Source organism: Sphaeramia orbicularis, chromosome 11 (assembly GCF_902148855.1).
Source record: "Sphaeramia orbicularis chromosome 11, fSphaOr1.1, whole genome shotgun sequence".
NCBI lineage: Eukaryota > Metazoa > Chordata > Actinopteri > Kurtiformes > Apogonidae > Sphaeramia > Sphaeramia orbicularis.
Window position 1 is genome coordinate 4,979,907 of NC_043967.1, and position 72,089 is coordinate 5,051,995.

Here is a 72,089-nt window from a genome sequence, read left to right on the forward strand (position 1 = left end):
GCATGTGCCTCCCACATACATGTTTAAGAAAAAGAAGTTTCCCCAAAACTACTGTTTCATCCTTGGCATGGTGTGGCTGATTCAAAGAAATACTAATAAGCCAAAGGGTGTTTTCACCATCACTGCATGATAATGGACACAACCAGATGTTTCTCCAGGGCTGGCGATAGGTCCGGCTATGCAAGACTAGCTAAACCCCTTTGTAATCCTAACTGGTATTCAGAGTTCATTGATTTGTAAAGAGAAAGAGACTCAAGGGGGAAAAGGGGTGAGAGGAGGAATAAGGGGGAGGCAGATTCACAGGAACCAAAAGAGGAACAACTGGAAAGATAATGGAGTCCAGAGGAAACAAGGATTTTTAGTATTTAAGGAGGAGGAAATATAGAAGAGAAAAGGGTCTGTTTATGAAACTGGGTTTATTTTAGTATCTGTCACTGTTCCATGTTTTTAGACCCAATAATAAAAGGTAAATGTAGACATATTTTCCCCCAGGATGGACCTAATGATGACCTCAGATAAATGCAACAAAAATTATACTGTACTCTGAGCCATCCCATAATTAATGAATTTATAATCAAATATTGGGACCCAAATATGGACATTAAATCTCCCTAGGTGTCAGTGCATTAGATGTGAAAACATGTGTGTAAATGGTCTTCCATAGACTATAAATAAAGACATTGTGTTAAAAGTGTCGATCCTAGTGGTTTTTCTAATCCACACATGTGGCTTTTTCAACAATCTCAATCTCATTCCAGGTTTGGTGTGGAACCCATTGTGTCCACTGGTGTTACATACAGAACCTGAACATTTAAACACATAAATCACAATGATTTTACAACAGCGGCCATTTTTGTCAAGCACTCTGCCTTGAATATTACTTCATCTCCCAAAATGCACCTGTGAGAGAAAATAAAAATAAAAATAAAAATGTGTTTTATCTGAAAAGTAGTTTCTCTTTTGTCACAGTAAACATTTATTTTTAAAATAGAGCCAAAGTGCTTCCAAACTTGCTTCCTGACATGAGTCTACATCTGTCCCCTCTGTCCTGCTTTTTCATAGAAACATCCAAATACATGATGAGGAGAGAAGGAGAAAGGGAAGAGTGGGAAAACATATGAGGAGAAGGATGACTTCACACTGATGTAAAAGGTGGAATGTTTGATTGAACTGCAGAGTAGAACAGTGGAAGACTAGGGACATGAGGCAGGAGGGGGAGGGGAGGGGAGAGGAGGGGAGGGGGGTTCACAGCCGTCATCTGTCAAAGCAGAGCTGCTCCTATCATAGGAAGGAGAAGAGATGTCACCTGTCCAAAAATAATGTAATTTACTGTTTAATGAAGAGAACCAAACAGTAAAGATGATGAAAGAAAAAGAAGATAAATGAAGTGGGAGGAGCCAGCAGTGGATGGACGTAGGAAAAGGAAAACCATGGCAAGTAATAGGGGAGCAAATGACACATCCCATCCAAATGTTTTTTTTAACATATTTAAACCAAATGTCTAATTGCAGTGAAGACTTTATTATTGGGAAACCACATAGAGTAGAGTGGGAGAAAGAAATGAGAGAGGAGGAGGGAAGAAGGTACAGGAAAGAGGATGTCATTTATCACCACAAAGGTGTAATTAGCATGATGAAGCAGCAGAGCACTGACAGCCTTCTGATGTCGGCCATTTTCCAGAACCAAGATGAATATTAATGAAACATTTTCTTGTAAAGAAGAGACACATGCACAGAGTACATGGAATATAATCAGTATCAAGTTACAAGGTGCATTATTAAAACACTGGCTGTGAGCCATCTACACCATTTAGTGGGAGAATCTGCCTCTTTAGTCAGGTGAACACAGTCATCAGAGGAACTATGAGTAATTCTACTAATATAACAGACCATAAATGATGTTTGGTTCGAAACACATGTTATCAACAGATCAGCTCAAAGTGGAGTCATCAGTAGGTTAGGCCCAGCTGTTCATGGGAAATGGATAAATGTGGATCTACGGACCCATTATCATAGTGTCAAATACAGGCCGAAGTTCATAGAGTCTGGTCTTGTAAACTCGGTGAGTCCAGTCTTGGTCAGAACAGTCCCAGAGGCGGGACTTCCTGTTAACTCCTGTCTGTCTGGTCCTGGTGACCTTTAACCTTGTCTCTGTATTTACTCCATCTGCTCCAGAACGTATTTCCCTCAAATCACCACAATGTCACTGATTTGATTTCAGCAAGGCAAGGCAAGGCAAGGCAAGGAAGATTTATTTGTATAGCACAATTCATACACGGGGCAATTCACAGTGTTTTACAAAAATGGAAGAGACAGGTGAAAAACACACAATTACAATTAAAACATAATCAATAAAACATAAATAATAATCAATAAAACAAAGTAAAAGAGCAGAGCGCAGATAGAACCCTTTCAGTCGTTCTATGCACAGTTGAGCAGAGCCGTTTTCAGCCTGGACTTAAGCATTGTCAGAGTAGAGGCCTGTCTCACATCATCAGGAAGACTGTTCCAGAGTTTAGCTGCATAGAATTGAAACACAGCTTCACTGTGTTTAGTCCTGACTCTGGGCACCAGCAGAAGACCAGTCCCTGAGGTTCTCAGGGTCCGAGATGGTTCATATGGGACCAACATGTCACAGATGTACTTTGGTGCTAGACCATGGACAGACTTATAAACGAGCAGAGCTGTTTTAAAGTCTATTCTCTGAGCGACAGGAAGCCAGTGCAGAGATCTGAGCACAGGACTAATATGGTCGTACTTCCTGGTTCTAGTCAGGACTCGAGCAGCAGCGTTCTGGATGGACTGCAGTTGTCTTCCAGCTTGTTTAGAGAGTCCAGTGAGAAGGCCGTCACAGTAGTCTAACTGCTAGAGATACATGCGTGGATAAGTCTCCCTAAGTCTGGTTTAGACAATAAACCTTTGATTCTGGCAATGTTTTTGAGATGGTAAAAGGATGAGGATGTAATTGTTTTAATGTGGCTGTTAAAGTTTAGGTCTGAGTCCATTATTAGCCCTAGATTTCTAACCTGATGTTTAGCTTTTAGAGCAACAGTTGCCAGGTGACTGATGACACTTTTTCTGGGTTTTTGTGGGCCAAAGACTGACTTCAGTCTTGTCTGAACTTAGCCGGAGAAAGTTGTTTTGTATCCACACAGTGATGTGATGGAGGGTTAGGGTTAGGGTTAGGGCTAGACAGTGATTTGTTGGAGGCAGTCACAGAGGGAGTCCACAGGCCCATGTTCACCTGCTGACAGACAGATGTAAATCTGAGTGTCATCTGCATAGTTCTGGTAGGACACATTATTACTGTGCATTAACTGGCCCAGGGGCAACATGTAAAGACTGAACAAGAGTGGTCCCAGGATGGACCCCACAGGTCACTGCCATTTGGTTTGACACACAGTTTCCGATTTGAACAAAATACTTCCTGTCTTCATGGTAGGACTTGAACCATTTCAGGGCAGGACCAGAGATGCCTACCCAGTCCTCTAGCCTCTGTAACAGGATCACATGATCGACTGTATCAAATGCAGCACTTAGATCCAGCAGGACTAAGACTGTTACTTTACCTGCGTCAGTGTTCAGACGGATGTCATTGGTCATTTTGATCAGAGCAGTCTCAGTGCTATGATGGGGCCTGAAACCTGACTGGAAATCATCAAAGCAGTTGTTCAATAGAAGAACATCAGAGAGCTGTTGGTGAACAACTGTCTCAAAGACTTTACCTAAAAACGGCAGGTTTGATATGGGCCGATAGTTGTTCAGTACTGTGGCATCAAGACTACTGTTCTTTAGGAGAGGCCTAATGACAGCAGTTTTCAAGGCCCTGGGAAATGTTCCAGATTGTAGTGAAATATTAACTAAATGAGTGAACTGGAGTAACAAACTGCTCAGCACAGATTTTAGAAATCTAGTGGGCAACTCGTCAAGGCAACATGTGGCTGAACTCTGACTGCAGATGGTCTCTTGGACTGTTTTGTCACTGACAGGTGTGAAATGTGTCAGCTCTAGGTGTCTGGAAGGCTGCAGTGGTAACTGTGAAGTGGGATTAATTGAGTGTTTAATGTCCTGAACCTTGTCATTAAAGAATGTTGTAAACTCATCGCACTTCGATGTGGAAACTAGTTCTGAAGGCAATGGGGCAGAAGGGTTTGTTAACCTATTTACTGTTGCAAACAGGACACGAGAGTTGTTACTGCACTTTGCAATCATTTCTGAAAATACCTCTCCCTTGTTCTACGCAAAATCTGGTTGAACACACACAACTGTTCTTTGTAAATCTCATAATGAACCTGAAGCTTAGACTTCAGGGCCACTTAAAGGGCCACTTAAAACTGTTTAAAAGAATGAATAAAAATTTTGCCCAAAATAAAAGCATTAAGATTGAAATGCAAAAAAAATAAAATAAATAAAACAACAGGATTAAAAGCAAAGTAAAGCAGGACAAAAGCAGGAGCAAGCAGAAAAGCATCTGCACTCTTCAAAGCAGGAAGCAGTACATTTGTACTAGTATTTACATGTCATTTATACATTCTGTATATTTTTTTCAAGACTTGAATACATTTGGTTCAATGCCCAATCATAATAATACAGATGTATTTCTTTCTATCCTGCCTCTCGCTCGTGTTCTAACCTTCAGTGGTGTAGTGGTTCCTGGGGAAGTGGGTACACTCTAAATTTCTGCCATTTTTTAAATTTAAAAAGTAGTCCAGAAAAAGTTTAAAAGTAGTCCAGAAACATGGCCTGTTTTTGAAACAGTGGCACGTCAAACTACACTATTTACTTGACCCAAAAATCTGTCAGTAGTATTTGCTCACTATTATAAATTTAGCAGTATATTGTCTCGATATGTGCAACTCACTTGAAAGACATTTATTCTGTCTTTCTTATTCACATTTCCAATAATCTTCTTTCAGCGTCTGTGCGTCTTTCAACAAGATGCACAGTGACCTGTCAATCAACTGGGCTGGAACTGGCACCTGAGGTGTCCAGTCAGGTTCCAGAAGTGGCTAGTGCTAGTTAGCTAGTTAGTTAGTTTTCCTCGGCATGACCCACCCTGCCTCTGATTGGCTCATCAGTCCTCATGCGTAAAGTTAACCAATCTAATCAGTGAAGGTACCAAGTACTAGCCAATCAGAGGCAGAGTAGGGCTGGTCATGGCTTCACCATCTGAGGGGAAAACATGGGCAATTTGGCTCAGATATACGACTGAATGGAGCACATCAGGGGGATTTAGAAGAGGGTATACGACTGAAAAATAAGTAGGTATACTCCGTATACCACCGTATACCCTGGACTACAACGCTGCTAACATTATATCAGATCATCTTGTTACGGTCATCGACTCAATTAAACATTTGTGAATTCAGTTTTCACATAAGCTGCTGTTTTTCATTCAACAGTAGCATGAAGTGCATCTTGGGATATTTACAGCCAAGTCTACACCAGTCACCAACCAGACCATATCCCATTTGATGTTGCTCGGGCCCATGTGCTTCAGGAAAACATGACCCCAGGCCGTGTATATGTGTTCTAATGCAGTTGGACCTTTAAATAAACTCACTGCACTGTTGGAACAGCGCCCCCACCTGTGGAGGAGGATGAGCTGCTGCACTGAACAGCCCAGAATATCAGACAGACTGAACCATCGACTGAACCATCATGGACTGAGGTCCTAGATCATCAATATTTCAGACTGAATCCGTTTATACATTAGGAATAAACATCAGTCAAACCACTTCAACCACTAACACACTGAGAGTTGAAAAACCTGCTCAAGAAAGAGTTTGACAGTTTTATTGGGTTTAAAACACACTTTCTAAATCCAACATGTAAATCAGGTGTTTCTTCAAACAACACTTTACTGGAGCTGCTGAAACCATAAACTTTTAGAATCAAAAATCACAATCATGTATCCCTTCAAAGAACATTTCACCTGAGCTTCTGAAGCCTTGGTTTATGTTTCGTGTTGCCATGCTAAACTGCACGTCACTCATGCTACGTTGTGCGTCACTCATGCGTCACTCGTGCGTCACTCGTGCGTCACTCGTGCGTCACTTGTGTGTCATTCATGCTACGTCATGCATTGATTGGCTGTACAGAGGCATGTGAGACAATCCACATCATCAGACTCAGTGTAGGATGTGTTCTGTCTGTTTATTAATAGACATGTATTGAAGGGGTCAAATGATCATACATTATGGGATTTTTGGAATTACTGATCGCACATAGGGTGAAATGATCTCACAAATATGATGATTATCGTACGTCTGGCAACGCTGGCCCCGAGTGATGACATTTCACGACATCATGAGAACGGAAGAACAGACAAGAACGCATATTGAGAAACAGCCATGGTTGTACTTTTTCATTCATGGATAAAGATCAAACAAAGAAGATTAAATGAGCTGCATACAGATTTAAGTCACTCATTTTCAATAACTTAGTCAAATGTATTTGTGGCCCGCCTCTAAAAACCAGTGCTGATCCCATATCCCTGTTGACATGCTAAATACTAGTGTCCCATTTACATACCACTGCTGCTGTTTGTGCAGCTCCTGTGATGTTTACAACATGTGAACATGTGGCTTTAATCTGACAGTTCAATAGCTGTTGTCTAACGTTAAAGTGACAGTGGTGATGGAAAACAGTGTCCCTTTGGTTTATAACAGACTTAGCAGACCATCATGGGTCTTCTCAGTATTCTTCTACTGCAGTAATGGGAGAACAACAGGTGGATGTGTCCGACAGGAGGCTGATGGTGGAGTCATCATGGTCCTGGTTTACTCATGTTCTATGTTATTGACTGTCCTTCTGCACTGGAGTCTCTGTGCCTAAAGTCCTCACAGGTTTTCCCTGGATCATCACAGGTTTTCCCTGGATCCTCTCTGGACCTCCTGCTGTGCTCCTGCTTCCCCTTCTCCATTATCATTATTCATGTATCCTAATTGTTGATAGTGTTTATTATATAATTCCATTCATGGTACAGGTTCATAGTATTAGTACTAGCAGTTACAGTAGTAGTATATCCACTGGTAGTACTAGTATTTGTAGTAGTAGTATATCCACTAGTAGCACTAGTATTTGTAGTAATAGTATATCCACTGGTAGTACTAGTATTTGTAGCAGTAGTATGTCCACTAGTAGCACTAGTATTTGTAGTAATAGTATATCCACTGGTAGTACTAGTATTTGTAGTAGTAGTATATCCACTGGTAGCACTAGTATTTGTAGCAGTAGTAGTATATCCACTGGTAGTACTAGTATTTATAGTAGTAGTATATCCACTGGTACTACTAGTATTTATAGTAGTAGTAGTATATCCACTGGTAGCACTAGTATTTGTAGTAGTTGTAGTATATCCACTGGTAGCACTAGTATTTGTAGTAGTAGTAGTATATCCACTGGTAGCACTAGTATTTATAGTAGTAGTATATCCACTGGTAGTACTAGTATTTGTAGCAGTAGTAGTATATCCACTGGTAGTACTAGTATTTGTAGTAATAGTAGTATATCCACTGTTAATACTTGTGTTTGTAGTAGTAGTATATTCACTAGTAGTACAAGTATTTGTAGTAATAGTAGGATATTCAATGTTAATACTTGTATTTGTAGTCGTAGTATATCCACTGGTAGAACTAGTATTTCTAGTAGTAGTAGTATATCCACTGGTAGCACTAGTATTTATAGTAGTAGTATATCCACTGGTAGTATTAGTAGTAGTAGTATATCCACTAGTAGCACTAGTATTTGTAGTAATAGTATATCCACTGGTAGTACTAGTATTTGTAGCAGTAGTAGTATATCCACTGGTAGCACTAGTTTTTATAGTAGTAGTATATCCACTGGTACTAGTAGTATTTATAGTAGTAGTAGTATATCCACTGGTAGCACTAGTATTTGTAGTAGTAGTAGTATATCCACTGGTAGTACTAGTATTTGTAGTAGTAGTATATCCACTGGTAGTACTAGTATTTGTAGTAGTAGTATATCCACTGGTAGTACTAGTATTTGTAGTAGTAGTATATCCACTGGTAGTACTAGTATTTGTAGTAGTAGTAGTATATCCACTGGTAGTACTAGTATTTGTAGTAGTAGTATATCCACTGGTAGTACTAGTATTTGTAGCAGTAGTAGTATATCCACTGGTAGTACTAGTATTTGTAGCAGTAGCATATCCACTGGTAGTACTAGTATTTGTAGCAGTAGTAGTATATTCACTGGTAGTACTAGTATTTGTAGTAGTAGTATATCCACTGGTAGTACTAGTATTTATAGTAGTAGTAGTATATCCACTGGTAGTACTAGTATTTGTAGTAGTAGTATTAACAGTTCTGGGTATTAGTACTAGTTATTGGTAGTTATACTAGTAACAGCAGTTGTAGTTTTTAACAGTTCTAGTTCTGTTTGTTGTGCATCCATGTGTCTCCCCCCTATCTTCCTTTCTCTCTCCCTCCCTGTCTCTTCCTTTATCCCTCTGCCCCCCCCTTCTCTCTCTCTCTCTCTTTCTTTTCCTTTATCTCTCTGTCTCTCTTTTCCTTTATCTCTCTGTCTCTCTTCCTTTATCTCTCTCTCTCTCTTCCTTTATCTCTTTATCTGCTCATGTCTCTCGCCCATCCTCCACAGTCAGGGTCTATTAAAAGTAGTTTTTTCTTCCTCTGTCTTCAAGTGTTTTGTTATGATGTGATGCTATGTAAATAGAATTTGATTAGTCGGTTGGTCGGTCGGTCATGATGGAGATGAGTTCTTAGTTTAGGGCCTAAATCCACCTGACCCAGTCTGAACCCACCAGACCCCTCAGGCCATCTGGATCCGGTCTGTTGTCACTTCCCAGAGTCAGAACCAGCTGCGTTCAGCTTCTATGCTCCACATGTCTGGAACAAACTCCCAGAAGCTGAAACTCTGTTTATTTAAATCCAGGTTACAGACCCACCTGTTCTCAGCTGCATTTGAATACAGTTTGTATTCATCAGTTCACATCCGCACTGTTTACATTCAGCTTGAAGTTTTTATCTGTTGTATCTGTTTGTTTTTTTACCCCCTTTTTTCTCAGGCCTAAACTTTTTATTGCTGTAATGCTTTTAATGTTTTATGTAAAGCACTTTGAATTGTCTTGTACATGAAATAGAAATAAACCTGCTGTGCCTTATCTGGTACCTGATGTGATGTCTGTATGTTAAATACAAAAACAGAATACTCCCCAAACCCTCCAGTATGTAGCATACTGATGGACACTAAATGCACTGAAGGACAGACAGAACAGACCAACGTTCAATATATGACAAACCGTTACTCAACTAAGACAGTCTGTTTTTGTTGATGTCCTGCTGTGCTCTTCACCTCTGATCAAAGTCTGTCTTTTGTTGCCTTTCATGCTTTCTGAGTTCTGCTTTGTCGACATAATCTACTCCTGGGTTTCCTCTGCCCTCCAGTCGCTCCTTGACTGAACCTTTCAACCTCCTTAATTTCCTGTTATATGTTAGAAACCATTTGTAAGAGAGCACAGAATATATGATTAAATATATGACGGACCGGTGTCAGAAAATGGGCTATAAGTCTGCCCATGGTCTAGCACCAAAGTACATCTGTGACACGTTGGTCTCATATGAACCATCTCGGACCCTCAGAAACTCAGGGACTGGTCTTTTGCTGGTGCCCAGAGTCAGGACTAAACAGGTGAAGCTGTGTTTCAGTTCTATGCCGCTAAACTCTGGAACAGTCTTCCTGATGATGTGAGACAGGCCTCTACTCTGACAATGTTTAAGTCCAGGCTAAAAACAGCTCTGTTCAACTGTGCATAAAAGGGTTCTATCTGCACTCTTCTCTTTTACTTTGTTTTAATTGATTATTATTTATGTTTTATTGATTATGTTTTAATTGTAATTGTGTGTTTTTCACCTGTCTCTTTTTCATTTTTGTAAAGCACTGTCAATTGCCCTGTGTATGAATTGTGCTATACAAATAAATCTGCTTTGCCTTGCCTTGCCTGAAATACAAACATGGACATAATGGAAGATAGCACCCCCCCCCCCCGGCTCCTTAAATGTACAGGGGATGCTGCATACTGCACAGATTGTGAAGTACCTTGAAGCAACTTTGTGATTTTTAGTCTATATAAATAAAAATGACTGCACTTCAGATCTTGGGGGAAATGGTTTGCAGGTGAAGAAGACATGCTGCTGCATTCCTTATTAGTGATGGTAGACTGTCTGGACCTGGTACTAAAGGCATGCTAGCACAAGATGGAAATTCAAGTAGAACACAGTTTCCATCGTCCATCTGAGCTAAACTTTCCCCATATTTCATAAATGTGTTCCAAACAGAAGTGTGTAATGTTGGTTTTTCCCTTCAATCCCAAATGTGCTGATTAGTTTCTTTCTTCTGGTAGATGTCAGTAGAAGTCATTCCATAAACATGAACATAAATCTGTGTTGGTTTGAATCTAGAATGCTCGTTCCCTCTCTATCTCCTACTAAATTCTCAACTGATGTGGTTTCCTGGTGTGTCAATTAAACACAAAAAAAAACAGATGTTGATGAATGTTAGAACAAGAGAAAAAGAGTTGAACCCAAACATGTGTGGGTATACACATGTTTGGGTTCAACTCTTTTTCTCTTGTTCTAACATTCATCAACATCTGTTTTTTTTTTTTTTTTCTTCATGTGGCTGTAGTTGGACTAAAAAATCATAGTCAGCATAGTCAAAAATCGGACACATTTCAGAAACAAAGTATTTTTTAGGGATGCACCGATACCACTTTTTTCCAGACCGAGTATGAGTACTTACTTTTGAGTATTTGCTAATACCGAGTACCAATACGAGTCCTTAATAATCCCATTCCAGTTGTTAGTTCCTTTTGTAAATGTGCTTTATTGTCATTGTCATTAGTCGGACTGGAACAAAGTGCTGCTACTGACATTTATTGTGTTGGAATGAACGTTTGTCAATTTCTTAATCCACCAGGGGGCGCCGCTCTGAATTAACCATGCTGGATAAATACCATGAAGAAGAGGAAAGTTTTATGAGAGGAAGAAAGTCAGTAATAACAAACATGGAGATGACAGAGGTAACACTAATGTAATATTGCAGCATTTTCCCTGGTAAGGTTTAAAAGCGAAGCTTCAGCAGGAAGAGAAAAGACAAATGAGCCATAAGTTGGGTTTTCACTTCCACTGGCAGGGGTCCACACCGCTCCGTACCCCCGGCCCAGCCCTGGGTAGTTGTCCTAAATGTGTCAGTAGTTTTTCTCTAACTCACACAGTGGCTCTTTGAACAGATCCTCTACCTCCACAGTTCCGCTGGTATTCTCTGTCTGGGTATGCATCAGCCAGCACCTGGAAAACAGATGGAATGTACGCAGAGGACGGACAGAACGCTGCGTCTGTATCTGTCTGTGTCTGTAACGTTACTTGCAGTCAGCGTTACTTTTATCACCGTCATTTATTTTGAAAAATCGCCACTCTTCACACTCCCTTCACATTATTCCTCCTCTGTGTACCTGCTGCACTGAACTGTGAATGTCACACAGCCGTAAGTAGTATCGGTGCATTTGTATTGGATTACTTTCACAAGTACGAATACAAGTACACACACTGAGTACCGGAGCCGATGCCCGATACTGGTATTGGATCAGTGCATCCCTAGTATTTTTATTGACACAGGTTCTCCACATACCCCGACCCCTGACCAATGAACCCTGAATTATTGTGTTTCTTCTCTTTCTCCATGTGACACATCAAAACCCACCAATGAGATCGCACTACACAGGAAGTTAAATGTGGAGGATCCAGTTGAGTTCAAAATAAAACAGTGGATCCGGTCCTAACTCATCACTTTGTCAACATTAGTTTCTCCCGCTGCAACAGATTAACTGTCGATCACCAAGTCAACCTCAGACACAACACATGCAGTAGACGAAGGTTTAATCCGTCAGATTCAGCAAAATCACAAAGGAGTCCTGTGTGAAAATGTGACAGCAGCGTCCTTAGCAACTGACTGCGTTACAGTTTCATGCTATTCTGGTGACATGTGGAAAATCTTCAGAACAACGATGAAGTAAGTGACTACGTACATTAACTGAGTGAATATAATGAAAATAAAATAGATATTTCTTGTTACAAATGCAACTGTAAGGTAGTGTACATGTTATGCCAATAGATGGCACTATAACACCACAGTTTTATCTTAAACTCCCATTTCGGTAGCGCTTTTTTGGTCTTTCTGTTGTCCCATAGGGCTGGTACTGGTAGCATAGCGCACCATGTTTTCTTTAGTGTGCGCTGTATCACCCTGCAGGTAAGCCATGTTATTTTGCTCGGACTGTTTGACGCAGGTTTAGCTGTTACTTATTGTGTTGTACCTGTGATTTTTTCTTACGTAAAAAACACTGACGGAGTGTGCGTTGCATCACCCTGCAGATGAGCATTGGACAAAATAAACGGTCCCGCCACGATTTTGAATGTCTCTCCGTCTTGTTTACTACGGACAGCACCCCCGCTAGCATCCCATAAACACACACAACGCAGAGCCACGTCGCTACGGCGGTGTATGAAACCTAGGCCGTGGGACAGGCAGAGAGATAGGGCTACATAACCAACATGTTTTTTTTTATGCAGAAACTAATTCAAGATATTGATTTTTTTACTAAATATGAAAGGAATGTCCACCGCGTTTTTTTGTTCTCACAGCCTGAATCTTGAAAGTCACATGACTTGGACACAAACCAATGGAAATAAGAGGATAAGAAAACCTGAACATGTTACAATTTTCAGGCCCTGATTATCAGACTGATTATCAAACTGATTCACAGTTTGACAGGAGACTGGATTGACCTCCTCCTCTTCATCCTCCTCTTTCTTCTCCTCCTCCTCTTCATCCTCCTTCTCTTCCTCTGCCTCCTTCACCTCCTCCTTTTCCTCCTCCTCCTCTTCATACTTGTCCTCCTCTTCCTCCTCCTCTTCCTCCTCCTCTTCCTCCTCCTCTTCCTCCTCCTCCTCCTTACTTCATTGACAGTGATTATGGACATAGTTGGGATCATCTATTTATTTATTTTTTTTTTTATGACTTTATGTACTAAGATGATGTCATAGTTTGTAAAAGTGAAGTTAATGTGAATATTCAGAGAAATTTAGATGGAAATAAAGATGGTCATTTTGGGGCGTCTTAGGTTCAAAAGGCATCAGGTCTGAATATTTCGATATAATTGAGAGAAACCCAACTCAAAGTGACACATACATTCTGATGAGCCTTTATTACAGATATTTGAATGTTTACACTGTACTTTGACAGACTGATACTGAGCTGAAAACCTCATGAGCTGCTGAACCTCAGCAGAGGAACTTGGAAAACCAAAAGCTTTTGTGGAGAACTGAGCGGCTTATTAATGTCAGACTTTTCAAATTCAATCATTTTGTGTTATTGCCTTTTCATTTGTACCATGGAGATAATATTTATGTCATCTTTGTTAATACATACAAACCTGTAGTTTCCATGTGCATTCAGACTTTTTTCTCTAACTACTTTGATGCATAGTTTTTTCACTTTGAAGATGAGATTAGCTGAAGTGGTGAAATGGTTTCAGATATGACTGGACTAAAATGTGATTCTTTCATAGGGACATAATTTGAAGCCTCACATTTAATTTGTAACAAAACAATCATCTGTAACTAATCAATTGGTTCCTGAAAACGTGCAAAGCAGCTGTTTCTAATGTGAAGTTTTGGCAAAACCGTTGGAATAAGCACAGTTATCATTTTCCATTACGCCTTTCCCTCATCAGCCAACAGTTGAGGACACTAAAAGGAAAACTAATTAACAAATGAAGGCGTCTTCTAGAAGCCAGACCAAGCATACTTCATATCCCATCAGATTCATTTGTGCTCCTTTTTTTTTATTTCAATACCATCCAGAGACTCATAACACACTGTTACAAAACTAATTAGATGGCCATATAAAACTGAAAGATGGGTTTTATATCTTCTTGCAGTTCTTCTAGTTGTTCCTGTACTTTGTATTTCCAAAACACTAGTTATGTGGCTTGTTTGAACTACCTCTGTTTGGATAACTGATATATCAAGAGGCCAATAGTTTCAAATGAATAAACACGGTCCTCAGTGGTGATGTTGAGAGAAGAAGGGAAATGAGCTTTTAATGAGTTTGGAGTGAACACCGTAGAAGATCAGACCTTAAGTGAAGGCTGATGACATCTATTAGGATTTTACACTAGTGATGGGAAGTCCAGTTGTTTTTACAAATGTGGTGTCAGAAAACAATATTTTAATCAAAAATATTCAATTTGTATTCAAAAGTATTTAACTTGTATTCATTTGCATGACAGAAGTTATTCTTAGTGGAATGAGAAAATTGTACCAGAGTTGCTGACAGTTTTCCTGAGAGAACCACTACAAAAAGACACGTATCATTGCTTAAAACATTTTTGTGCTCTGTGTGTTTAATTTAATTAGTGTGTTTTCTTTCTCTTCTGTCTTCTTATGGTAGGGGGATCTAGTCTGGTTCAGCGGTTCAATACACTCAGCGATTTGCGAAGTGATGCAATGAGTCAATGATTTGTGAAAGACTCAGAATCGATTTAGTGACTCGGCTCTACTCTTTCATTCAGTGGTTCAATACCTCGGCTCAGTCCGTCCAGCGCCAGCAACTAGTCTGGTGATACAATCAGAGATGTTGCCGTGGAGACGACCTGTTGCACGCTGCATCACACAGCACTTTCACCTCCGACTGAATGAGGGATTCTGACTTGTTTATATGACAATAAACTAAATATTAGCAAAAAGCTGCTGAATTGATTCAGTTCGCGAACCGATACAACTCGTTCACTTTAATGAATCGATTCTTTTGAAAGGTTCGTTTGTGAATCGCCCATCACTATTCCACACCCTTGTCTACTCTACCCCTAGCCTCTGGACTCTGATCTGTGTTGTTGTGTAACTTGTTGCCATAACAACCCAAACAGGAACCCCTGAGGAGGTTCTCAGAACATTTGACTTGATAGTTAACCTTTCCAAATGAACACAGTATCCACACAAATCCACCTACATCCACCTGCCCTTCTGCCCTCTGAGCAACCACAAGGAAAAACACACACATGTGGGTTTCCTCTGATTTCAGTCAAACACGTTATTCTATTTTCTCTTAGTAAGCGCTACAATAAAAATAAGAAATTACAAGGGCATATTAGGGCCACATAAGAAAATAAAAACACTTGTCACTACGAGAATAAAGTTATAAAATATCAAGATAAAACCTGTAATGTTTCAAGAATAAAGTCGTAGTTAAAAAAAAAAAACCCTCATAATTAACGAAATAATGTACTTGTATGAGATTGAAATTGTAAGATTTTGAGAATAAAGTCATGATATGAGAATAATGTCATAATTTAAAAACAGGTGGAAAAATATCATAATTTAGTAGAATACAGTCATACCCACTGGTCTCATAATGTAGAACTGTGAACATTTTGTGAGGTTCTACTTTCATTTGGGGTTTACGCATTAAGGCCAAATACTGAGCCTATTAGCCCCTCCCACCAAATACTGGGCCTATTAGCCACACCCACCATCAACACATTAACATTAGTCGTCCGCTCCAACAGAAGTGAAAGTTGATGCTTCACTTGTTGCGTTCACTGTAACTGGAAACTGTCATCAACGAGGCTTAAGACTTGCAATTTATAGATTATGACCTTTTATTGCACTATTGAGAATTTATTTTCAAAATATTACAACTTCAATCTCATAAAAGTACTACATTATTTTTGTTAAATTATGATTTTTTTTTTAAACTACAACTTTATTCTCGTAATATTATGGCTTTATCCTTGTATAATTATGGCTGTTTTTGTATTCGACTTTATTCTCATAAATTTAGGGGTTTTATCTCCATATTTTACCACTTTATTCTTGTCTTGACAAGTGTTTTTATTTTCTTATGATGCCGTCGTGGGAAATGACAGTGTGATAAGATTCTCTGCTAAGTATGCTGACTAATTAATTCATGTCTCTGATAATTGAGATACAATCCAATTGTTGTGTTCAGATTTAAGTCGGTCACAGGCACCAAAACAAAGCCCTTGAAGCTTTTGCAGAAGACTGTAATATTAATAAGTATGTAATTCTACTGTTAATGTTCTATGTGTGTCATTCACTGGCTGATCTCTGCAATAGTGTCTGTTTTCTAGGGGAGTATTCAGGCCATTATCTTCAATAATATTAACACACATGGAAGCACTTTGGTCACCCTCCACTTTTACTCCACTTTTCATCATATTTGGTTAATTTATGACACATGCTTGTTATCTTGGTCAAGGGGCTGACAGTCGGCAGTCGGCCACTTCACACACTCAGCACCGGCATCTGACAGAAGGCGCCAAACACACTACACCAGTTGGTCTCAACCTGTTTTGAATAAACACCCCTTTATGTCTTCATGAGCCTCCTGCCCCCCACCCCCCACACACGCACCTGAAAACATTTTTGCTGGGGGGGGCAGGCCGTTGTAGTGCTTCATGGGTAACAGCCCCCTTACCCCATCATTATCTCCTTGTTGCGCACCGTGTATATACGCACAATAGATAGCACCCTTGTCGTGACCGCATGTGGGGGGGACTCAACAGAGTGTAGCGGGTGCAAATTTGCGCTGTCCCTTTAAGGAACGGGAGCCCTCGTGAACGAGGAAGTGGGGTGTGCACGGAGAGAGAGAGAGACGTGATGGAGCGCCGAACGGAGTGGTAGCGATGTGAATGCTACACTGTGCTAAAGTCCGGAGAAAAAATAAGGTTTAATGAGCCGTCTTAGTGGATACCTAAGTGAGAGGTCAGTAAGACTGTTACGTTTAAACCCCGTTTTCTTTGGTAGTTCGGACACTGAAGTGAACAGAGGCTAAGCTATGTGCTGCGACGGCCATGTGGAGTTACAACGGCGGCGCGCTAATGGACTGCAACGATGAGGACATCTGGAAGAGTGTTAAGAAGTGCGTTTAGTGCACGTGTTTGTCGCGTAGACCGCTTGAAATAGTATAAAAGTTTTACTCCGGCGTGATTCCGTTTAGTCAAGTGTGTAATCACTCCGTGGAGCGCTGATAGTGGAATACCGTCTTTCCCTTGGACTGCTACAAGTGGCGTTGTTATCCTGAGTTCCTGTTGCCCCTCCGACCAGTGGAGGAGCTGGCATCTGTTCTGTGAGTCCGGGGTTAAGTCTTTGATGGGGATTACCCTGCCATCCTCCCAACACTCTGGACGTGACTTCGGCAGTTTGTGGGTAACATCAACACGCACACACACACGCCACCATTCACACTGACTGATCCATGTGTATTAGTGCGGTCCGAACTGAACTGAACTGAAGCCGCACTAAAATACACATTTACATACACACCTTGTTGCGCTGGGATAGACGCTGGACTGCCACCTAGCGCATACACTCACACGTTCACACACGCAGCGCTTGACTGAACTGAACTGAAGCTGCTTACATTCACACACTTACTTACATTTGTGCTTGGAGAAAGGACCAGAACTGCTTTCATGTGCATTCTCCATTTACACACACACACATATTGGACAACAAACCCACTCTGTCATTGTGTTAATTGCTCAGCAGAATGTTATTTTTTTTCCTGTTTGAAAGAGTTTGAACAGAATATGTTTTATCTTTGTTGTTACATGTTTGGTGACATAAGTGAATGTGAATGGAGCTGAATGTTACTTGTCTTAGAGAGATGAGAGCTCACGCGGTGAAATTTATTTTGAAAAGCGATTCAAAGGTTGTTCTAAGTGAACGTAGGGTTGTGTATTGAAACTCTTTGGCTATTTGTGGAAGAGAATATTATTTTTTTATTGTTATTATTATTTTTTTTTTTAAAACTGCTTTAGCCTTGTTATTATGGGTTAAAACACTGCTATTATTTTATTCATTACTGTGGTAATAAATGTTACCATTTCTTGTTCATGATATTCTGTCTAACTGGGGGTAGGGGCGCCTCGCCTGTTCAGTTAGATCTTGGAAATAGGGGTGGTGTCAAAGTAGTTCAGCATCCAACTCTCATACACCATACACCCTTCAGGCTGCCACCGGATGTTAGATTTATCCTGAAGCCCTCTTCTCCTCATCTAATCTAAGCTGCGCTAAGGCTAGACTACTGGACAGGATACAACCTGCTCATACTCTTGAGCACTGAGGCTTTAAGTATTGGGTAAGGGGGACCCAGATCCCGCCTCACCCAGTTCTCCCCAGATAGAAATAATTAAATAACCCCTACAAGGTGGCGGTAAAACCCCGACCACTACAAGTGGCGTCACGAACAGGATAGAATTATTCTCACTTAAAATTTCAAGTATTTAAGCAGATGACATGGCAGAATTAGAAGAGCTCAGAAAACAGTTTGCTGACATGCAGGCAAGGTTCAACGACCAAGCAGATGCATTGGTACAAGCCAGAAATGAGCAAAGAGAGGCTCTGGCTTTAGCTAAGAGTGTCATAGATCTACAGAAAGATAAGTCACCCACCGCTACTGTGTACATCCCAAGAGAACGTAAATGCCCTGACTTCAGTGGTAAACAAGGGGAAGTGAATGTTGAGGAATGGATTTCATCAATGAAGTCTGCCCTGCAGGTTATGAAAATTCCTACTGAAGATCAAGCTGAGTTTATTAAGCAACATCTTAGAGATGAAGCTAAACTCACAGTTAAGTATATGGGAAAAGACACAGATCAGAGCGCTACGGAAATATTTGATGCACTGCGGGAGACTTATGGTGACAAGGTTCCCCTAGGCACGCGGCTCAAAGAATTCTATGACCGAAAGCAGATGCCTGGAGAGACTATACGCTCATATGCTTATGACCTTCAAGAAAAGCTTATGCAGATTCGGCATAGAGACTCTAGGCGCATTCCAGATGCGGACTCAGTGCTGAAAGAACAGCTTGCTCTCGGACTTCGGGATGACATACTAAGGAGGGAGATAAAGAAAAGACTGAAAGAAAATGGGAGTCTTACTTTCACTGAGCTAATGCAAGATGCTATCTCATGGTCTGAAGAGGAAGAGGCTGGAACTTTAGATGGTGTGAAAAGTGGTGTTCGCTCCAAGGGCGCTGTTCATGCTGCTAGAGTGACAGAAGAGCCTACATCGCAACTTACCATGGAGATGCTACATGAAGCAATACAGAGAATAGCCACTCGCCAAGATGAACTTTTCCAAATGATGAACAACAGAGTCAAGGACCCTCCACAGAGCAAAGATGGCAAGGTGAGGGGCTCACCTCTGAGGGGTGGAGAAGGAAAGTTAATTTGCTACACCTGTCATGAGCCGGGCCACACAAGCCAGCGCTGTCCTCAGAACCGAGGGGCCATGGACCCAGCACCTCTGCTACTTAAAGCTGATGAGCCCTCGGGGGCTGCGGGGAAGGGGCAGACTAGTACAAGCCTCTCAGTAGTTACAGGTCACCTAGCAGGGCAGTCCACTGGTGCGTCAGGTGGCTCTAATAAAAGTGCCTTTGGAGACTGTTTAGCAGTGGATGTTCAGATTGCTGGCGTTAGAACAAAGTGCCTCCTGGACACTGGGTCAGAGGTGACCACGATCCGTGAATGCTATTTTAAGGAACATTTTGGAGAAGTGGTCTTATCTTCGGCTAACTGGGTTCAACTCACCGCAGCAAACGGCCTCGAGATTCCCCTTTTAGGATGCTTGGAGGCCGAAATAAACTGCATGGGGAAGAATGTTGGCAAAAAGTGTGTTTTTGTCTTGAAGGACAAGAGTCCAGATGTGGATGACATGAAGGGCCTTCCGGGAATCTTGGGGATGAATGTGCTGAGTGAGTTAAAGGACCTTTTTGTAGCTGCAGATGGGATCGAGAAAATAAGTAAGCACCGTGGAGTTGAGGCCAAAGTCCACAGAGTGCTGGCAAATATCAGAAAAGAGGCAGGTACCCTTGGGCAAAGTGACCGAATAGGCTATGTGAAAGTAGCTGGAAGAGAAGCTGTAATTATTCCCCCTCTCAGTGAACGGATTCTTGAAGGCCGTTGTGGGGTGCCCTCAAAGACAAGTTGTCAAGTGTTAGTTGAGGCAACATCTGGGGCAAGTATGCCAAAGAGTCTCCTGGTTGCTAACGTACTTGCTAAGGCATCAGGTGGTCGTGTACCAGTTCGAGTGTTAAATTCGAGCCAAAAACCCGTGAGGCTGAAGCCACGGTCACGAGTCGCAGTTGTGTATAGGCCACAAAAGGTGCTGCCAAAAGAGCTTGTGGAGTTTGAAGAGAGAGATGGTGCACTGCATGTGAAAGCTGTTGAAAATGACCCAATCACGTGTGAAAAGATTAGCATGGGGCAGCTACCAGTCCCGGTCCAAGTTAAGCTAGAAGGGCTCACCTCAGCCCAGTGTGACAGGATCCGGGATCTATTAGCTAGGCACCAAGATGTCTTCTCAAAGAACGATTCAGATTATGGATACACCACAGCAGTGACTCATAGTATACCCACAGGAGACGCCCCGCCAATTAAGCAACGGCACCGCCGGGTTGCGCCCCAGGTCTTTCAGCAATTCAAGAAACACATTCAAGATCTTGTCTCTCAGGGAGTTCTCAAGGGGAGTTGTAGCCCCTGGGCTTCGCCTGCTGTAATAGTTCTGAAAAAAGATGGCAGTGTCAGATTCTGCTGCGATTACCGGAGACTAAACCAAGTGACCTGCAAAGACGCCTACCCACTCCCACGTGTGGATGAGTCGCTGGATGCTTTAGGGAAAGCGCAGTTGTTCTCCACTCTTGACCTGACCTCCGGCTATTTCCAAGTAGCCATGGATGATGCAGACAGGGCAAAGACAGCCGTCACCACCCCATTCGGACTGTTTGAGTGGTCTAGAATGCCGTTTGGGCTATGCAACGCCCCGGCCACTTTTCAACGGTTGATGGGTGTGGTGCTGGGTGATCTGACATTTGAAGTGCTGCTCATCTATTTGGATGACATCATAGTCTTTTCCAAAGACTTTGAAACACATTGTGAGAGACTGGAACTTGTCTTCAACCGATTGAGACAGCATGGCTTAAAGTTGAAGCCAAGCAAGTGCCATCTCCTGACGGAGGAGGTGAAATTTCTCGGTCACATAATCTCCGCCCAAGGAATCCAGGTAGATCGAGAAAAGGTCCAGGTCTTGGAAACATGGCCATCTCCTACGTCAGTGAGAGAAGTGAGGCAAGTCTTGGGGTTCATGAGTTATTACAGAAGATTTGTCCCCAGGTTTGCCCACTTGGCTCGACCCCTTCATGCTTTGGTTGGCAGGGGAATTAAAGGTGGACCGACTGAACAGTTCAAATGGAGTGATGAGTGTCAGCAGGCTTTTAAAGAGTTGAAGCACAGCCTGATGCATCCGCCCGTCTTAGCCTACCCTGATTTCAGCCTACCCTTCATACTCACTACGGATGGAAGTCGGCAGGGTTTGGGAGCTGTATTAAGCCAAAAGCAGGAGGGAGTCGAGCATGTCATTGCTTTCGCCAGCCGGGGTCTGCGTGCTGCAGAAAAGAATGACAGAAACTATAGTGCATTCAAATTAGAGCTGCTTGCCCTAAAATGGGCGATAACAGAGAAGTTTAAAGAGTACCTTATGTACTCAAAGTTCACCGTTGTGTCTGATCACAACCCGCTCCGCTACCTGGCCTCCGCAAATCTTGGGGCAGTCGAGCAGCGCTGGGTCGCTCAGCTAGCAGATTATGATTTTGAAGTGTGCTATAAGCCGGGGCGTCAGAACACTAATGCTGATGTGCTATCAAGGATTCCAGTGAGCACAGAACCAGATGAAGAAGACACAGGCAAAGATTTCATACGTATGGGAACAGAAGAAGTGCGTGCTTGTCTTTGGCCAGCTCAGGAAGAGAATGCAGGTGCAGTCATCACAAAAGGGGTCACACAGAATGCTGTGAGGGGAACTGTGAATGGTTTCAGCTGGGCCGAGATTGAGCACGAGCAGAAGCTTGATCCTTGTATCAAGCCCATCCACTCAGCTGTATGGAACAAACGAAAGCCCACACTAGCTGAGTTAAAAAGCATGGGCCCTAAGCTGAAGCGGCTCGCCAAACAGTTTGACCAGCTGAGCCTTCAGAGGGGAGTCCTTTTCCGATCTATTAGTGACCCAAGGTGTGGGGAAGAGATCCGACAGCTAGTTGTTCCAGAGAGCCTGCAGCGTCGAGTGTATGAAAGCCAGCATGAACACAGTGGACATTTTGCAGAACAGAGCACCCTGGGGCTGACGAGGCGGGGCTATTATTGGCCGACGATGGTAAATGATGTGCACAGTTGGATCAAAGAATGCAAGCGCTGCGCATTGGCAAAAGATGTCTTTCCAAAAATTAAAGCTCCCATGACATGTACCAATATCACAGCACCCCTTGAGGTTGTGGCCATGGATTATACCCTTCTGGAAAGGTCCAATGGGGGGTACGAGAATGTGCTTGTTCTTACGGACATGTTCACCCGGTTTACTGTGGCTGTCCCAACCAAGAACCAAACAGCCCACACAACAGCCAAGCACCTTGTGAAGAACTGGTTTGTCCATTATGGATGCCCAGCGCGGTTGCATTCGGACCAAGGTCGGTGTTTTGAAGCAAATGTGATAAAAGAGCTGTGTAAGATTTACAGGATAGGAAAAAGTCGTACGAGCCCTTACCACCCACAGGGCAACGCCCAGTGTGAAAGGTTCAATCGAACTATGCATGAGATGTTGAGAACTTTGCCAGCTGAGAAGAAGAGGAGGTGGGATGAATACCTGCCGGAGCTAGTCATGGCATACAACAGCCGTATCCATTCTTCCACGGGTTATTCACCCTTTTATCTAATGTTTGCAAGGGATTCTCGGATGCCAATGGACATCTTAGGGGGAAAGGACCTGGAGGATGAAGAAGTGGATAATCTTGATGACTGGGTTAAGGCTCATCACAGCAAGCTCAAAATGGCTGTGGAAGTAGCTAATGCTGCAGCTCAGGATGCGTCCAGAAAAAGGAAACGAGCCTATGACCGTAGGTCTGCAGGAGCTCTTCTAAGGGCTGGGGACCGTGTTCTTTTGCGCAACCACTCCTACCGAGGTAGAAATAAGATAGGAGACAAATGGGACCCCTTCCCTTACATAGTGCTTAAACAGAACCACAATGACATCCCTGTGTACACAATCTGCCCTGAGGGAGGGGGCCCTTCAAAAGTTGTGCACAGAGACCAGCTCAGACACTGTACTTTCCAATCACTACCACCACGCCAGACAGCTGTTCACCAGCCCAAGAAAGGCTCTGACATTGACACTGACTGTCCTGATATCATCTGTATCCCTGTCACTACATCCGTGCCCACAAACGCTGATAGGGAACATAGAGAATCAGTGCAAGAGCAGTCAGGTGATGCAAATCAAGATCAGAGTGGGGTGGGAGATGAAGATGTGCTTATATCTGAAGAACTGGAAACTGTTGGTGGGTCAGATGCAGAGAGTGAAAGTGAAAGTGTGTATGAGCCTAGACGGTCTGCAAGACAGAACAAGGGTACACTTCCCTGCAGATTTAGGAGGGATTATGTTTTCAAGTAATACAGTATGACTTTGGGAATGTTGTAAACTGGCCTTGGTGCATTTACATGTGTTTGGGTATCCTTACAAAGCCTGAGTTACGATGTCTAGTTTGTATGTCTACACAATGTTCTGGGGCATCCCTGTGCACTACAAGGTTGGGAGATTGTGATTGATGTTGCATTGTTGATGTATTGACATGCTATGTTTTCCTTTATGTTACAGAAGTCACGTTGTCTGTTGGGGGGCATGGCAGGGTTTCGCAGGGGGGAATGTAGCGGGTGCAAATTTGCGCTGTCCCTTTAAGGAACGGGAGCCCTCGTGAACGAGGAAGTGGGGTGTGCACGGAGAGAGAGAGAGACGTGATGGAGCGCCGAACGGAGTGGTAGCGATGTGAATGCTACACTGTGCTAAAGTCCGGAGAAAAAATAAGGTTTAATGAGCCGTCTTAGTGGATACCTAAGTGAGAGGTCAGTAAGACTGTTACGTTTAAACCCCGTTTTCTTTGGTAGTTCGGACACTGAAGTGAACAGAGGCTAAGCTATGTGCTGCGACGGCCATGTGGAGTTACAACAGCGGCGCGCTAATGGACTGCAACGATGAGGACATCTGGAAGAGTGTTAAGAAGTGCGTTTAGTGCACGTGTTGTCGCGTAGACCGCTTGAAATAGTATAAAAGTTTTACTCCGGCGTGATTCCGTTTAGTCAAGTGTGTAATCACTCCGTGGAGCGCTGATAGTGGAATACCGTCTTTCCCTTGGACTGCTACAAGTGGCGTTGTTATCCTGAGTTCCTGTTGCCCCTCCGACCAGTGGAGGAGCTGGCATCTGTTCTGTGAGTCCGGGGTTAAGTCTTTGATGGGGATTACCCTGCCATCCTCCCAACACTCTGGACGTGACTTCGGCAGTTTGTGGGTAACATCAACACGCACACACACACGCCACCATTCACACTGACTGATCCATGTGTATTAGTGCGGTCCGAACTGAACTGAACTGAAGCCGCACTAAAATACACATTTACATACACACCTTGTTGCGCTGGGATAGACGCTGGACTGCCACCTAGCGCATACACTCACACGTTCACACACGCAGCGCTTGACTGAACTGAACTGAAGCTGCTTACATTCACACACTTACTTACATTTGTGCTTGGAGAAAGGACCAGAACTGCTTTCATGTGCATTCTCCATTTACACACACACACATATTGGACAACAAACCCACTCTGTCATTGTGTTAATTGCTCAGCAGAATGTTATTTTTTTTCCTGTTTGAAAGAGTTTGAACAGAATATGTTTTATCTTTGTTGTTACATGTTTGGTGACATAAGTGAATGTGAATGGAGCTGAATGTTACTTGTCTTAGAGAGATGAGAGCTCACGCGGTTGAAATTTATTTTGAAAAGCGATTCAAAGGTTGTTCTAAGTGAACGTAGGGTTGTGTATTGAAACTCTTTGGCTATTTGTGGAAGAGAATATTATTTTTTATTGTTATTATTATTATTTTTTTTAAAACTGCTTTAGCCTTGTTATTATGGGTTAAAACACTGCTATTATTTTATTCATTACTGTGGTAATAAATGTTACCATTTCTTGTTCATGATATTCTGTCTAACTGGGGGTAGGGGCGCCTCGCCTGTTCAGTTAGATCTTGGAAATAGGGGTGGTGTCAAAGTAGTTCAGCATCCAACTCTCATACACCATACACCCTTCAGGCTGCCACCGGATGTTAGATTTATCCTGAAGCCCTCTTCTCCTCATCTAATCTAAGCTGCGCTAAGGCTAGACTACTGGACAGGATACAACCTGCTCATACTCTTGAGCACTGAGGCTTTAAGTATTGGGTAAGGGGGACCCAGATCCCGCCTCACCCAGTTCTCCCCAGATAGAAATAATTAAATAACCCCTACAAGGTGGCGGTAAAACCCCGACCACTACAAGAGGTAACCACCGAAGGGGGGGTCAATGCTCATTAAGTTGATATTGATACTTACACAGACAAACGCCCCCCATTTCAGTCTCACCGCCCCCCTCTTAGCTTTCTCATTCCAAACGCTTCCCCGATGGTGTCCAAACGCCCCCTGGGGGGCGTTCCCCCACTGAGAAAAACTGCAATAAACAAATGAAAAGGTGAAAGTCTGAGGCCATTTCAGTGCAGTCAGAGCCAAAGGCAGTTTTCCTGAACAAGGGGACAGACAGACAGACGGACAGTAAAACAGAGGCTAAGGGATGACAAGCCTTTAATATCAAATACTTTATTATTTAGATCAAAACCTTCTGATTGGATCATTTGCTCCTATTTCAGTTCAAAGCAGAATATCACAGCAGAAATATCTGAACCATGGATGTTAAACTCATTTTAGTTCAGGGGACACATACAGTACAATGTGATCTCAGGTGGACCAGTAAAATAATAGGCATATTAACCTTTACATAAGAATCCAGATATTTCACTCTGTTTTAGTGTGGAAAAAAAGTCCAACTGGGTTATGAAAATATGAATAACCTGAATGAACATGTAAGCCAAGTATAACATTTATCACCAATTTTTCATCAGATCTGTCAAACCCCAGTGATAGTCTAAGTATTATGAATCTGTTAGTCTTTCTAATTACACACCTGAATCACTTCCCTCATGGTGAACAACTTGGAAGTGTACTCCACCACAAACAGTCCATTTACAAACCCAAACCCAAACCAAACTGTCACTCAGGTTTTTTCAGAATTCCACACAGCTGCTGTAAACAGAAACAATGAAGTCGTTTCTGTGATTGTTGCTGCTACGGGGGGGTACTTGTCCAGGTAATCCAAGTTATCCCAGTATAACTCCTATTCTGTTACACTGGATCAGAAGCGGAAAAATAAACAAACCAAGAAAATGTGTGGAAAATGGATGAGAAACTAAGTTTTGATGTCTTGTGTTTCATTAAACAAACATAATATGTGCACACTTGAAAACCCTCAGCCTGACTTATCAGTGCACAGCAAATTTGTGGAGTAAAATAATCTGGAGTTAGGCAAAAAAAGAGTGAAAGAGTTAAATTTCTGGAGTTCACACTGTAAGTTTAAGTCCAGCTTGCATTCAGGGATACTCTCTGATAGTGTCATTTTTCGGGGTACATTTACCAGGTGTTGAGGAGCATGGTTGAACACCATAATGGGTGTTGATTACTGGACAGAGGTACAGAGAAGACCAGTGTGCTCATGGATGTCGTATGAGGCATCATATAAGTACCATTTTACCTCTGAAACAAGGCTATTTATTAGGCTGAAAGTAACTTTTCTCTCAGCTCTGTCAGTATCATAATATTACTTATTTCTGTTAGGATCTACTTCTAACCAGCTGCTAAAATTAGCTCTTGCTGCAAACTTAGAATGTCGAACATGCTTAGTTTAGCTCGACAGCTTCCTGCATTTTAGTCTCAGATAATTCATACAATTCATACAAGAGTTGAGAGCAAAGCTATTGAACAAACACTCCTGTGCTGCTGCAGACCCCTCCCTCAGACTCATTATCAACTTCACCTACTGGCACCACCCCTGGAGCAGATCTCCATTAGGAGTCCATAGAAGCGGCTCCTTTGCTCTGGTGTGGTGCCAGATCATTGCTGCCGCTGTCACTGCTTCAGACCTCCATAGACTTTCATCCCATTTCACTTCATAGCCGTAACCTGGGCTCTCAGACTCCCTGATCCCATCTTCCCTTGGACTCTGATGTTTTCAACTCCAGATTTGGATTCATTCTCATGTATTGTTTTATGTTAATAAACCCGTTTTGTCCCTTCAGCATCGTGCGTATGAGTTCAGTCTTTCACTCTGTCGTGACAGTAACTGGCTAAAACAGCAACAATGTTGAGCTGTTTCCTTTGTGCTTCATCCTTTAGTACAGCTTTACTTTTGTTCAGGCACCTCAAACTAATTCATGGATTGTATCCTGGACTATTTTTACTGTTCTAAGAAATCACTTTTCAATAAAAAAAAAAACGAACAAACAAACAAACAAAAAAAACCAAACATACTAGTCATCAGATGGTGTTTTGTGTTTTTGTAATTACCACCCCCACCCCCACCCCACCCCCCCAGGGTGAGAGGTGTATTTTACTCTACATGAGATTGCTTTTTTTGTTTTTTTTTTTAACTGCCAGAAGAGTTCAGTTTTAACTCCTGGAAAGAGTTAAGAGATCAACTCTGTGGAAAGTGTCACTTTAACCCTGCCCTACAGTGTGTTCCATGGTCTCACATGTACACTTAAATTGAGTTGATTTTAACTCTCATGGAGTTTATTCCAAAGACCAGAATTTGCTGTGTGCATGCCAAAGTTTTTGGACAGACAGACGGACGGATGACCAGCTGATGTTAATACCCCACAGCCAGTGTGGCCAAGGGTAAAAACCACCTTTGGACAGTTCTTTATCACCACTCATACATTCACTTGCAGTCATGCAGTTTTTCTCCTACAACCCATCCCATCATGCATCAGTCCTACTACATCTACAGTAAGCGTTGAAGGACAAAACAGTAGCAATACGACATCTCACTTTTTTTCTTTTTCCTCGGTCGATGACACATCAAGGTTCGTATACTGGTATGAATGTTGGCCGTTCCCAGTAGACCTGGTGTGGGAACCAGCTCCGACACCGGGCTGATCAGTCTGAAAACAGCTGGAGATGACACATAGTGCTAGATATGAATCACACTCACAGAGAAGGAGGAGGTTGGGTGGGTGGGGGAGGGAGGGGGGCAGGAGGAGGTGCTGATGCAACCCACAGTGCAGCCCCTTGGCTTACATTTGGGAAATAATTGCACAGTTCAGTGGCACCGAGAATACCCAGAGCACTTTGGAAAGCATTTCAATAACCTATTAGGTGCAGACACCTGAGACAGTCATGGTATCAACGATACGTCAAGAAAAAGGAACATGTGTGCAGATGGAACAACTCAAACCAGCACTTAGTGTTTTTGTCTCCAGGGTGAAAAAAAACAGCCCACCTCTACTACTGTTTATTTATCAGCTCTTTACTCCAAAATCTGTTGCACATGTTGTTTAATCCAATTTGCTAAAAATCTCATCACCAAGAATTCTTTCTTTTCCTTCATATTCCAGCTGTAAAAACACCACCTCAGTGTGTGGACTCTAATCTCTGTTAGTTCCACAGTTGTTGCTCAAACTATCAGAGGTTGTTGATGGAACTCCTGGCTCTAGACCAGGGGTCGTGACCTTAAACACTCTGTTTGGATCCATTTCCTACAGAAAAGAAAACACCAGGAGCCACAAAGCCCTTATGACAACCCTTATAAAATGAACAGAACACTGCATACATCATTTTTTACCTTAATGCTATGTATAAAAGAAACTAGTGTGTTGCATTTATAAAATCAATGAACTGCTGTAGAGAAAACCACATTTTATTTGTGTATGTAATAAAAACATTTTGAACTCAAAAAAAAAAAAAAAGAAGACGCAGTGTTGAAGGTTACTTTCCAATAAAATACTCACTGTCTATTTGAGTCCTCCTTGTACAGTATTTATGAAATTAAAAGCCAAATTTAAACTTTCCACCTGCAGCCAAACAAACACATTCCGTCTGTTTCTGTGTCTTTTATAACGTGTGCTGGAGCGTACAGTCAGCTGGAGTAAAAAAAAAAAATAGGACCAATGGCTCTGTAGCTTACTGGACAAATGCTTTGGGAAATGTATCCAGATGCCCCAGTTCTGTGTATTTATTATATTACAGAAATAGCCCATGTTTTGGTCATATTCCAATCAGATCTGTAAAAAATTTAAATTCCAACTTGATATCAGTAATACTTACTGATTTATTGTATCAATCCACTTCCTATCTCTTATAATGGGAAAATTTTTCAAAGTTGCACCAAATCCAGAATCAGACCCGGATAGAAATAATTTCAATACCTTGTGTTGACATCCTCATAAAGAAGCTGTATACCAAGTTTGAAGTCAGTCAGAACTGGAGTTTGGGAAGAAAAGACAATTGAAATTTTTTCCCCATAAGAGCCCATGTTAAATTTTCCGTAAGTTCCCGGATCCAGAAGAAGATCCTGATCAGCATGTGGACGTTATGTTTTGGTCATCTCCCCATCAGGGCTGGACTGTAGAAATTTACCCTTGATATCATTTATATTTACTGAGTTATTGCATCAATCCACTTCCTATCTCTTATAATGGGGAAATTTTTCAAAGTCGCACCAAATCCAGAATCAGATCCGGATCCAAATAATTTCACTAACTTTTGTTGACATCATCATAAAGAAGCTGTATACCAAGTTTGAAGTCAATTGGAATTGTAGTTTCTGAGAAGAAGACGATTGAAAGTTTTGTAACAGATGACAGACAACGACAGACGCCGCCGCCGCCAGATGCCGCATGATGACAATAGCTTACGGCCTGTCGGCAGGTAAGCTAAAAAAAAGGTCTATTTGAACAAAATGTATTTTACAAAATAACAATCAATTAAAACACTTCCTTGACCCGGTTAATGTAATTTTTGCTCCTGAACCTTTTTTTAATGTTCATATAAGTGTCGGGGATGGAAGTCCATGTTTCCAACACACGTTTGTCTGCTTTGTGAAGGTTTCCAGTGTCACTCCATTTGGAATTCTGAGCAGAAACATCTTCATCAACAGTATCTTCCAGATGAGCTGTCCAGAGTTTTAACTCAGACACCTGTATATCTGTTAATTCTGTCTGAAGGTGGGGTTGACTGCCACCTGCCAACGCAGACATATTCAGTCGGACGGATCCATGATCAGTTTAGTGACATGGAAGAGTCATGTGTTCATGTCCTCTGAACTCACAGATGTTCCTGCAGACTGGAAAAACTATGGATCATATCGGGAGCTTGTTTGAACTCTGTCAAAGTGGGGAAGTGACACCATGGACCCGTCTGTCCATCTCTGTCCAACAGTGTCAACCAGGGGTGGAAGAAAATATTGGTTCCACAATATTTCACTTCATGATACTGTATCGATATTAAAAAGTACTGTATTCATATTTTTAAGTATTTATTCAAAGGCAGTCATGGCGGAAATTCCTTTTTTTTTTCTTTTTTGTTTATCATGCTCTTTTATTTTTATATTCACATAAATATTTTGCTCTGTTGTTTGTATAGTACAAAAGTAGTATTGTGATATTGCAGGTCATACATACAGTTTTTAAAAATTAATAACGGTAGTTAAGCACACTTTACTGTCTGAATGATGCAAATGTTAGGTTTTTTTATTGGGAGTGCTCAAAAATAATGATATGATATTGGAAGATTCAGGGACTGAACACTACGTATTCTTTTCACAATAGAATACAAACATTTAAGCAGGACCTGAAACTATAATGTCTGCAAAACATTATTTATTTATTTGTGTGATTTTTGCACTGGTAAAGCCACATGTTAAAACTTAATTCATCCAAATGCTGCACTGTAAGTTTTTCCAGGAAATAATGTTTCAAAAAAAGAAGCAAAACAAAAGAACATTGCCTTGTTAACAGCATCGTGATATGTTGCGATATATTGTATTGTGATTCTAGTATAGCAATTTGTATCATATTGCCAGATTCTTACCACTTCACACCCCTAGTGTCAACATGTGCTCTAATGTCCAAACATCCTCCATGTGCAGGGCTGAGCCTCCTGTACCCTGGACAGGTGGAGTCCAGCAGGTTCAGGTGTGCTGTCATATCTACCATCAGCTGGAGCTTTTCCACCCGCTCTGTCCAGCTCAGGACAGGTGAGCCCTGTTCCAGTCCGTCACCTGTGGACAGACACTGGACTGTTGGACAGCAGGACATCAGAGGACGGGCTTTAACCTCGTCCACTAATGGAACTGACGCTGATTTAAACCTTTGGCCAGCGACAAAAAAATTGAACACATTTTATTTTAATGTTAGAAGACCACCATAATCTTCAAATTAAGAATTCTATTTAAAAAACTAAAATAAAATGTATTTAAACTAAATGCTAATTATTCATTTTCCCAAAGCCACAGACGGATGAAGAGCCACAGGTTTTACACCCCCCCCAGACTGACAGACACATGTCGTCCACTTTTCTCTGGGCCTTTCAAGGCCTTTCTGGACACTACATTTGTTGACAATCCCTTTGCAAGCTTTAGAGATTTAGAACATAAATGAAGATAAAAAAACAAACAGGAGGAAAGCAGGAAAATGTTATTTTTCGTCATGACAGCAAGAATGTGCACAATAGAATAGAAATAAATATGAGAGATTAAGTATCAGGGTCTGAACTTTGCTCCAACAACAACAACAACAACAACAACAACAACAATAATAATAATCATAATAATAATAATAATAATGCACATATGTGTGCAGCTGCCATCTGTGCTGTTTCCAGGGTTCTACCAATACTGTTTCCTGGAATTTTGTGACAGTATCACACAGTACCCAGAGGAAAATAAATTGCTTTCCATCTTAGACGTTTCCCTTGAGTCCTTGTCTGAATACCTGCCAGCCAGCTGTCTGTCCTCCCATTATCCATGTTCCTGCATTTGTCCAATGACTGCAATTTTTGTAAAAAAAACAAAACAAAACTATGTTTTTACATCTGAATTAGAAATTTCATTTCAGCATGAGAGCAATTTTAAAAGTGATTCCAATGGCTATTTAGAAGTCAACTCATTTACCAGATGACTCACTAAAAACTCCATTTTGATGAGGTTCTTCTGAGAGGTTCAGACTTTATAAGCCTTTGAAATAATTAAGAATCAGAGTACAGACGTTTTAATTGCTCCAGTACAGCTCTGTCCGTGTTCACGGCTCCAGATGCCTGTAAGTCGGTCAGAGCGTGAGGAAGCATCTTTTAGACATCATTTTATCAGGATTTTTATTTCAAGTATCCTACAAAAGCTGCTGATTTTTGCTTTTGTGTCACCAAAATTAAATCAGGAGAACAACACATCCCTGGTAATTACAGACAGATTGAGTGTAAGAGCGTACGAGGGGGTGAGAGCTGCTGTGTGCATCCATCTGTTTGGGTTTAGGCACAAATCACAGTTCTGTGGATCTGACACAGACACACTTAGGTTTGTATTTTTTACACATTTTGTAAAGAAAGTGATATTGTGTGTACACGTTTATATACTGTATATGTACAGATTTATGTGAAACTAGAAGGCAAGCTCTGAGCTCTAAGGGTATTTTTGTGATTTTTACATATTTTCTTAAATTCACTTTTTTTTATGTACTTACAAATCACACAATATCCAAGTGTTTGAGATCAAACTGTTCAGGACAAACAGTTTTAAACACAGGCCTGTTTTTGTCCTAGAGCTCTGTAGAAAGACATAATTCAGCCCAAATGCAGTCAAAGTTTGAAGTCAGATTTGGGAAAATGTTCAAATCTCTTGTGAAAACACACCTTCACTCATGTGGACAAAGTGTTTTGGTGCGTGAAATAGATTTACCAAGTCCTAGCTTCACAAAAGTACTGGAATAAATGAGTAAAATAATATGTAACTGTAGAAAAAAACTGAATTTCCTAGTTGTGGGATCAATAAAGTTTAATCTAATCTAATGTAAAGCAATGTAATGTAATGTAATCCAATCTAATCTAAAACATGCCTAAAATGTAATTTGGGATGACCCTCTTTTGTGCATAAATATTGTCTGACATTGTAATGTCTCAAAAAATGTCTCAACTTTTTTTTGGAGATTAAATAAATGTTTATCTATATCTATCTATCTATCTATCTATCTATCTATCTATCTATCTATCTATATATATATATATATATATCTATACACACACACATATATATATATATATATATATATATATATATATATATATATATATATATATATTAGGCCTGTAACGGTACACGTACCGAACCGAACCGTTTCGGTACACACCTGTTCGGTTCGGCACACAGCTGTACCGAAACGGCACAGTATGTTGACAAAAAGAAAAAGGAACGAAAGATGTCGTTTAATGCGGAACTTTAAATCCGCGCAATTTTCACACGGACATATTAAAGGACACGCACATTGATCCAAAATACCAAATAGCAGCTGATATAAGGTAAAAAAAAAAAAAAAACAAAACAAAAAAAAACAAATATGATGTGAACCTGGAAGGAAGAGACTGAAGACCCTCCACCATCAGTACAGTCCAGTTTGGATCACTTCAGGTCCCGGTGAAAGACAACAACGAGGAAAGAGACGGAGATAAGACGGACGTTGTTTGGCCCCTAGGAACTACGGTAGTTCTAAAACACACTAGCTCTCTCTCTCTCTCTCTCTCTCTCTCTCTCTCTCTCTCTCTCTCTCTCTCATGCACGCTGTATAACAGAGGAATAAAACTCGGAGTTGGCCACTGACAGTATATAAAAATAAAGTTTCACTTTCGTTTCACGCCAGCGTTAGTTACGTTAGTTATGGACCGGACCGCACCCCCCCACCCCCCCGGCTCCGACCAAAAAAAACAAAACAAAAAAACAACAAACAAACCATCCCCCAGACAAATCTTACGTTCCATGCGCGCGCACACTCAAACACACACACACACACACACACAAGTACACACAGTGTCCTAAACAATTTATTCTCTGTCCTAAAATAAATAATTTGGTTCAGTTTGTTGTCAATGTTGCTCTTCAGTTTGTTTAAACAGAATACCAGTTTACCCTCCTGTTGATGTTGAACTTCATGCAGAATTTTTTTGCTGATATTTTTCTGCAGATTGTGAACTGACAGAACTGTGATTAGATTTTTCTTGTTTGTTCAAAACTACCTGTCAGAGAAAAGTGCAATACTAATGTTTAAAATACATTTAGTCATATTAATAATTTATTTTATTTTCTATTTGATTTATAGCAGCAGAATTATATTATTCCTGTTTTTCTATATTCTATTGTGTCCAAAAATTGGGGGAAAAATGTTAAAAAATTCATAAATGTATTAAAGACATTTTGAGGGGTTTTCTTTCTTCCCGTACCGAACCGAAAAAAACCGAACCGTGGCTTTGAAAACCGAAAACGTACCGAACCGAAAATTTTGTGTACCGTTACAGGCCTAATATATATATATATATATATATATATATATACACATACAGGACAACAGCACTAGTCTTTGTGGCTTCCTCCTGTTTACTTCCTGTTTACTTGTCACATATCCAAACCTTTATGTGCTTGAACACAGATGTGTGACACGTTAACATATGACAGATGAAGGTATGATATGTCTGTGATGACAGACATAAGCCACTGGAAAAATAATGTCAAACATGATAGAAAGCATCATGATGGAACCTGTTTGAAGTAGTACACAGGGAGTTGAGAACGGGTGAGAACCTGTCCAGCTTTGAGTGGATCAGTGTGGATCCGCAACCAACACTATTGACTAATTTCGAGGCGAACTTTCTACTTTGTCAGTAATTTACTCAGAGCCAGTATGTCATCGTCTTTCCCTTTGGCCCCTCCCCTTCCTGTCTGGCCTGCTGCCGTCTCCAGCTCAAAGTCTGTGTGTGCGGATTATCACTGGATGAGCAGTCATACTATGAGAAGTCTAATCCGTCATTAAGGGACAGATGAGTTACACAGGATTTGAACGACACAGAATGACCTGACGTACACTCGCCACACAAATATCAAGTTCAACAAGGATAGAATAAGAAGGAAAATAGAACACCATGAACAGCAGCCATGTTGTAACCTTCAGATGCACCACAGCCAAACTAAGGTATTCAGAAATACAGGGTCTAGGCTGATGTCTTACACTGACATTAATAATTTGAATTGTATCTCATCATGAGTCAGATTAAATCTGCATGTTCTTGGGAGAGCAGATGAATGACATTTGTTTCAAAAAATAATACTCTTCTCTGCAAAAAAGGAATATCTGACTGAGATAAACTGTTTTGAATTTGGAATATTTACCTTGAAAGATCACTTTTTTTTAGATGTATTTACTTACTGAGACTTAATCTTGTTTAGATTATTAGACTTGTTCCAAGTCTAATAAATAGTTCCAGTTCCACAGGAACTGTTTATGGAGGACACAGGGACTGTTTACCCTCAGCATATTTGGACTAGATTATACAGGTTTAGCTGGAAATACAGATATATGGAGTCGGTACACACACACACACACACACACACACACACACACACACACACACATATTTTAACACAAAGCTGACTGACTGATATTTACAGCACTATATTTTTCAAATACCATTCTGTGGATTTGTTGCTCATGCATCTTGACAAATGCATTGATACTAAATGTCCTGCAAGTGGAATATGGAGGACTGCTGATACCCACCAGATTTTCTGACTTGGGCTGGTAATGATATGAAATCAGCTGTATTGTCCCTTTTAAGGTTTTTTTTTTTTTTTTTTTTTTTCAATTTTATTGATTACGAGCACTTCAGAAAACTATGTAAACTACACCTCTGTAACTAAATGTGACTAAAGTAGATGTTGTTCCTACTCAACCTACCGTCCCTCCACAACCTGATGCTCTGTACTGCAGCTCGACCTCCTCCGTTTCCAAAGACGCTGACTGCCTTGTCAACCCTGCTGAGCAGCTGATTGGCTTGCAGCTACCCTTCATGAGAGGTGAGTAAAAAGCCAGGAAAGATGTCACGACCCTGCACAGTGAGGTAACACCTGCTCCTTCCATAGTTTTTTCTTTCTTCCTGGTACCAGTTTTGAAGCTTCGGCCACCCACCATCCCAACAGCCACTTCACTGGTCACCCCCGTCACTGTCTGATTAGACCAGTATTGGTCAAACTGTGGGGCGGGCCCCCCAGGGGGGGCATGGAGTCTTCCCAGGGGGGTCATGGGATCAGTCCTGGGTGTTTTGTTGTTTTTCAGGTTAGAACATGTATCAGGTGGAACTAATGTTTGATGGTTGGAGCACCCTGGACTCATTTTATGGACGTCCACCAAACCAATCTACTGCCATGGTGATCTGTCACTAGACTAGAGAAAGAGTTTAGGTTTAGACAATGGACAAGGACTGGGCTGGAAAAGACACATGGACACACGTTTGTATGTTCTCAGATATCCAATGGAAATGGGCTCATTAACCCACTGATATTGGTCACATGTTCATCTGTGGAACCAACATGTGTTTGTTGGTCTAAAAAAGGAAATTTTTTGTCAGAGTTGTGGATAATTGTGCATTTCCTTATTTTATTTGGATAAATATTGCCTTGGAGCAGTCTGGTTGATTTTATTTGTATTATTCAAGCAAAAATCGAAGTTATTTTTAATTTGAACAAAAAATTATTCAAGAAAAAGCCAAAAGTATTGTCAGGATATTGATGTTTCTGTCAATAAAAGTTATAACTGCACCACTGTAATAATGTTGTCTCAAGAAACAGTCTGATTGAGTTAATTTGTATTGTTTAAAGCAGGGATATTTGTCTTTTTTCAATGGAATTCTTCCTTTTCACACATTTCCCTGTGGTCTCCATAAACTGTAAATGCTCTGCTTGGCTCTGAATTCTTCATTCATTCAACTCCACAGGTCCATCTTCAACCCTATTTCTGAGTAATGACACCAGAAAGGTGGTTTGGAGTGCTGGCCCTTTAAATGCATGAGTCACTTCAGGCCCCGCCCCCTTCAGGTTGTCGGCTGTGCCACTCTATTCCGTTCAACCAACAACTGAACATTTGAGGTAATGGGCTCCAAATTTGGACATATTTTCAGTATGGACTACAACTACTGCTGCTGCTGCTGCCAAACAATTATGGAGAAATACTGGAGAAATGTTCGTCTGAAGTCTGGACTGTATATGGGCAAATGTGGAGACGGAACTAGTTATAGACGGACCAAAGATATATATATATATATATATATATATATATATATATATATATATATATATACACTACCAGTCAAAAGTTGTAGAACACCCCGATTTTTCCAGTTTTGTATTGAAATTCAAGCAGTTCAAGTCTAATGAACAGCTTCAAATGGTACAAAGGTAAGCGGTGAACTGCCAGAGGTAAAAAAAAAAAAAAAGGTATGGTTAAACAAAACTGAAAAATAATGTACATTTCAGAATTATACAAAAAGGCGAACAAGAAATGGGTTAACAACTTAAAGCAGTTCTGCAGCACTGGAGGTTGATCAAGCCTCGAAAGTTGGTGCTAACAGTTCCTACATGTGTCCCAACATTTCTGAATTCCTTCCAACCCCCTCTGTCTGCATAAAAGTAGTGTTGGAACACACTTTGATACCATACTCTATCCATCCATCCATTTTCTTCCGCTTTATCCGGGGCCGGGTTACGGGGGCAACAGTCTAAGCAGGGATGCCCAGACACCTCCTCCAGCTCTTCCGGGGGGACCCCGAGGCGTTCCCAGGCCAGCCGAGAGACATAGTCTCTCCAACGTATCCTGGGTCTTCCCCGAGGTCTCCTCCCGGTGCAAAAGGCACTCAGAAACTGGGGAAATCCTGACAGGAAGAGGTCTGGCAGACCCAAAGCCACAACAGAATCAGAAGACAAGTTTCTGAGTGTCAACCGCTTGCGTGATAGGCAACTCATAGGACAACAGCTTCAAGCACAGCTCAATAGTGGTCGGAGTAAGCAAGTCTCAGTTTCAGCTGTGAAGAGAAGACTTCCAGTTTCAGGTTTGATGGGTCGAGTTGCAGCAAGAAAGCCATTGTTAAGACTTCAGAATAGGAAAAAGAGGCTTGCTTGGGCCATGAAACACCGCCAGTGTACTACTGAAGACTGGAAGAAGGTGTTATGGACTGATCAAGGAAGATCCAGACCAAGAGGAAGATCCAGACCAAGAAGAAGATCCAGACACAGAGGAAGATCCAAACCAAGTGGAAGATCATGACCAAGATGAAGATCCACACAAAGAGGAAGATCCAGACCAAGAAGAAGATCCAGACCAAGAAGAAGATCCAGACCCAGAAGAAGATCCAGACCCAGAAGAAGATGCAGACCAAGAGGAAGATCCAGACCAAAAGGAAGATCCAGACCAAGAGGAAGATCCAGACCCAGAGGAAGATCCAGACCAAGAAGAAGATCCAGACCAAGAAGAAGATCCAGACCCAGAGGAAGATCCAGACCAAGAAGAAGATCCAGACCCAGCGGACTATCCAGACCAAGAAGAACATCCAGACCAAGAAGAAGATCCAGACCCAGCGGACTATCCAGACCAAGAAGAACATCCAGACCAAGAAGAAGATCCAGACACAGAGGAAGATCAAGACCAAGAGGAAGATCCAGACCAAGAAGAAGATCCAGACCCAGAAGAAGATCCAGACTAAGAGGAAGATCCAGACCAAAAGGAAGATCCAGACCAAGAGGAAGATCCAGACCCAGAGGAAGATCCAGACCAAGAAGAAGATCCAGACCAAGAAGAAGATCCAGACCCAGAGAAAGATCCAGACCCAGAGGAAGATCCAGACCCAGAGGCAGATCCAGACCCAGAGGCAGATCCTGATCCCGATTCAGATCCAGATCCAGATCCAGATCCAGCGGTTGTTTTGTCTGTTTTGTTCCGACAGAACTGGGACATTCAAAAACACTGAAGGTCCAAACAGCTGAACGGAACTGAATGTGTGAAACCAGCGGTCGATCATCACCAGATTCTGTCTGTGACATAAATAGAACTGAAAACCCTGGGACTGTTGTCCATTTGAAGCAGACAGAGGCTTTAGGTTCTGGAGAAGCCTTTATTGGACTATTAACAGAGTTAAACACTGACTGGACAGAAGAAGAAAACAACTGGAACAATGGGAACTATTGGTGTTTGGGATCAGTATCAGTTATGAGAAGCAGGAAGTTATCGGTTATCAGTATTGGTTGTAAAAAAAATTATTGTGCGTGCCTAGTTCTGTGTCCTGTCAGTAACAGACATTTGTCTTCAAGTAGGAGATTATAAAGGGACAAACTGTGGAGTTCTCAGTATCATTTTTCCGTTAAGGTCATATATGTTAGTGCTCCACATCTGTACAAGATAATCTGAGCATCCATGTCACACACTCATGTTTTACCTGCATTTAGAAAACTCCAAATTCACACATGAAAAGGTTAGAGGGGTTTGGGATCAACATGGAATAATGGGCTTGAGGTTGTGCCAGTGCTTCAGCCACTGCCTCTGTGGCTCTAAGCATTCATGATAGTATTGTGTATGAGAGTAGTGTCACAGTCTGACCTTTAGAGAAAGGTCGGTCTATTTGGAAGAGGAATAGAAAGACCATGTACAGACACACATGATGACTGGTAATATAGATCCACTGCAAACCACAAACCAGACACTGCTGACCTTTATTTTTCTATATATCTGTATAAGCATCGAGTTATTTGAGAGCTGACAGAACGTATGTGTATATGTACTGGTGGTGTATACTGTCAGTGTTCATTAATGTGAGCGCTGGTGGACAGAAGCCCCTTCAACAGTTCGGTCTGTGCTGCTGATGGGCCTGTTTTCTGTCTTTGCTTACAGAAAATTAGTGACTGGTCAATAACCTTTCTAACTAGACAGGTTTGACATGCTGACATAAAAGCCTGAGAGGACCACATTGTCTGACAGCAAAAAAATGGTCTTCATTTCCTTCTTTTTTTTCTTTCTTTTCATTTCTTTCCTTCCTTTCTGTCCATGAAACCTGGTATGAGTATTTAAATACAAACTATATTATGTAGCCCACTCTAAAAAGGACATGCTGTGTGTTTGGGAGTGCCCATATCTTTCTGAGACCCAGTAAGTAAACATTTTCACCATTTTACATTAAACAACTGGTTTTATTGGAAACAGGATGCTGCAGCAATTTTTTCAGATACATTAAAAAAAAAAAAAAAAAAAAATTATAGTGTCCTTTTCAGTGGACTTTTTTTTTTTTATTAAAGCTGTGAAACTCTTTTCCACTACAGAGGACAAAAATGCATTGCTGGGTCTCAGGAGGATATAGGTATGAGGATGGGCAAGGCTTTGGATTAATTCTTTTCACTATGTTGCTGATCATCATGGAGCAAATATGAGCAAAGAAATAGAATGCTGTAGCCTACCTGGTCAGAACACAGCAGTGAATAATACTGACGGGCAATTCACCAACAAATTGTTGAAAAGAATCCATTCATTTAAAGGTGGGGTAGGAGATGTTTTCCTGGAGCATAATTTTACTATATTTCTTAAAATCCCCTTCACACCCCTATTACAATCAATTAATTAAATGCTCCAACACAAAAATTTTAAATTTTAGTCACCTGTGGAACGGACAGGATTGAAAAAACACCATCCAATCATTTTAACTGACCCACTGAAATGATTGAACGACGATATGTCTATCAAACTCAACTGTCATTTGTCCCTCCCCTCTCTGTGCGTACTCCTCTTCAAGCATGAATCTCACATTCTCAGAGGTTTGGAGAACTGGTACAGGAAACGAAGACAGAGCCGGAGCTTGGCTATATTAGCTAGATTAGCTTGCATACTAAATGTAAATAGACACTTGTACGCAGGGTGCGATTAGTCAAAAAAACAGAGGGGGGGATTTTTTTTTGTGTGTTTTTTTTTTTTTTTTGGTTGGAGTGGGGTGCGTGTGTGTGTGTGTGTGTGTGTGTGTGTGGGGGGGGGGGGGGGGGGGGGGGGCAGTTATATACATGGGGGTGCAGTCCATAACCAGTGAAACTAATGCTGGTGTGAAAGTGAAAGTGAAAGTTCACATACTTTCAACATCCAACCCCTTGTTCTATTCCTCTATTATACAGTGGATCTTGCACAAAATTTTTACAACTTCTAACCTGTATCCACTGGACACACAACTGCTGGGCCCCATGAATTTGCCATGTTTAAACCCTCCCCCATTTATTGTTCCCCAGTGCATGGGGACATTCGCGAATTCTGAGACTGTGACAGTTCAGTTTAGGTGAACGTTAGTGTCAGAAATGTAGGAAAAAGGTGGAATAAAACTGAAACAACCTGATGGGATTTACATTGGTTGGTTGTACCCCCGAGGATGAAATTCAATGAGCAGAAGTAAGGATGTAAAACCCAGAGGGGGGGTTGATCCCCCCCAAAAAATCACACCCTGCTTGTAAGTTAGGAACATTATGGCAGAAAAGGTGCCAACACTGAGTCGAAAACAAAAAAACTGTATTTGAGAAGGTTACTGCCAAGAAAAAAGGTGAAGGAGAGCAAGAGCAGAGTGAGTGTCGGTGCAGCATATGAGCGGTGGCATCAACTGAAGGAACGGAAAAGGCTGCAGAGTGATGACACGGTGGCCCTATTTCTACTTGACAGGTAAGAGAACAGATAAGGTTGAAATACAGATAAAAATACATTTGGGAACTGCCACAAAAGTAGGACGGGGTCTTTATGGGTTAAGTTGGAGGTGGAAGTGCTGTGTGACGCACTGTGCAGCAGGTTGTCACCATGGCAACATCTCTGTTTGTATCGCGAGACTAGTTGCCGGCGACGGACGGAGCAAGCTGAGGTAGTGAACCACTGAATGAAAGAGCAGCACAATAGAGCCGAGTCACTGAATCAGTTCTGAATCATTCATGAATCGCTGAATCTATTGAACCGCTGGACGAGACGAGATACACCTACTGCAAGAAGAAAGAAGAGAAAGAAAACACAGTAATAAAATTAAATTTAACACACAGAGCACAAATATATTTAAAGCAATGGTAGATAGATAGATAGATAGATAGATAGATAGATAGATAGATAGATAGATAGATAGATAGATAGATAGATAGATAGATAGATAGATAGATAGATAGATAGATAATAATGGATTGGATTTATATAGCGCCTTTCTAGACACCCAAAGCGCTTTACATTATTGACCCATTATTCATTCGCTCTCACATTCTCCCTCTGGTGGTGGTAAACTGCCCTGGGGCAGACTGACAGAAGTGTGGCTGCCATTTTGCGCCTACGGCCCCTCTGACCACCACCAAACATTCATATACCAGTGTGGGTGGCACTGGAGGCAAGGAGGGTGAAGTGTCCTGCCCAAGGACACAACGGACTGACTAGGACAGAGCGGGATTCGAACCGCCAACCCTTCGGTTAGATAGATAGATAGATAGATAGATAGAGAGATAGAGAGATAGATAGATAGTACAAACAAATATATTTATCTACCGCCAGACAGTAGTACTATGTTTATATACTAGCGGAAAATCTGTATTCAGTTTTATAATTTTCTAATTGAACAGAACAGACACATACTAAGGGTTAGACCTGAAAACACTGCTGTTTGTTAAGTAGTGCAGTGAATTAAACATTCACTTAGCAATTTGGCACTGCCAGTTCATGACCAATGCCTGCTAGATTTTTTTTTTTTTTTAAATTGGTGAATCAAATGAATCGATTCGGAACCAATTCACAACAGATGAACGAACTGAAAGAATCAAGTTAGTAAAAAGAATCAGACCTCCCATCACTAGTGAATAAGGTTTGTTTCCATCAGGCTGTATTCATTCACCTTTTCAATTTATACATTAAAAGAAGTTATAATAATAATAATAATAACAATAATAATAATAATAATAATAATAATAATAATAAAACTGAACTGAACAACTGAAATATCCCAAAGAAGTTTTGCACGTCTTCAGCTGTTACACCGTCGGTCCGATGGAAACACATTTAGTGAATAACTGTGTGGACAAAGTATGGATTAGATGGAAACACAGCAATAAAATGTCACCATTTATAGCATTTATAAAGAGTGACATGTGATCCGAAGGTTCAGACTCAGTCACTGTGCCGAAGATTATTTTCCAACATTTATGTACAACCATGCAGGTGCTCATGTGATCACTGTACAAATGTCACTGGAAATTCATTCAGTCATATCAGGCTCAGACACAGTTGAGTTCAAAAGCCTCAGACAGCCTTTAGCGTAGTTGTATTTACAGGGTTGTAATGGGCATGCATCTGCATTTATGATTAAAAATAAATGCAGAAAATATGTGCACAGTATTGACACACACACACACACACACACACACACACACACACTAAATAAACATAAATACAAATGTTTAATGGAATGCCTTATTTTCTTTTTAATACAGTTTTAAATATTTTCTGTGTATTCCACTTATACATATTTTACTACAAATCCTGAGAAACACAAATGTGTGGTCATACATTTCAGAAAAAAAAAAAAAAAATCTGAATATTGTAGAAGCTTTGGGATCATCTGAACAGAGAAAAGGATTAAAGACCAAGAAAGCCTTTGGAACATTCTGAAGGTGTGGTATTAACCCTCCTGTTGTCCTCTAATATCACTAACACATTTGACCCCTGGGCTTGATCTGACCTCAGGGATATTTACCTCCAGAGAATGATTTACATACAATTATTGACCAAGTTTTTGTGTCAGGCACTTTGTTCATTATTATTATTATTATTATTAGTATTATTAGTATTATTAGTATTATATTTCAGATTCTATTTTTAGAGGGGAGGCATATGTAGTTGGACAGACTTGGATGTGTTCAACTCCAAACCTACATTGTCTTCCTCATGTTGGAGGAGTTCACTAGTCCAGTTGTGTCCCACATGTCCACACCAGCAGAAGGATCACAGTTCCGGTGGGCATAGTTGTGCCCCCCGACCACCACCGCCATGACATTGTGCCGTAGTGCACTGTCTTTTTCTGAGAAGATTCAGGAAATACACAACTACTTGTCGTCAGGATCATACCCCGATGGACTAAAATAACTTTTTATTTATGATTTCTTCTTTAGGAGGTACATGTCTTTTTTTATGGAATATACACAGTAATCAGCAGAATCTAATTTTAATGTAATATCTACATTCTTCTATCGGGGGGGGGGGGGGGGGGGGTGTTATCCTTTTACACCGATTAAACTGATCAGTGATGTTTTAACAATAACAGAGGTCTTTAGTGCCTATAAATTACCTGCCTCATCCTCTGTACAGAACTGTGATCCACTGTGGTTGTTTTAAAGTGCTTTACAAATAAAGTTGGATTGGATACATTTGGAAAGACTCAAAGATAATATTTTAACATAATGAAATATTTGTGCTGTGCAAAGAATCACTCTGAATTGGAAAATCACAAAATTTGCTCTCTAAATTTTGGGCCATTAAAATCTCACCTTATAGATTTGGGAAAAGTTTCCATCCCTGAGATTGAACCAGATGACCCTCAATGACTTTCAACTGGATTACATACAGTTTCTGAGCATTTCAAGTGTGGAAATCCCATTTGCTGACTTAAGTTTGTGTGTGTTGTATCCCCTATGGTTTTCCACTGCACAACACATGATGACAAAGCCTGACAGAGAACTACAGAGATGGTGTGTTAATTAGATGACTTAACTGGCTAATTAACAAATGAATGAAGTGTCATGATTCCCTTGGGATCCACTTACACACAAAACCGCATACAGCAGCACTGGAACAGCTGGTGAGGTCCCCATCACAGCATGACGAGGCCACAGCTCACACACACACACACACACACACACACACACACACACACACACACACACACACACACACACTCGTCTCCATGCGGTGTTAGTATGAAAGCGTATTCATCCTGACACTTCAGGCCTGTGTGGTTCTGGTGTTTTGAGTGACATGTGTAGTACAGTCCTCTGTTTTACTCTTCACTGTGAGTCTCTTTTTTGCCTTCTCAGCATGTTGACAACAGTCGACATGCTCCTGTGGTTAAATATAGATATTTTTATCGAATCAGGTCAAGTATAAATATAATGTCATTCAGTTATATACAAAGTATGTTAAAAACACACACACACACACACACACACACACGCAGCATTCATATGAAAGCATATTCATCCTGACAAATCCGGTGTGTGTGTGTGTGTTTGTCGTTTGAGTGACACCTGCAGCATCATCTCCATGTATAGATGACGTATCACACCATGTAAATATGCTCCTGCAGGCTTTACACACTCATCCTAACAAATCCTCACACATACAGTTTATATATATGTTGAGCCGGTGGGGATTAGTCCATTCAGGTATACGGTGGTTCTGCATGTAACGGAATAAGACGCCAGTACATCAGCGTGTAGTCGAACAGCAGGAGGAGTTGGTCGACAGCTCAGTGAGAAGTGAGATGGATAAACCCCCTGCCATGACACAGACTCGACAACATGCTGTATAATGTGGACCTGCAGAGGGTGGAGTCTGTCTGCTCTACTCTGTCCATCTTACCACTCTAATCATGGGTCATGCGGATGAACAATAACTATCAGCATGATAATTATTTTAACCTCCTCAGACCCAGCCATGGGTTTTCTGTCCACATTTGTGGACAAGAGTTTCACAGCTTTATACAAAAAAAAGAAAACTGTCCACCACAAAGGACATTTCATAAAAATTTTAAAAACTGCATCTGAAAAAACTGTTGCATCATGATATTTCCAATATAGGCACTTATTTAATAAAAACAAAAAAGCATGTACTTTGCTGACATTTCCTGGGTCTAAGGAGGGTTTTTTTTTTTTTTATCTTTATTTGTCAGTAGGGGTTCACACATTAAACATGCACCACACACTGAAATATGTCTTCTGCCTTTAACCCTTCACTAGATCATCCATCACATACTAGGTGCATGGGCTCGCCATATCAAGCACCCACGGAGCAAATGGGGGGTTAAGTGTCTTGCTCAAGGGCACATCAGCCAACAACTCTCCACCAGTCCAGGGAAACAAACCGGTGACCCATCGGTCACAAGGCACCTCTCCAGTCATCTAGGCCACAGCTGCCACACTATTGGACTGATATTGTAAAAATATAATGTCCTTCAAATAATTCCAATAATTAAAGTTTTCACAGATAAATACAGCCCATAATAATAAATCAAAATTGCTTAGATTTGGTGAATTTCACCAGTACTTAGTGCACGTTGTTGCCTTGGCAACCGCCATAAAAACCAAGAAGAAGCAGAGGTGTGGATCAGTCCAGTGTTTATCAGTCAAAGGGTTTTCAGTTCTATAGTCTGGTACAACTGTAAGACCAAGAGGAAGATCCAGACCAAGAAGAAGATCCAGACCAAGAAGAAGATCCAGACCCAGAGGAAGATCCAGACCAAGAAGAAGATCCAGACCAAGAAGAAGACCCAGACCAAGAGGAAGATCCAGACCAAGAAGAAGATCCAGACCAAGAAGAAGACCCAGACCCAGAGGAAGATCCAGACCAAGAGGAAGATCCAGACCAAGAAGAAGATCCAGACCAAGAGGAAGATCCAGACCAAGAAGAAGATCCAGACCAAGAAGAAGACCCAGACCCAGAGGAAGATCCAGACCAAGAGGAAGATCCAGACCAAGAAGAAGATCCAGACCAAGAGGAAGATCCAGACCAAGAAGAAGATCCAGGCCCAGAAGAAGATCCAGACCAAGAGGAAGATCCAGACCAAGAAGAAGATCCAGGCCCAGAAGAAGATCCAGACCAAGAGGAAGATCCAGACCAAGAGGAAGATCCAGACCAAGAGGAAGATCCAGACCCAGAGGAAGATCCAGACCAAGAGGAAGATCCAGACCAAGAGGAAGATCCAGACCAAGAGGAAGATCCAGACCCAGAGAAAGATCCAGACCCAGAGAAAGATCCAGACCAAGAGGAAGATCCAGACCAAGAGGAAGATCCAGACCAAGAGGAAGATCCAGACCCAGAGGAAGATCCAGACCCAGATCCAGATCCAGTGGTTGTTTTGTCTGTTTTGTTCCGACAGCAGCAGAAGAACAAGGACATTCTAAAACACTGAAGGTCCAAACAGCTGAACGGAGCTGAATGTGTGAAAACAGCAGTCGATCATCACCAGATTCTGTCTGTGACATAAATAGAACTGAAAACCCTTGGACTGTTGTCCATTTGAAGCAGACAGAGGCTTTAGGTTCTGGAGAAGCCTTTATTGCACTATTAACCCTATAACACCAAACGTATCATATTCGATCCATGAGTTTTGAAGCCTTCTACATGATCAGTATGATATTTTTTTCTTGTAAAACCTGATGTATACAATTAGATACATGCAATACACAGATAATCCACCAGGACGAGGAGTTCATTCACCAGAGGCCTTTTAGTGACACTACAAGACTGACATTAATGAGGAAGGAGGAAGAATTGTGACCATTTAGAAAAGGAATTAACAATTTATTAGACATGTTTGTGTTATGTTTTTGTTTGTTCAAAAATAATAATATTTGAGCACTGAGACCTGATGGATCAAATATGATACAAAACTGAAACTCATACATGGAAATTGATATTTGAAAAAAAAAGGGGGTTGTTCAGAAGGACTAATAAAGGCTCCAGTTTCAAAGAACTGGAACTTTCTTTCGATTTAATGGTTCAGACTTTACAGGGTAAATACTGACTGGAAATAAGGAGAAAAGAGCTGGAAGAATGGGAACTATTGGAGTTTGGTATCTGTATCAGTTATGAGAAGGAGGAAGTTATGGGTTATCTCACTAAACAAATGAAGGTACAGATGAGGTAGATGAGAAGAAACAAGCCTGCAGAGTAAAACATGTGTAAGTTTAGATGTTTGTAGTTTGTTTTTTGTTGAAAGGGTGGGTGTTGTGGTGCTTAGTTTGGGCCGTCCTTTCTGTTTTTAGCCTGATAAGCGCTCGTACTCAGCCTGCTGCTTATAGCTGTGGCCTCATCAGTGCAAACGCCCACATATTGAGACCAATCTTTGGCTTGATGTAACTCCATGTGCTTGTTTTTTCCACTGGCCCTTCCTTTGATTGATCTGTCTGAATTATTCCCCTCCAGCCAAAGCCCATCATAAACAAGTAGTTTGCAAAGTAATCTATGTGTGTGGAGACACTCAGTTAGCTCATAAAAGCTGAAATGATGGGTCAGGTGGATCTTTTCAGCCTTTTTTCCATCTATCGGTTCTAAGACAGTCAAGCCACCATAGGACCACGGGGACATGCAGCAGCAGGGAGGTTAGGCAGTGTCCTCATTTGCTTCCTCAGATCTCTTTGCTGCTGGGACATGAGCCCATTGGGCCTGAAATGGAAAGGGCACTTTGTACAGCTGCTGTGGACGCTGTTGAGGTATCAGTGATCCTACTTCTGGTTTAAAGGGACAGTCTGCCAGGGTTCCTGCAAGGTCTTAAAAATGCTGGAATTTACAAATCTGCATTTAATACCTTAAAAAAAGTCTACAAAGGCAGGGGTGTAGAATTGGGTATGGAAACTAGGGACCCATCCCGACCAATAGCCAGTCACTACTGTGTACTCACTATTAATACAACCGCTGTCCATAGTGTTTAGTCAATGATTATGGCACACTAAGGGTTAACAGTCAGTCTTAACTAAAAGTCTTGCCTCTAACCTAAATATTGCTCTCTGATTGGCTCAGCGGTTTTGTTAATGTACAGTACATGTGATTGGCCATCCCTGCTGTCACTCCATCTACTTGTAAAAGGAACCTGCTACTTGGAAAGTTGGACCGCTAGCATAAGTTTTCAATATGTTTGTATTTGTTCTGCCTGGGTCACATTAGCTAGACAGATTTGAATTTCAGTGGTGTCATTTACATTTACATTTATACATGTGTCTGTTTGTGTGCGTGTCTACTTGGTAATTAGGATTTGAAGGATGTCAAAGAAAAGAAAACCGGACATAAGACACTTTTTTAGGAGTCAAAGTGTAAGTTAGTTCAAGGGTATAGAACTGTAGAGGCTCAACACAGATACTGAATAAAAGACACTATTTAATGCCAAACAGATACAGTTTTTTTTAAAGTTATTTTTACTAATTATTTTCATGTATTTCTATGGAAGAGAGCAACTGAATAAAAAACACAAATAAAGAAAATTTGTGGGGAAAATACAATAAAACCTCAGATTCTAAATGTGATTGTAGATGTGATTTTTCCATATTTTTGGGGAATAAATTACATGTAATAATTGAAAGTAAAAGTCTTTTTTGCCCAGACAATAACTGTACCATCAAATTGTATGATCATTGTATCTGTTTATGTTATGCATCAATATATTTATGTCAGATGACAGACAGTAAAGGGGAAGGAGGAGATGGAGGAGGTAGAGGAGGAGAGGCTGTAAATTCCCAGTTTAGGTTCAATACCGCTGCATATGTTCGTCAGAATAACTTACAGAATGCATCAAATCCTTGTATTGTTTTTATTCAGATTTACTTTATAAATATGTCAGTAACTAATTTTTTTCTGACTCTGATTGTTTGCTTATTTGATCAGCTCTACATGACGTGAAATTATAACTGCAAATACAAAAAAAACCATGAACTTTCAGGAGTGCTACCTTGGAGCACTTTAGTGTCCACACCAATGTCCAAACCAAACCTTCTCCCCTGTAAACAGGTACTAAATTTGATATGGTTGGTCTTAAATGATGTTTCCATAAACTTGTTGGCTGTATTGTGTGTCTGGAAAAGCTGCAAAGAAAGTAATGTTAGTCAACTCAGTTCCACCTGTTCCAACCCCACAATTTATATTGAAATTAGGATCCAATTATCACTAACTTTCAAGCCATATGTGACATGACTCACTCACTCTGAGTCACATATTTTTGCCAGTATGGCTGTGAAATGGGCATTAAATTCTGTTCTAAGTGTCTTAAAAAGTCTTAAATGTAACTTGTATAAACCTGTAGAAACCCTGGTGTGTTCACACTCATCTACTAACTGGTTAAATCCAGGTGTCCACTCTGTCCTATTGTCTGGACGGTGGTCCTGCCTTGGACTGTCAGAGGTTCATAAACTGACGTGGTCTTAGTCTTGCAACCAAACTAGGGATGCAAATTATTGATTAATTCATTAATCATTAGTTGGTTGACTTTATCGATTGATTAATGATTAATTGATAAGCAGCGATTTTCCTGAGAACCTAAATTTCTCTTTCAATAGGATCGATAAGAATAAATATTGTTATAAATATTGTTTCTATACTTCATGAAAAAAATCACGTCATTGTCACAAGGGGGAAAAGAAAGGACTCAAATGCTCGGTACTGAAGGGGAAAAAAATAACAAGTTTATTTAACAAAATACGAAAACCTAATACAAAAGCTAAATGAGAAACAGAGTCCATAAACAAAAACATACAACACCTGGGTCAGAGTCCGTGGATGAATATGGGTAATTGTCCGGGCTATGGAAAGGAATGAGGAGAAATGGACCGGCGCTGCATGGCTGCAAACCAAAGCCTTAAATAGGCTAGAGGTAATTGGCTGCAGCCACGCAGCGCCAGCAGGTGAGTCTGATGATGATTATTAGAAAAACGGAAAAACTGAGGGTCACAGGCATGACCAAAAGGGAGGAGCTGAGAGTCACACAGGCACAGGTCCTGACAGTCATATTCCTTAATGATTGAGTTATTGAACTATTGGATACAGAACAGACAATGATATTTATGGAGTAGAAAAAAAGAAATTCAACACAGAAATAAAATAAAATAAAATAAAATAAAATAAAATAAATGGATTTGAAGAGGGGCAGTTTAGAAAAAAATGAACATTTCTGACTTTGGATCACTGACATGATGGAGCCAGATTTCAACCCCCCCCTCCCCTCCCCTCCCCTCCCCTCCCCTCCCCCCCCCTCCCCCTCTATTTTCCTGTGGCCACCGGGGTGACCGATATACCTTATATACTGTGTCTAGGATCAGGAGCCTGGAGGATGTTTTAACTTCTGTCTCACTGACTAGATAGTCCAGATGACCGTGGACTAGACCAACCTCCTGGGAAAATGCTCCGACCCCGCATATATGGGCGTATTTGGACGGGGGTGTGGTTTCGCTCCACCATGTCCCTAAAGCCATTCTAACTCATCAACGCCATGATCTGATTCGATGACTATCCCAGCCGCATCATCACAGACAAGCAGACAAGCCAGCAGCCTTTGGACAGGTGTGGACAGGTGGATAGATGTGGACAGGTGTGGATAAGTGCACAGGTGTGGACAGGTGTGGACAGGTGGACAGGTGTGGACAGGTGGACAAGTGTGGACAGGTGGACGTGTGGACAGATGGACAGATGTGGATAAGTGGACAGGTGTGGACAGGTGTGAAGAGGTGTGGACAGGTGGACAGATGTGGACAGGTGTGGATAAGTGGACAGGTGTAGACAGGTGGACATGTGGACAGATGGAAAGATGTGGATAAGTGGACAGGTGTGGACAGGTGTGAACAGGTGTGGACAGGTGTGGACAGGTGTAGTTAAATGGACAGGTGTGGACTAGTGTGGACAGGTGTGGATAAGCGGACAGGTGTGGACAGGGTGACTCCCCCGTTATTCAACCTCAGTGATGAAGCCTAGTTTGGGCAGTGGCGCCCCCTGCAGTCGACACCACAAACACCGCCATAGGAAAGGGAAATTAACTGACAATTAATAATTTAACTGAGCAAATTCTTATTGACAATTAATCGATAGGCGATTAACTGTTTACATCCCAAGACTGAACATGACATAACATTGATCAAAATTAAAAATGACCATATCTGGATGTGATGGACAATAAACAAGTGATAAGAATTCAGCATGAAATGATGTGTTGTTTAATATTACACACATTTATGCTTATCTAAAATGATCAAACTAAAGCTTTACAAAACTGGCATCTCAACTTGCTTCTTTCCCTCAGTCATGACCAAGTACATATTCTCATCCTCAGCTAAAGGATTCCACAGACTGACCACTAGTTCAGGTTCTAGATGAGGTCCAGATCAGGTTCCAGATCAGGTCCAAATCAGGCAGGATCACTGTCCAAGATGGATGACCAAGTCAGAGAATGAAACCAGGTCCAATTCAACCATTAGTCCACTGTTCTGTCCACAGAGAAGGAACCTGCACTCACGGTCAGTCTGTGAATCCATGGATCTTCTGCTCCAGAAATAATGTCTGTGAAGTGGGGACAGATTTTGGACAGTAGAGTCACGTTGGAGAATTCGTATTCATGATGGAGAAAGAACAATCGTACAGCTGGATTTCCTGTTTGTAATTCTGTCTAAACTTATTCATTTGTATGCTGATAAAATACACACAATACATTTAATGTACGACTGAAGTCATTCAACAGTTTACACATTTATATTTGCACAACTACAGACTAATATGCACACATTTGTATCTTATGCACACAAATATTTTGACACCAAACTAACCCCATACCCTTGAATTTGGATTCCTCCTATACAAATAAATACCAGTGTAACAGCATAAAATGATTGTAAAATGACTGAAGCTTTGTTTACAACTATAGGGACATGATGATGATGATGAGCACTGATGACATTAAATTTTTACAATATGACTTCAGATTCAGTAGGTATTCATCATCATCATCATCCTCACAGATACCCGTTGGACATAAATGTATTAGATCCATTTTGCACATCATGGTTACAATAACCCAATAATCATAAATCTCTGTCTTTCCTCTAGAGCGGACAAATGGACATGTCATTACAGTGTCCGTGCTCTTTCAGCTAAACCTGTTCTCAAACAGCTCTCCATGCCAAGTGGTGTTGTAGCCGGATGGTGAGATGAAAAGGATGGTAGTGGCTTTATTGGCAGAGTTTGAAGAAAAGCATGGAGAAAAAAGTCCAACTTCCATTCACATTTGAATCCATAGACTTGGGAAAAGAGAACCAGGAAATTGACAAATACACAGGATAAATATCTATTCAGAATATTGTTGGTGCAGGTTAAAAAAGCCATCATCAGGAAGTGGCTAAAAAAGAATACACCAAAAATGGAGGATTGGATAGAGGTCATAGGTCACATCTATAGGACGGAGACTTTAACCCAGAGTGCGGTTTGTCAAAAAAAAAAAAAAAAAAAAAAACAGAGGGGAGGGGTAGTTGTTTATTTTTTTGTTGGAGCGAGGTGGGGGGTTATACATAGGGGCGCAGTCCATTACTAACACGACTAACGCATACATACATACTTTCAACATCCACACAGCGGATCTTACACAAAATTTTCACACCTTCTAACTTGTATCCACTGGACCCCATCCACTGCTCTATGCCCCCCCTACAAACGCTGGGCCCCTTTACTTTGTCATGTTTACCGCCCCTTTACAGCGCCCCAGTGCATGGGGACGTTGGTGAATTCTGAGAATGCGACAGTTGGGTTCAGGTGAGGGTAAGTGTCAGTAATGTAGGATATAGGTGGAAGAACAGACAACCTGATGAGAGTTACATTGGTTGGTTGTCCCCCTCAAGGATGAAATTCATTGAGCAGAAGTAGGGATCTAAAAACCAGAGGGGGGGTTGATCCTCCCCACCCCCCCAAACAAATTGCACCCTTCTTGAATCAGACAAATTTACTAATTATTGGAAAAATTGGGTTGATTTTGTAACAGCATTAAGAGCTTATTCTACCCAATAAGGGCAACCGGGGCACCGATGAGGGGGGGTAAACATGAAAAATTCATGGGGCCCAGCATTTGTGGGGGGCCATAGAGCAGAGGAGGGGGTTCAGTGGATACAGGTTAGAAGCTGTGAAAATTTAGTGTAAGATCCGCTGAATAATAGAGGAGGGTTGGACATTGAAAGTACGTTAAATTTCATTTTCATTTTCATGTTAGTGTAAGTAAAGTTATGTATGGACCACCCCCTACCCCCGACAGATTGATACGATACAGAATTTTATGAAAGGGTCCACAATGTTTACCCTTCATAAAAGCCCCTGAAGGGCAATGGGTGTGTCTTAAAAATCAAGTTTGGATTTTTTATGCCCCCCCCCCAAAAAAAAAAAGTTCCAAATGATGAAAATATATGTTTTGTAAAATTTTATAGCAGTACTATTTGTTTAAATGTTGCCGCACAGCAAGTTTAGTTTACATCAAGCAAGATGTATTGACCTTATGATGGCTGATGCTGTGATAATTACAAATATGTTAATGAAATCACTTTATTAAGTTGACTATTTTTCTGTAGAACATAATTAGTGTCATTGAAAGAGTTCTGGTGCCTGTGGGACCACCTGTAGCAGGTCTTGTGGCTGTTCTTCCTGTTTTGGACAGGGTTTACAGCCCTGTCTGCACAGTCATTGACTACTTCGAGATTCTGATTCTGTTTTTGGCTCCAGCTCCGAACACGTCTGCATCAGACCGGTCTGTTGGATCAAACAAAGCTGCAGGTGTATGTTGTAGAAGGTGAACAGATGAAGGCTGTTGTTGGTGATGAAACAGCTGATGGGTTTAGACATTGACAGTCTGTGGTGGACCTTCACAGCCTCTGGATGATACTTTTATTTTGTACTGTTGTAGTAATAAAGGAACAAACCACATCCACTGTGTACACAAGTATACGCAGAATCAAAATAACAGCCAACTGAGGTACCAGTAAATATAGTGGAAGTGGACTACAATTTTATCTGGCAGGTTTTTTAGTCAAAAGGAACAGAATTACAGCCTGGCCCATTTAAAATGATAATTGTACTTATTTTGGTACTTTTAAGACATGCCCTAGTGCATACAGACCCATGTCAAGCCTTGGTTCATGCTACATACTTCAACTGTTCAGGGTTCATCTCCTACAGGGGAAAAAATGGAAAAAGACTTATCGTTTCTCATTAACTCTATTTGAGGTTTCTGTGTATATTTTCTGTTATTTCTGTCATTGCTTTGTTATTTTTTTTCTTTACATACAGTATATAGGTTTATATTAGGTATAGAAGTTTTTATACACGATGTAAAATGTTGATAAGATAATGCTGCCTAAAAATAATAAAAAGGTAATTACAAAAAAGAGAATAAAGGATGGTAGTGACACAGCCTTAAATACCTGCCAAGGAGGAGAGCCCAAAAACCTGCCCCACCACGTGAGCCTCGACCCCAGGCCCCGCCCCCCCAGGCTGGGACGCAGTCTGCTCCTACTTGACACAGCAGCCTCTGAGCTGAGATACCATTATCTGCAGTGGCCAGCACCTGAGGACCGCTGGCTGAATGCACTGGAGCACAGGGTGCACTGCTTATTTTCAGATAGCCTTGTCCAGAGCCTTCACCTGCCAGCGGAGGCAACATGCAGCCGGAGAACAGCCAGAAAGTTTGGTGGACGAGTGAAGGGCACAACCTGCAGCACCTGAGCTGAGCTGGAGTAGAGGAGTGGAGGTAGATGAGTGAAAAAGGGCTGTCCAAGTCAGGTTAGTTCAGGTCCGCGTTCAGCCCAGTAGGACCTGAAGTGGACCGGACCAGTACAGTACAGTGAAAGAAGTCCAATTAACCCTTTATAGGGTGCAATATTATTTTAATTTAGATAGTTGAAGTCTGAAGTTTAATCACATGTTAATCAGTAGTTATGGATGGGAATCAATAAGAATTTAATGATTCTGATTCCATTATTAATTTTGCTTATCGATCTGATTCCTTATTGATTTTCTTATTGATTCTCATTGGGTGAGGGAATAAAAGAGTACAAACGGGTGTGTTTGCATTAACTGTCTTTTATATTTCCATCTCTGCACAGAAAATATAACATATACAGTATGTACAAATAATAATAACAGATGATGCCGGACCCAGTTTGGGCGGGGGGTGGTGGGGCGCACAGTGAAAGTGAAACTAAAGACGCTTTACTAATTCCTCTACATTGTAAGCCCGGAATTTGTATTTACTAAAATGCTTTAATTACAATGCACTTAAATGATTTAAGTTTTATGATGTTACTATAAAATGTTAAGTATATTACACTAATTTGTAGACATAGTTGAAAGTATGAAAAACTTTAAGTTGAATGGAATTAAATCACTAAGTTTTAGTCATGACCACACCTTTTTATCTTCGCATTGCATTGTGGGTATTGGGCATGCTGTTGAAAATGTGTTATTTTTATGTGCAGGGGTTCAGCGGGGTTGTGGTGTTAGTGTTAATTTGGATTTAATGTGTGTATGGCAGTGTTCATTGGCCTTTTTGTGTTTGTTTTTGTATTTTTGTAGCGCTGCACCATGAGTCAGAGCCATAGGAAGAACAATGGCTTTCCTGTTCATCAAAGGCTGTTATGGTACAATGGCAATCATAATGTCTTTTAAAATTAAAAGTACATCCTATACTGGCAAATGACATTGAGCTACTTTCCATTCATGCTATAGTATATTAGGTCAAATAGTTTTGTAACTACTTTGGTGAGGAATAGGACTATGAGTTTGATTATCGTAAAAAAAGTTGTTTAATCGATAATTTAATCTGGCTGCAATTGAGAAAATTAGTCAGTGTAACCTAAAATGCTGAGTTGAATGCTTGGATAGTGGGGTTGATTTTACAAAGATCTAAAGTACAAATAACTTGTCTTTCAGTGTTTTCTACTTAATAGTTTAAGTTCAATACTTTTAGCATTAAAGTTGAACCTACTTAAACCAGCTGATTAGTTGATCATTACTCAAATCATTTAACACTTTCAGTGCCATGGGCCGATTAAATCGGCTTTACGAAAACAACCTGTAAAGTGCCACGGGCCGATCAGATCGGCTTTGGAGAACACGCCACATTTGTGTACAAACAAACCATCCACCCCCATTTCTTTCTCACATTTCAATGACGTTCTTTCTGTGTCCCCCTTTTGAGACCAAGCAGACGGGAATTTGAGGTCACGCGACCGAATAATATTTTTATATCTTTTTAATGTTTCATATTCTCCGGTGTTTCATCAGAGGGAGCCCTCCATGCCGGGGGGCGGCTGTGGACTCCGGGGGCTGTGGCGCCTTCTCTCACTGGGGTCCGCTCCTTTCTGGTGGGTGGGGGTCCCAGTTGGCCCTCTCCCACTAGTTGGGATGCGGGGCTGTGTTGCTGGTGCCTGGTCGCCGGGGTCGGCGGCTGCATCCTGGTGCGGATGGCTCCCTGAGACAGCACCTCCTAAATTGATCTTTTACTTTTACTTGTACATTTTTGTTCTGGTCTACCTGTGCTCAGTCAGTCTTCTTAAGTATGTGTGAGCTTGTGGGTTTGCATGTATATGTGTGTGTGTGTGTGTGTGTGTGTGTGTGTGTGTGTGTGTGTGTGTGTGTGTGTGTGTGAGTGGGTGGGTGGGGGGCGATACTGATTTTTAAACTGATATGTAAAGCACTTTGTGCTACAGTTTTTAATGTATGAAAAGTGCTATAAAATAAAGATTATTATTATTATTATTATTATTATTATTATTATTATTATTATTATTATTATTATAAATTATGCAAATTACGATCAATAATGAATCGGCTGCGTCCGGTGCGTTTTGAATCTAATCAGCAATCGGTCGGATGTTACCGAGTGGTTTCCTGCAGGATTCTTCAAATATAAAAACGACGCGAAATACTGAAAAACGGCCAAATTCTGTGGCACTTTTAAGGCTTATTAGCCCCTTAACTGTCTGGCACTTAAAGAGTTAAGTACAATCACTTGCCTCAAATTTTTTGAGTAAACTACTTACGCGGGCTTACAGTGTATTGCTGCATTTCCACTACGTGGAACAGGTTTGACTCAGCTCGTCTCCCGTTGTTGTGCACCTCATTTCCTTTCCCCTACCTTCAGAAACTTGTATTTTGAGGGGATACGACGTTTGTTGCCCGCACCGGAACCGGAACTGGGCCCGGATGACGGCCTGGTGTTCACTCTGCCGCTAGATTTACAAGTGACACTAAGTAGCGAATCAAATACGTGACATTCCTGTAAATGAATCACATGCTGTGGACAAATGTTTGAACATATTGGAGGGATTCCACCCTTCTGAAGAAATGGAAGCTTTGCAAGTGTTACAAGTGGACCTGGTGTTGTCTTTTTAGACCGTTTCTGCCTCAACGCCATGTTGGCTACATTCTGACCAAAACAATGCACTGTATGCAGGACATCATCGCGCATGCGCAACAAAGGTGGAATTGATAAACAGAATCATTAAGCAGGCAGGCAAATGATTCCAAGGAATCAAGCTACTGGGATCCGGTTCTCAAAAAGAACCGGTTCTCGATTCCCATCCCTATCAGTAGTAGTCAGGATTCCTTTGTTTCACTAGATTTCTTTGTTTCACTGGTTAGTGGTAAAGTTCTTAGAACAGTACAGGTCATCTTGGTCAACATACTAAACTGGCAGATTTATGATCACAGGACTTAGGTTTTACCTTGGGCACACTTTTAAATACACATGCCCAAATAAAATCATAAACCACAGGAGATAAGATGTAAACACATTGTCAGTTTAGGGTTTTACATAGAGTTGAGGTATCACATCTGCTTGACTTTAGAGTCAGATGACACCGGTCTATTTTCTGTGACCCAACCCACCTAGCACAGGAGTCAGCCCATAGTTTGAAGATCAGTTTACAAGGATGATAAAAGTGATGTGCATTGGAATGTCTGGGTCCATTTCCTCCTTGGTGTGGATCCTTAGTACTAAGTATTGCTTTGTTTGTGATCAGATCAAGTCAAAAATAAATTTATAAAAATGAGACCGAAAAGAATCTGGACTTACTCTTGGAGCTTCCGACAAAAGAGCACGTTAACAAGGGCACTCATTGAAATACTCTGAAATTCAAAATTTCAACTTTAGTGTGTAGTTGGACATCGTCATTTACCTCCTCAGCAGTTGGCATGACAACAGTCTCCCTCCTCTTGCCATTAAACAGGCAATAAAACAACTGTTCTAAGGTCATAAATACAGGACATAAATAAAGGACATAAATCATTCACATTCACTATTTACAGTTTCAAAGTATATTTCCAGTCTCTCTGAATTTCTGTATAATGTTATAAAACCCAACATCCTTCTTGAATTCATTGAAACACAGAATTGGCTCCATACTTAATGTTTGCAGAAATTACCAAAAATAGTCACTTGCCCAATAAAGGGTTAAATCATGACAATGTTTACATTTACAAACTAGTGGTTCCAGGCACAACAAATCCCGCCCCTCACAAGTATTGTAGCTTATTTTATAATTTATCCAGCTGATGTCATCATGTCAGTGTGTGTGGTGATGTCAGCATATGTGGGCGTGTCCTGGTATTATCATGTCTTTATACATGTACGTATGGTGATGTCTACATTTGTACCAAAAAAGTGTTAACATTGAGATTATTTTAAGAAAGATTTAGTGTTGCTTCAGTTCTATACAAAATATGCATTAGCTTTATGTCAGAGTGATGTGTAACAACTGCGTGTATCAGTTCAGTTCAGTTTATTTCCATTTGTAGTAGAAAATCACATTGGAAAAAAGGCCCAATAAATTCAAAGTGCACAGTCAACATTTAAATAGACAAACGATCCACAAATCTGAAAGACACACATGAAGCAGAAACACTGTCAAGATAAAAACACAATAAAAGAGCAAATCAATAAATAAGCACTAAAACTAGATAAAACTAGAGCCTGTGGGAAAAAACATTTTACTGTGAGATTTCAAAACCACACAGTAAAAGAGTTAAGACTGGAAGAACCGAAAGTTTAAGAGTCAGTTGAAGAAGTGAATATGTGCCAAGTTTGAAGCACAAATAAAGTGGATGTTTTTTGCTCAATATAAGTAAATAGGGGGAAAAAAAAGATTTTAAAAATTGATTAAAAAGTTTGAACTCTGACCTACTTTTTCCAAAATGTAATCACATCTATTCTGGGTCAATCTATAAACCCAATTAGGTATGAATTCAACCAATAGTTTTGCTGCCACAGTGTTAAACAAACAATCAAACAAAACGAACCAAAAACAGTAGTCCTTCCCTCCCCTTTAGGGGGATGAACAACCTGAAATTTATTTGGAAAAGTAAGTGAAATTTTAACAATATTCATTCTCAGTTTATCATTTACACATGTGCATTATAATGTGCAGATCACATTGGATCTACAAATACAAAAAACATTGGATCTACAAATACAAAAAAACATTTAGTCACAGACAGAATATTGGTACAAATGCATTTATTTCTCTTAAGACGTTTCAGGTTGTTCAAATTTTTTTTGTGAAAGTATAGTTTGTAAATGTAAACATCTACATGTAATTTTGCTTTTTTCTACTGAAACAGACAAAACTGTGGAGTTATTAATATGTTATTAGACTGGTCGGGTTTCCTTCAGATCATATTGGTCTGAATGTGGCTCCTGAACTAACATGGTTTTTTAAATCATTTATTGGTCATTTATTCAGTGCAGTTTTTTACAAATTCATCCTGCGGTCCGGATAGACCCTTTGGTGGGCCAGATATTGACACAGGAGTGTAGTGTTTCCAACTCCTCAGTATTAAAGTATCTATTTTCTGTCCTAAAAGTCACTAGAATTTGTTAAATGACATCATCGCCTAATTTGCATAATTGTAAATGTTCATGTAATTGTAATGAACGCTGTAGGACAGAGGAATGACACTGTGGGAGAGAGTAAAAAAGTGAGAATAAAACCAGCCTAAATCTGTTCAGAAGTCCAGGTCACCTAGACTCTTAAAGTCCCACGTCCAACCGTCCTCAGTTGTTAAATTTAGTGAAATTTCACCCAAAGGCTGTGAACAATTATTTTGTTGATTTTCCAGGTTTCTGTTCTTTGAGTATTATTATTTTTTCTGACAATTCTTTTTTTGTCACTACATATTAACACTAATACCGCTAATGTCTATTCCTTACATTTACAAAACACACTTGTACTTTAAATTCACTTTATTTAAGAGGGATTATGGAAGTATTGCTCTAAATTTTATTTGCATTTTGTATCATTACTCACCCTCCTCAGACTGATTTAAGTCTCCATGGACAACAGTATTTAGACAACAGGACTCCATGGTGTCATTACACACATGACAAAAAAGATGTGACAAAATAAAACAAAGAGACGTGACAGGACAAACATGGCATCTGTTCAGTGACAGAAGGTTAAATACTTTTACAGAAACAGTCTGGAGAAATGAAGAAATACTCATTCTGAGTAAATGTCAGAGCCTTTACTACAGTAGAGAAATTGAATCAGTCTGGATATTTTATTTATTCACACAGTGTTTTACATATTATCCTCATAACTGTCTAACTCATACATATATGGACCAAAGTCTGTGGACATGTGGAATCCAGGTGTTTCTTTTCTAACAGGGGTCTGGGATCCAAAACAATAAGGACTAGTGTCAGAATATAGTTTTATATTATGGGATCGATATCCTATTGATTATTAATGTTGATGTTTCTGTGTCCGATCCTCATGAACAGGACATCTGACAGCTGGAGACATGATGTGTCCACATATTTATGTCCATAGAGTTGATAAACATCAATATTTCACTATAGTTTAATGGTAGATTTTTCTTCCTCAGTCAAATGTGATGACAGTAGATGGAAATTATTATTTACAGTCAGAGCAGGAAAAATATTAGAGACATTTAGAGGAAGAACACTGAAAATCAGTCATGGATAAAAAAATAATAATAATTGTGTGGATTTTGGATGATTTTTGGGTGAATATTAAGTAGTTTTTGGGTTGTTTGGGGGATAATTTTTGGATCGTTTTTGAGTGATACTTAGGTGATATTTGGGTGGTGTTTGGGTGATTATTAAGTGGTTTTTGGGTTGTGTGGGGGTAATTTTTGGATGGTTTTTGGGTGATACTCAGGTTATATTTGGGTGGTGTTTGGGTGATTATTAAGTGGATTTTGAGTGATGTTTGGGTGGTTTTTGGGTGAATATTGAGTGGTTTTTGAGTTGTTTGGGGGGAAATTTTGGGGTTGTTTGGGGAGAATTCTTGGGTGATATTTGGGTGGTTGTTTGGTGATTATTAAGTGGTTTTTGGGTTGTTTTGGGGTAATTTTTGGGTGATCATGAAAGAGCAAAAAAATATTTTAGAAATGTAGAAGTAAAACATTTAAAATCATAGTCATGAATTAAAAAAACAAAAAAACAAAAATAAATCAGTGTTGATACACATTCAGTCCAAACCATCTCTGAGACATTTTGGAAACAAAGATAACAAATTAAACCAAACTAACCAATGCACTGATATCTATCCCAAAATATAAAACTATATTCTGACATTAGTCCTTATTGTTTTGGATCCCAGACCCCTTTTAGAAAAGAAACACCTGGATTCACCGGGTCCACAGACTTTAACCCATTTGTACGATGGTGTATTAGGGTCACACAGGAAAAATAAAAACACTTGTCACTACAAGAATAAAGTCATAATATTTTGAGAAAAAAAGCCATAATATTATAAGAATCAAGACGTAGTTTTAGAAAAACCTCATAATTTAATGAAAATCATGTACTTTTATGAGGTTAAAGTTGTAATATTTTGAAAATAAATTTGCAATAAAAGTCATGATTTATTTATCATAAGCCTTAACTCTTGTTGACAGAGTTTCCAGTTACAGCAAATGCAACAAGTGAAGCAGCAACTTTCACTTCTGTTGGAGCGGACGACTAACGCTAATGTGTTGACAGTGGGCGGGGGTAATAGGCTCAGTATTTGGTGAGCGGGGCTAGTAGACTCAGTATTTGGCCTTTGTGCGTAAACCCCAAATGAAAGTAGAACCTCACAAAACGTTCCCAGTTCTATATTATGAGACCACTGGGTATGACCGTATTCTCCTAAATAATGATATTTTCCACCTGTTTTTAAATTTCGAGATTATTCCTCTAATACTGTGGCTTTATTTTCATAAATATGACGACATTATTCTCATAATATTTTGACTTCATTCTCGTAAAATTATGACTCTTTATTCTTGTAAAATTATGTGTTTTATCCTGAAATTTCCGACTTTATTTTCATAGCAACAGTGTTTTTATCCTCCTATATGGCCCTGATACTCCGTCATACATTTGTGTATGACTTAGGTAAATATGATATGAGGATTTGTTGGTCTTAACGTCTATCGTCGTGTCCTAAAACTATTGTCAGCTACATATTGTTGTATAGTTTCCAGTCTGTGCCAGTACTTAATAGAAACTGTGCAGATAATCATGTGCTTATGAAGAGCTTTTCCCCTGCCACTGAACTTTAAGAGCAGCAGTGGAAAACCATTAATGAAATAGTTACAGGTTTTTGGAACAGCAAAACAAGCATTATTTATTTAAAATGCTGTGCATAATCACTTAAAATGATATATTTTCTTTGTCTACCGTGCATACTGGTCAAGTAAATGCTTTCATTCAGACACTTGGGATAAAACTGCATTGCCAGTTGGTGAGGTTAAATAAGAATAATCTAAAAAGGGTTACTATGGCAACCCTCAGATGATCTTCCTCCTTAATGAAGCTAGATATACACAAGTTGAGGGATCATAATTAGCTGAATCCCAGAGGAGGAGGAGGTGGCAGGTTTCTACTGCCTACTTACTCTATGATGTGGAGACCAGACTCCAGCCACGGTGGAGGAGTGAGAAGGTTTTAGTTCAGGGTGGGGTCAAATATGCGGCCCACGGGCCAAAACCGGCCCACTGAAGGTTCTAATCTGGCCCAGCACTCCAACTCCAACATTTGTTCTTGGTTTAATGTGAAAAAAATAGCATTACATTATGTCTATAAATGACAACTCCAAATGTTTCTCCTTAAAACAACATTCAATGATCTTGTTGACCTGAATACTCTTATTATAATGTGTAAAGCCCATGAACATATATTCCCCTACCGTCTACTACAATATAAGGAGAACTGAACTCTGTAAGAAAATGAAGTGTAGAACAAACATAGAAAGCCAGTGTGTCTGTTATAGGGTTCATCTGTGGAATAATCTGGACCAGGACTTTAAAATGTCTTCTTCAGTTTGTGCATTTAAAATGACTTACAAATCCACTATAATAACAAAATATAGAACATTATCTGAATAAGTGAAAATCTAGTTATATAAGAACGCATAAAATAAGATATTATTCTGTATTGCCTATTTGTAATGAATTAATTAATACAGACTATCATGATTAGGAGATATTATCACATTTATTAATGATTGTATTTGTAGTAAATATTTAAAGTGCATATAAATATGATAGTTTATATTAACAACAGTTGATTATGTAAATCTGATTGTGTGTGAGGAGACTAAAAAAGTGTATGTGAATGGTTTGAATGGATGTTTTGTGGTATTGTAAAAAATATACAGAAAAAGTGTGTTAAAGCAAAGTAAGCGGAATTAATTTAATGCTCAGTTTGTAAAAAGGGGGTTCAGTCTATAAGTTATACTTCTTCCTACTCCTTTTCAAGCGAAAATATTGACATGTCCAAACTATCCTTTAACAATATACTGTGAATAAACTGAACAAATATGAACAACCTGAAAAGTCTAAAGAAAATTAAGTGTAATTTTAATCATATTCTGTCTGTTACTAAACGTTTTATACTTTTGTGGATCCGATCCATTATGCACATGTAGAAATACGCTGAGGCAGAATACTGTTAAAATTGCACTTATCTTTCTGAAAAAATTTGTCTACATCTTTGTTTGGATAGTTTGTAAATGTACATATAATTTAATGTAATTATTTTGCACTGCTCATTATTCATAGGCTATTATGTTATTATTTTATTGATCTACTTGAGCTCAAACTGGGTTGAATGTGGCTCCTGGACTAAACTGACTTTGACAGCGCTGCTTTAACTGCGGATCAAAAACCAAGTCTTATTCTTTAACAGAATGTCAGATCTCAATAGTCCAGTCAGATGTGTGATGGTTGGTGTTTCATTTCCATCATCTGTGCAATGTATCTTTTTGTCTCTGTAACACTACTGTTCTAAAAAGACAAGGGAGGATGTTTTCATTGGGATAAATGTCAAATATTCACCACATTTCTGTCCAGATCCCATCCTTCCATCCCTCTGTTCTCTCCTTCTTCCTCATTAGTAGTCTCCTCTCTCCTTCCCTATCACTCCATCCCTCCTCATTTCTTAGTCAGATGGAGCTTTCCAAGGCAGAAGGTCACACAAATGTCTCTCTTACATACAGTTTCTCTCTCTCACACTCTTTCTAGGACTCTCCATCTTTTTTCTTTTTTTTCTTCACACATACATGCTTTCCCCTCACATGAGAATGCATTCATAATTAAGTATGCTTCCTCTTTGTGTCTCCTCTTCTTCTTTCCCAGTACTTCCCCTTTGTCTCTCTCTGAATACAGTACATATATTATTCTTTTTGGTCAGACTGATATCATACCAGAGCTGGCAGATATTGGGTTGTGACCTTAAACTGCACAGGTAGATTGAACATCAGGGGCAGATTCATGAGCAACACTTCTACACAAGGCAGCTCACAGTCCATCCTCCTGATCACACAAAACAATGGTTGCAACGGACAACTGCTTTTAGAATCACTTCATTTTTTGGTCTGTAAAGTGTTAGAAAATGGTGAGAAGTGTCTATCAAGAGTTGCATTTCCATTGACCCTTAATGGTGCGGTAGGAGATCTTAGAATAATGGTTCAAGCAGCTACGTTTTGAAAATACTCAATTCAAAAGTCCACACCCCTTTCTTCAAACATCACCCCGATGCCATGCCTCCAGAGTACTGGCATGTGCAATGCTTCTTCCCAAGGGTTCACGAGCACTGAACAGCAACAATTTTCTCCAGCTTTGTCCCCGGCTCTGGTCCTGATCCATGCATACCTCATTCAGTCTCCTCCAACCCCCCCGGCTCTTACAGAACAGCCCCAGTTCATACCTGTGTAACTAACAGTACATTTACTACTGATTTATGTTAGTGACTAAACAGTTTGGAGGTGAACTTTACATCCTAATATAACTAATGTAACTTGTATAACTAATATAGCTAATATTACTAATATAACGAATGCAACTAATATAACTAGTATAACTAGTATAGCTAATATAACTAATATAATCAACATAACTAATATAGCTAATATTTTATATTATAATATATTTTATATTATAATATATTTATAGTTATATATAAATATAAATATAGCTAATATAACCAACATAACCAATATAACTGATATAGCTAATATAACCAATATAGCTAAAATAGCTAATATAACTAGTATAACTAATATAGCTAGCATAACCAATGTAGCAAATAAAGCTAATGTAACTAACATAACCAATAAAACTAATATAGCTAATGTAGCTAATATAACCAATATAGCTAGAATAGCTAATATAACTAATATGACAAATGTAACTAATATAACTAATATAGCTAGTATAACCACTATAACTAATATAGCTAATATAACCGATATAACTGATATAGGTAATATAACTAATATAACCAATATAACTTATATAACTAACGTAACCAATATAACTAATATAGCTATTATAACTAATATAGCTAATACAACCAATATAGCTAAAATAGCTAATATAAATACTATAACCAATATAACTAATATAGCTAATATAACCAATATAGCAAGTTAAGTTAATATAACCAATATAACTAGTATAGCTAATATAACTAATATAGCTAATATACCTAATATAGCTAATATAACTAATATAACTAATATAGCTAATATTACTAATATAACGAATGCAACTAATATAACTAGTATAACTAGTATAGCTAATATAGCTAATATAACTAGTATAACTAATATAACTAATATAACTAATATAGCTAATGTAACTAATCTAGCTAATGTAACTAATCTAGCTAATATAACCAATATACTAATATAGCTAATATAACTAATGTAACTAATATAACTAATAGAACAAAGCTGTGGCTCTGTCTTCGTTTCCTGTACCAGTTGCTCCAAACTTCTGAGCGGGGTTCGAGCAGAGGGGGAGGGACAAATGACAGTTGAGTTTGATGGACATATCACCATTCAATCATTTCGATGGGCTGGTTAAAATAACTGGATGTTGTTTTTTCAGTCCTGTCCGTTCCACAAGTGACTACATTTTTTTTAGTTTTGTGTCAGAGCATTTAATTAATTGATTGTAATCAGGGTGTGAAGGGGATTTTAAGCAATATAGTAAAAAATGCTCCAGGAAAACATCTCCTGCCCCACCTTTAAATTGCACAAATATAGCTTGTGCATATAAATTTGCCTAATGGAGAAAATGAGAATTTCACCGAAACTCTCGTTTTGTGATGAACAGTTGTCGTTGTTAGAGGTGGTTTTTCATAGTTAAATTGGTATATCGCACAAAACTGTAATGGAAAGACCTTTGAGTCCAACTAGAGTCACATGACCTAAACAAACAGATGTTGATGAATGTTAGAACGAGAAGAAGAAGAGTTGAACCCAAACATGTGTGGGTATGTGTGGACACACCAGGAAACCACATCATTTTAGAATTTAGTAGGAGATAGAGGGGGAACAAGCATTCTAGATTCAAAACAACACAGATTTATGTTCATGTTTATGGAATGACTTCTACTGACATCTACCACAAGAAAGAAACTAATCAGCACATTTGGGATTGAATGGAAAAACCAACATTACACACTTCTGTTTGGAACACATTTACGCTGCATTCCAAAGTGCTGGGAGGTAGAATATATCTGACTTGGAGTTAACTCCATCCCACCTCAAAGTATTCCAGGTGATCCATGTTGAACATAAACAACAAATATGAAGGAGCGCAGATCTAAGCACCTATTTACTTTGTTACTGCAGAGGCATTTGGACTGTACAGTGTTCACATATACGTAAATGACATGGAAGAGGCCAAATGACAGATGAGCAAATTATACATTCTGAAGTTTTGTTTCATTGCAACCTTTCACACTGCGCACCGCCATTGTTCTGTTGATGTCACCGTTGTAGCTTGCACTGAGGTCGGGGTACTTCTATCTGGCCCCACTTCGCACCTAGGACCTCCGGCTTGAACAGACGTTCCAATGCATCTGACCGAGTTGGACGTCAGAAACTTCCACCTCCCAGAACTCTGGAATGCAACACTAGTAAATTTCAGTAAAGTTGTGCATAGATGTCCAATTGAAAAGAGACTAATGTTTTCTAGAAGTCATGATGGCTTCCTCAACATGTCTACATATGGAACTCACTCAAAACATCAGGAACTCGGACTCAGTACAGAACTTCAAATCACTACTGAACGCCTGTTCAAACTTGCATTTTCTTGAGCCCCTTTGTTCCCTGTTTTTTTGTTTTGTTTGTTTGTGAAGCATCTTTGAGGGTTCAAAAAAGTGCTATATAAGTGTGATGTATTATTATTATTATTATTATTATTATTATTATTATTATTATATTTGTCCAGAGCTCAAGGTCGTCAGTTTGTCTCTTGTCTCTTTTCCATCAGACATATGAGCAAAACTTGATCAAAAATGTCAGGTTTCTCAAATTTTTGTCAATTTTTAAGTTTTGTTTTTATTATTATTTATTTTTGTGGTTATTTTTTGTTTATTTCTGTTCTTTCTGTCCATGTTTATCACATTTTTGTCCATTTTTGACATCATTTATTGTTTATTAAATCCATACGTTCACAGACTCACCACAAGTCTGACCAAAAAAGAATTTAGGACATGGGATGGACGGTTCTGGATGAACATCAGTTTGTTTACAGGTGGTTTCTGAGCCCCTTTAACATGGACACCCATGTCTGCTCCACAAAGAGGAGGAACTAACTGGTCACATGACCGCACAGTGGGCGTTTACCTCAGTAGGTAACACATGGACTCCAATGTGGAAGAACCGGGATCGATTCACTGTTGAAGAGGTCATTTTCAGGTCAATCAACACAATCTAATGTTTATTTATAGAATGTTTTCCTCGTTCCTCTTCTTTTTAGAATGTTTTCCTCCTTGTTCCTTTTATTTATAGAATGTTTTCCTCGTTCCTCTTCTTTTTAGAATGTTTTCCTCCTTGTTCCTTTTATTTTTAGAATGTTTTCCTCCTTGTTCCTCTTCTTTTTAGAATGTTTTCCTCCTTGCTCCTCTTCTTTTTAGAATGTTTTCCTCCTTGTTCCTTTTATTTTTAGAATGTTTTCCTCCTTGTTCCTCTTCTTTTTAGAATGTTTTCCTCCTTGTTCCTTTTCTTTTAGAATGTTTTCCTCCTTGTTCCTCTTCTTTTTAGAATGTTTTCCTCCTTGTTCCTTTTCTTTTAGAATGTTTTCCTCCTTGTTCCTCTTCTTTTTATGATGTTTTCCTCCTTGTTCCTCTTCTTTTAGAATGTTTTCCTCCTTGCTTTTCTTCTTTTTAGAATGTTTTCCATCCTTGTTCCTTTTCTTTTAGAATGTTTTCCTCCTTGTTCCTCTTCTTTTTATGATGTTTTCCATCCTTGTTCCTCTTCTTTTAGAATGTTTTCCTCCTTGTTCCTCTTCTTTTTACGATGTTTTCCTCCTTGTTCCTCTTCTTTTAGAATGTTTTCCTCCTTGCTTTTCTTCTTTTTAGAATGTTTTCCTCCTTGTTCCTCTTCTTTTCAGACTTAAATTCTTATCTCCAGCTCAGTCTCAGACTCACATTCAACATTTAAACTCATTCTGTCTGAAGTCAGTGGGATTTTATTTCTTGTACTAAGCTCTGTTTGATACAGTTCTATCATTTTTATCTAGTTTTAAGGCACATTATGGTTTTTTAGTTGATAAAGGTTTTTTTGCATGTTTTTAGAATTCTCAACAAGAATGTTTTTCTGAACTCACTGACAGATTATTTTGCTCAATATAAGACAATTGGACCAGATTTAGGAATAGGAGGCTTATTTCTAGCAGGACATTTTTTACAGCGTCAGTGGAATCAAAGTAAGAACGTCCCAGTTTCTGTCATTGTAATAAACACACAGACATGCCTGTTATTACTGTTAACTTATTTTTTCCATGGTTTATATAACTTTTTCATTTCCTCAGTCCAATATGATAATAGAAATTCTTCATGGAATTAACTATGCAAATTAGATTTCTTGAAGAGCAAGTCCAATTCCAATTATGACCCAAATTCATGCATTTCTGTTTCACTTTCATCATTAGATTCAGTTTAAAAACCTGAAGTAGTCAGCATTAGGTTTTTTGAGTGCAGTGTAACAAGTGGAATCATCTGGCAGGTGAAGAGAACGGTAATTGTACTGTTATCCAAAAAAAAACAAAAAAAAAAAACATTTGAGTGACTGATAGAAAAGACATGGAGAGGCAGGCAGAGGTGGGTGTACATCTGTGTTACACCCACAAAGGATGACAACAGAAGCAGAATCAATACTCCTACTTTGTGTTTGCACTCGCTAAGACATCAGCGATGTGACCCCAGCGTAACCATAGAGATTAGTTGTCACACACTTGTCAACTCTGCACTCCCTCTGTAGTACATGACAGATGGTGGATCTGTGTTTGGATGTGCATCTGGGCACCATATCATACCGTTTTCAAATAGTTTCTACATCAACAATGATGCTGTTTTTTACACTGGCATATACACTCTTGATCCAAATGTTCAGACCAGGTGAAGAATTGCATGAATTTACATTTTTCACTGTTGGATCTTCAGAAGGTTCTAAGTAGAGTTTCAAAATGCAAAAAGAAGAAATGGGTGTGAGACAAAAAACAAATGTGAGTAAGTAATTTATTGGAAAAAAACAGTTAAACAGTAATAGTCTGTTCGTCAGCCCATCAACAGTTTCAGAGCACAGCCTTTAACAGACCAAATCTGTGCATAAATGTGGATTCAGTGTCCTTTAGTGTCAGGTATTCCCACTGTCATCGCCTCCTGATGGAAAAGGATCCAAAGCTTTGTCCCTTTTCACGTGGTCTGATTGTTGAGCTGCAGAAACAAGGCCTCTGGATCTGATTGGCTGTCGGTCAGGACATGGGACAATCCTGGACCCAAATGAAAGCGGTTCCTGGTGCTGACTGTAGCCCAAGAACCATCAGACGACATCTGACAGAGAAGGGCGGCACAGTGTTATACCGCTAACAAACGAGTAATCAAGCAGGGAGCTGGTGGTGGTGCTGGTGGGGTGTCGTCTGATGGAGGTTACTGCATAGGCAGTGACCCCCTCATGTTACCACACGTTACCACTGAAGACTGAGGAGGACGGGGTGCTGTGATGTACATTATTTCCTTATTGATACTTATACAGACTAACAATTCCATCACAGCGCCCCTGTCTCAGCTTTCTTGTTCCAAACGCCCCCTGACGGTGTCTCAACACCCCTGGGGGACAGTACCACCCCTGTTGAGAAACATTGATATATCTGATATTTTTCAAACCAGGGGCTCGTTTCTGCACTAGTTCATTAAATCGTTAAGTCTAGCGCAACACAAAATGTGTCTATTTAACGCATTTTGCACTATCCCATTTCTGGGCTCGCTCTTTGTTCGTTAACAACTAGTGCAATGCAAAATGCATTCATTCGTTAGTTCGTTAACCCCAACGCAACGCAAAATGCGCTATCCTTTTTCTGGGGTAGTTCATTAAAAGTGTGCGCTCACCCAGTTCCTCGCTAAACGGTCCGTGTTAAAAGGAGGATGTATTATTGTAGATTCATTTCACTTTGTTTCTGTCATGTATTTCCTTTGAAATATTATTTACATTTGTAGAAGAAGATTTTAACACAAGTCTGACAATATCTTTAATGATACCAGATTTTTCCCATGGACATTTTGCACCGATAAAAACAAATTTACCGAGTGAGGACTGATCTGATTGTTCTCTATGGATTTATGGATAAATAGAAAAGCACTCGGAGAGCGCAGACCTCCGCCAAGGCAGATCAGTGCCCCCCCCCCCC

The 72,089-nt window shown here is 40.1% G+C and overlaps 1 long non-coding RNA gene across 1 annotated transcript; it reads left to right on the forward strand.

Annotated features, from left to right (window-relative positions):
- The first annotated feature begins 25,089 nt into the window (after positions 1-25,089).
- On the forward strand, positions 25,090-36,070 carry LOC115428809 (uncharacterized). The gene is made up of 3 exons (XR_003936693.1): positions 25,090-25,276; positions 34,263-34,265; positions 36,060-36,070. It is a non-coding gene; the product is annotated as an uncharacterized LOC115428809 (long non-coding RNA).
- Positions 36,071-72,089: the final 36,019 nt, after the last annotated feature.